The sequence below is a fragment of the Salmo salar genome, chromosome ssa21 (genome assembly GCF_905237065.1).
Source record: "Salmo salar chromosome ssa21, Ssal_v3.1, whole genome shotgun sequence".
In the NCBI taxonomy this organism is placed as follows: Eukaryota; Metazoa; Chordata; class Actinopteri; order Salmoniformes; family Salmonidae; genus Salmo; species Salmo salar.
Window position 1 is genome coordinate 34,077,171 of NC_059462.1, and position 72,089 is coordinate 34,149,259.

General features: G+C 43.6%; 1 protein-coding gene across 1 annotated transcript; it reads right to left on the reverse strand.

Moving 5' to 3' along the window:
* Window positions 1-3,827: 3,827 nt before the first annotated feature.
* LOC106582206 (5-hydroxytryptamine receptor 2A-like) lies at window positions 3,828-30,702 on the reverse strand. Its single transcript, XM_014165046.2, has 3 exons — window positions 29,231-30,702; window positions 12,697-12,897; window positions 3,828-6,097 (listed from the first exon to the last, which is right to left on the reverse strand). The coding sequence occupies exons 1-3, from the start codon at window positions 29,706-29,708 to the stop codon at window positions 5,241-5,243; spliced, it is 1,536 nt and encodes a 511-aa protein (XP_014020521.1). The 5' UTR covers window positions 29,709-30,702; the 3' UTR covers window positions 3,828-5,240.
* Between the last annotated feature and the right edge of the window lie 41,387 nt (window positions 30,703-72,089).

Genomic DNA, 72,089 nt, shown 5'->3' on the forward strand with positions numbered 1-72,089 from the left:
GCTCAGGAAGGAGACGCATTCTGTCTCCTAGAGATGAATGTAGTTTAGAGCGAAAAGTGCAAATCAATCCCAGAACAACAGCAAAGGACCTTGTGAAGATGCTGGGGGAAACAGGTACAAAAGTATCTATATCTACAGTAAAACGAGTCCTATATCGACATAATGTCACGTCCTGACCAGTATAGAGGATATTTTGTTATTGTAGTTTGGTCAGGACGTGGCAGAGGGTAGTTTATTTATGTATTACAGGTTTTTTTTGGTCACTGGTCTATGTTTGTATTTCTATGTGTAGTCAGGAAGTTAAAGCTTAGTCACAAATGGGTCTTCCAAATGGACAATGACCCCAAGCATACTTACAAAGTTGTGGCAAAATGGCTTAAGTGGCCATCACAAAGCCCTGACCTCAATTCTATAGAAAATGTGTGGGCAAAACTGAAAAAGTGTGTGTGAGCAAGGAGGCCTACAAACCTGACTCAGTTACACTAGCTCTGTCAGGAGGAATGGGCCAAAATTCACCCAACTTATTGTGGGAAGTTTATGGAAGGCTACCTGAACCGTTTGACCCAAGTTAAACAATTTAAAGGCAATGCTACCAAATACTAATTGAGTGTATGTAAACTTCTGACCCACTGGGAATGAAATAAATCATTCTCTGTACTATTATTCTGACATTTCACATTCTTAAAATAAAGTGGTGATCCTAACTGACCTAAAACAGGGAATTTTTACTCAGATGAAATGTCAGGAATTGTGAAAATCTGAGTTTAAATGTATTTGGCTAAGGTGTATGTAAACTTCTGACTTCAACTGTATATACATTTTATCAACAGAGACCAAATGCTTGCTGGCTTCCCTTGCATTCAATGCTACGGGTGCAAAAATGCCATACTCTTTTTGACCAGACAGCATCAGATAGATGGGCTACACATACTGAGACAGAGGGGCATACTGAGACTTTTTCACTCAATTGGATGTTTTCTCTGGTGAGATACATTCAGCCTTTTGTGAATTGAATGAAAATTATGAAACACAGAGAGACGAAAGATAAATGCTGAAAAAAAAGTGGTACATTTTTGGTGGAAGCCTGGCTTCCCTTGGCATCCATCAATACTTGCCACTGACAATGACTTCATTGGTTGTTGCCACATTGAGATGTGGTGCCTTCGTCAGCGAACCATCAGGTCGAGGACAGCTCAGTCATATAGTATTTAGAATAAATTACTTCAGTTGCAGAGCCAGATAGTTTCTCTGAATGAAGGCACACACTTGTGCCTCATAACCAATGTCTGCCTCACTATGTGTCTCCTGTGTGCGTCATACCCACTTCATCATGTTTGACTGCCGGTCAATGACTGCCATAGGCCAGAGAGTGAAGTGCGTATTAAATTGTTCTTATTATGACAGCCATGTAACTCAAGATACTGTGTGTGCTGTGCGTAGAGAGTGCGAAGTGAATATGGAGAGTACCAGGTGATTGAAATTCCTACCGATAATGTAAATGTCACAACTATGAATCTGATCTGAAATGTTTCGGTCTGTTTGAAATTCCACTCTGTTTTTCAGTTATACAGTATCTCATTGCTGATATATAATGTGTATTGATGTGTATTAAAATGCATATTGATATTTTGTCTGTGTAAAATCCATTTTAATATTAATCCCTCCTCCAAGCACTTTATATGCCTATTTATCAAATATGAGTAATTTGTATATAGCGAGAGATGAAAAGGAATCGATTAAACTGCTCTGCTGCTGTGAAAATGAGAGCCAAATACACAAAAACTGTTTTCAGGAAAACAGTTTGAATGAGATTAATTAGAGATTAAAGCCCTTGATAGAAACGGTAATCATTCCTTCTCTGTGAGAACATTTTCAAATGCTTGTTGAAATAAAGGATAAACACCTCAGCCTTGTTACAAAACCCTCACCTGTCCACCTTTATGATTGAAACTAGGACCACAGTAGCTAGCACTCTGAAAACATCTCCCTCTCGCTCTCTCGCTTGCTCTCTCACTCGCGCTCTCTCTCCCTCTCTCTCTTGCTCTCTTTCTCATTCTTCCCTCTCTTTTATCCCCTTTTCAGTTTCTTTAGGTCTCCTATGCTCCTTTCTCCCCATTATCCAGTTCCACTCTTTCTATCACTTCCTGATTTAATCATTTCATAGACTGACACAAGCTCAGTCCCTAAAAGAAACCATTGAGAATAGGATAGGTGCCTACCGTACTCTTTCTCCTCTCTCCTCTGTCCTTCTCCCTCCCTCCTTCCCTCTCTCCTCATATTTCAAATCAATTCATCCCTTCTCCCCACCCAGCTCTGAAGGGATTCCAGTGGAATTGTTGAATTAATGTGACCTTAATGAAACCCCTGCAGCTCTCTCCTCGACTTCTCCTAACGTTACCATAGGTTACTGAGTCATGTTATGATGTAAGAGAGGGAGGACCATCTGACCACAGTCTCCAGGCTGGGAATGGCCTTCATGTTGTAACTATAATGTATCTATTATGTACTTAGGTTGGGTTTTAAGTAATGCTGATTGGGCCATTTTTGGTATTTTTATTTAACCTTTATTTAACTAGGCAAGTGACATTTAGGACATTTGCTCTTTTCTTGATGGCACATGACCTGTTCCTACGTCTTGTTGGAGAATCATCCAGGTACTGTATGCTGTTAAATGGTGAAGAAGTTATAATGATCAGGCTGACAGCCTTTGTGAATAATGTAGTGGTGAGTGGGTAACTTCAATGAAGAGGGATTGGGGAGCATGAAAGGTGGGTTAAGAGATGGGTGAAGGGTAATTATGTGTGTGTGTGTGTGTGTGTGTGTGTGTGTGTGTGTGTGTGTGTGTGTGTGTGTGTGCGCGCATGGGCGCGCGCCCACATAGTGCTCTAAGCTAATTCTAATACATAGTAGCCACGGGACTAGCGGTTCACGCCACCACACACTGCCCTTATGATTATGACTCATACATTAATGATCATCATTATCTCATAAACATTATGAGGCACTTGATCAGACATTCACCCAAACAAGCACTCAAACTTTCACATGACAAGCAATTTAATTGCATCACACACACACACACACACACACACACACACACACACACACACACACACACACACACACACACACAGACAGACAGACAGACAGACAGACAGACAGTCTGTCTGACTCCCCTACAGGCACAAACAGCTTCACTTTTTAGAAGTGCTGTGAATATTTATTTTGTGTCACTCAGTCTGTGTGTGATAATCAGATGGAAGCAGATTGAAAACACAGTCATAGGCTTCTCTAATTGATTCAAATCACAAAAGTGTGTGTGTACGTGCGCACATGTGCGTGAGTGTGTCCATTCATGTGTAAATCTATCCATAAGTGTTACCGAACAACACGTTTTATCCCCCAAGTGTTGAGGATAAAACTCCTAAATGAGATGTTAGTTTGGCAACACTTTATTTTAAGGGTCCGTAATAAACAATCTATTAAGTGTGTGTTCACCATTTATTAATCATTACTCCCACATTAATAAACCATTTACTAATCATTGGTAAAGTATTGTTGCAGCCCCTAATCTAAAGCGAGCGCTATTTATGCTTCATAAATACTTCATAAATGTTTTGAGTGACCAGTGTAATTGAAACTATGAGATCAGGTTGCAGCTTCTCACAAAAAGATGGGCATGCCATTGGTAGACATTCCTGCAGTACCTGGTAAAAGAACAATCACACAACACAGGATGTTTAAGGAAATATGTATACATTTATCAACAACTAGCTTACTAACATTTACAAATGTGGGAGTAATGATTAATAAATGGTGAACATACTGTTTGTAAATACCTTAAATGTTTTGTAATCCCTTATAAATGGTTTATTATTAAAGTGTTACCGTACTTTGCCCAAACACTTACACACTTTGCTTCTCCTTGGTCTGAGGTTAAAAATCAGGTCTGCTTTGACCAGTCAGACATACACACTAAGAAAATGACTACCACACACTCATAAAGGCTTCAATTTCTATTTTACTTTGATCGGAAATGGTACGTTGGCTGCCCCTCTGGTAATATCGATGCCACAGTAAACTCCATCAAATAACACCAAACTCTTTCCACTGGAGTTAGACGTGATTACCCAGGCAACATCAACATTTTATTGAAGATATTTTTTAAAATATATATATATTTTTAAACATCAGTTCAACGCTTGAGTAGGGTTGAGATCAGAGGACCTCGTAGTAAAGTCGAGATGGTGGGTTCACCATGAATAAGAGGGAGGAGTTATAACAACAGATCACATCAATCATACTGTAGGTACAACAACACTTAGTTTAAAGGCATGGGACTCATTTGAACTAAGGTTGTTTAGTCCACTGAGCTATGCTTAGGAATCCCTCAACATATCTTCATTTAGCCTACATCCCACCATTACACATTTCTGTATTTTAATACCGCGTCAAGGAAAACACAAGATCACAAGATACGTCTTTCTCTTCGGTTAATGACAACAAAAACAGAACATACAGGTATTTATTTACGTATGTGCACAATGTATACACAAATATAGATTTTGTATGTGGTGTATGTTGTTTGTTTTGGGGGGGGGGGGGACTGGCTGTTGCTGATAATATAATATTAGCTCAGTTGTTCTCTTCTGGTGTAACTAGGTTAAGTGTTTGTGAGGCAGGTATTGTCTTTCCTCTCTCTGTTCTTCCTGTTTCCTATTTCCCTGTTTCCTGGCAGCATGAGTCTCACCATGGAACTACTGAGCATGCTCCAGCACACACTAGCGGTTCTGGGGGGCAGGGGGGGGGCCAGTGCCCCTGTGACAACAATTTTGGACCCCCTTGTGGCCCCCCTAAATGTGGAGTATGAAATAATTTTTACATAACTAATTTTTGCTATCATTCTTTTTTTACATCCATTATTAGACAGTGGCAACGCGGAACACTAATTTAACCCACACATTTTCTAGAGGGACGGCTTTAGGCGGAACACAACAGTATCGTACCACATGCAAAACGATATGACAACAATAACGTCTAATGTAACTGGCCCCTCTAACAGTACAACTGGCCCCAGCTTGCCCCCCCCCAGTTGAAATGGTCTAGAACCGCTACTGCCAGCACAGGAACCCCCGTTCCCAGTGTTTCCCTCCCAAAACAAGACTGACATGGGAAATCTAATAAAACCCAGCACATTCCACTAGGATTATGGGAGATTGAGTCCTTACAGGCTCACAGCCTCACACACAGCTGATGCTCTCATCTTTGTCCCTGGTTGCCTTGTGTTTGTCTGAGTTTGATTTGGTCCTCACAAGGTTTCTAAGGGAGTCCCTGGGTCCTCCACTGCTGTGGACCCCATTCCCGAGGGACCCCATTTCCTCCAGGGGCAGGTGGGTGGAGTTGTAAGCCAGCGGAGGGATGGTGTTAACCAGTATGAGCTGCAGAGGCTTCCTCTCTGGGCTGTACTGGCAGCGTACGTAGCGGGAGAAGGCTGCACGGTACGTCTTGTTGAACAAAGTGTACACCAGAGGGTTGATGGCTGAGGAGAGGTATCCCACCCACACAAACACATTCAGCAGCCCCCCCATCACCCCCGGATCACAGTTCACAGGGTCGCACACCACCGCCAACACATTGGTGATGAAGAAGGGACACCACATGACCACGAACAGGAAGAAGACCATTCCCAGGACCTTGGAGGCCTTCTGCTCGTTGCTGATTGACTGCATGGTGCGACGCCCGTACCGCGGGTCCACACCGGCCCCGCCGACCCCTCCTCCTACCCCTCCCGTGTCACGGCTGAGCGAACGCCTGAAGAAGAGCTTCTCTGAGGAGAGTGAGCCCTGCGGGAGGAAGCCCAGGGTCAGGGTGGCGATCCTCTTGGGCCGGGGCACCAGCTGGTCCAGGCAGAGGGTAGCCTCGTTCTGCAGGGCGCTGATGGTGAGGAAGTAGGTGACCACCATGATGGTGAGGGGGACGAAGAAGGCCACGAAGGAGCCCACCAGGACAAAACTGTCGTCTGTCAGCAGGCAGCTGCCCTCTTTAAACACCTTGGTGTGGTCCCGCAGGCCTAGGACGGGGATGGGCATGGAGATACCTACAGAAAGACACAGAGGAGAGAGAGGTTAGTTTAGTATGAGGTGTGTGTGTGTGTGTGTGTGTGTGGGTGGGTGGGTGGGTGGGTGGGTGCGTACATACGTGTTTACATGTGTGTGTGTGTTCCACTTCTTATTTAAGATTTCAAATTGAAAAAGTAAAAGCAATTTTGTACAGCTTGTCTCTGCCTAAACGGTAAATAGCACTGTGGCACTTCAAGATTGTGCCAGTAATATCAAAAAGTCTGGCCCTATAATGTACAGATCATTCAACGGGCAAAGCACACCTGTTGCTCATTCCCACAATAAATCAATCCACCACGGCTGGATCCTCTGGCATCAATAATGCAATAGTCCTCATATCACCACTGTGTGCCCACCAGGACAGATAAACCCTGCAATTTCCCCTCACAGGCCCAGCATTAGTGTCATTAGTGTCCAATAACTGGATTTGTGAGGGAGAGGGACAGAAGCATCTGGAGCCATTCACTAAGGCTTTCATCCCCATTGCAACACAGTGAAATGCAAAGACTAATAACCTTAGGGAGGGAGTGCAACTGGCCTGAAACTGACGGCCATTTTGGGGCTTAGACCAGGAAAATAGACGGGACGGTTGCCAGAACCAGCTCCAATTAAGATCACATCGCTTTAGGCTTTGGTAACAGATTCAATGATTTACAACCTCACATTTGCAAGGGCATTAGCCTATTTCCCCAATTCTGTCTGGTCTGGCATCCAGATCTGAAGGAATCAAATAGTCCCTCGTTTTTTCACAATTTTACTACAGACCTGTCAAATTTAAGAGGCAAATATCCATCAACACGCTTGCAGAATTCTGAAATTAAATAGACATTTTGCCTCTCTTTCTCTTCCCCCTGACAATCTCCTTCCTTTAAAGATAGAGGGGCTTGGAGAGAGAAAGGTGGAGTTTTTCTTTGAGTTGATGTTTTCTTAACCACTATTTTTTGGCTGGCTTAGAGAAAATGCAGAAATGCAATTTCGTCAAGAGTATTAGCAAGTTGAGAAAGAGATTTCTTATTGTGTGTGGGTTGGGATGTGGAAGCAGTTGAAAGAGTCAAGACAACATTTTGTTACCAGATGGCCATGGAACCCTGAATCAATCATATGACTTAAGTCCAACATTTCTTAATGTAAGCCTTTGTTTATGTTCCTGTATCTTTACTTAATTCTTCCCTAGTATTACAGGTTGTTTGGACTAGCTTCACATTGCCCTGGGTGTGTGTTCAGTGGTTCCCTGGGTGTGTGTTCAGTGGTTTCTGTAAAGCAGAGCAGCACCCCCTGGCCCAGCAGTTGGAGACAGGCCAAAGAACACATACCTGATCCAGACATCTCAACCATCTCTGCCATGTTTCCACACTAACACATCAACACCAGAGCCACAGATACACTGAGCTCCGGGTTAGAGATCACACTAGACACAGACCTAGGATCAGCTCACCCTTCCCAAAACCTGAGCTTAACCTCAGGAAGAAGAAATGCTAGGAGGAGAAATTTATTCCAATAAATATAGCTCAGCTAATTATCCCTCCATGTTTGCACAAAATCTTTCTGTGGCAGTTACATTGACATTGAACTGCTGATGCCAACATGTACATTGTTATGCCTTTGGTAATTGCGTGTTGCTTTGCTCTAGGAAGCTATACCCAGTGTGTCTGAAGAGAGAGAGATACAGCTCCAGGGAAGACACATCACAACATGACAGAAATACAGGAAGCTGTAGGAAGCTCCTGAATGATTTAATAGAAAGAGAAAGACTGCAGGTTACAAAGACCAAAGAGTATTATTATTTAATTGAGCTTTGCAGTCTTACAAAAATGATTAGTTGATATGAATTTTTTTTTATGTCCTGGTCATGGCCCAGGAACTTTCCTTGGTCATGGCGATTTGAGGTGTGTGTGTGTGTGTGTGTGTGTGTGTGTGTGTGTGTGTGTGTGTGTGTGTGTGTGTGTGTGTGTGTGTGTGTGTGTGTGTGACTTTGTTAGTGCGTAATATGTGTACGTGCTTGCACATATTCGTTGTACAGGATGAGGTGTGTACGTGTAGACGTGTGTTCTGTGTATAGGTGGGATTTTGTAAGGTCTTCAGTGATCTCTCTCTGTGGTAGGAGTCTTGTACAATAGGCTGGGCAGTAGCAGCACTGTGTTCCAGGGTTTGTTTAACAGCATACATCATCTCAGTTCTGTGTAACATCAGCTACACTTCAGCTTCTATTTCTCTTCTCTCTTTCTCGGTCTGCCGTGTACAGATGGTCGAGAGGAGAGGGGGATGATACATAACATGAAGATAAGCAGCAGTGACATAATCTTATTTAATTTGCAGGCAGCAGCGTATCATATGATAACTTTCCACCTGGGGCCTGGAACCTGTGGAATGGTGAGTCATATCATTGGTTCATTCCTCCCCACGTTGTGTGTTGTCTCTCTCTGCTTCCCTGGTTCTATGTGACAATGTCTCTCCCTGCCTACCTGGGTCTACACAGCAAGACTGGATCATTAGTGGTGGTATTGACCAGCATGACTGGATCATCAGTGGTGGTATTGACCAGCATGACTGGATCATTAGTGGTGGTATTGACCAGCATGACTGGATCATTTGTGGTGGTATTGACCAGCATGACTGGATCATCAGTGGTGGTATTGACCAGCATGACTGGATCATTAGTGGTGGTATTGACCAGCATGATTGGATCATTTGTGGTGGTATTGACCAGCATGACTGGATCATTAGTGGTGGTATTGACCAGCATGACTGGATCATTAGTGGTGGTATTGACCAGCATGACTGGATCATTAGTGGTGGTATTGACCAGCATGACTGGATCATTAGTGGTGGTATTGACCAGCATGATTGGATCATTTGTGGTGGTATTGACCAGCATGACTGGATCATTAGTGGTGGTATTGACCAGCATGACTGGATCATTTGTGGTGGTATTGACCAGCATGACTGGATCATTAGTGGTGGTATTGACCAGCATGACTGGATCATCAGTGGTGGTATTGACCAGCATGACTGGATCATCAGTGGTGGTATTGAGGCATTGGTTTGAAGCAATGGAAAGGAGCCACACAAGTCTGACAGGCAGTTTTTATTTTTGATCTGATCGACCCTCTAATATTCTTAAATTATATACAAATTTACGTCTGGTTATTTGAACCCTAAAAGTTGATGAAACTCCTACAGCAGGGCATGTCTCATTGTAGCAGCAGCTTCAGCTTCGATACAGAAATAGTTAGGTGTGCTGGCTTTCTGCATAAATTGGTCATAACATTTTATCTGATCTTTATCTAAGTCACAACAATAGGCAAACACAGTCTGCTTAAACTAATAACACAAACAATTATAATTTTTAATCTCTTTATTGATCACACCGTGTAAACATTCACAGTGCAGGTTGGAAAAAGTATGGGAACCCTTGGATTTAATAACAGGTTGACCCTCCTTTGGCAGCAATAACCTCAAACAAATGTTTTCTGTAGTTGCGGATCAGACCTGCACAACGGTCATGAGGAATTTTGGACCATTCCTCTTTATGAAACAGTTTCAGTTCAGCAATATTCTTGGGATGTCTGGTGTGAACCGTTCTTTTGAGGTCATGCCACAGCATCTCAATCGGGTTGAGGTCAGGACTGACTGGGCCACTCCAGAAGGCGTATTTTCTTCTGTTCAAGCCATTGTGTTGTTGATTTACATCTGTCTAATGGGTTGTTGTCCTGTTGCATCACCTAACTTCTGTTGAGCTTCAATTGGTGGACAGATAGCCTTCCATTCTCCTGCAAAATGTCTTGATAAACTTGGGGATTCCTTTTTCCATAGATGCTAGCAAGCTGTCCAGGCCCTGAGGCAGCAAAGCAGTCCCAAACCATGATAATCCCTCCACCCTAGTTTACAGTTGGGATGAGGTTTTGATGTTGGTGTGCTGGGCCTTTTTTTCTCCACACATAGTGTTGTGTGTTCCTTCCAAACACCACAACTTAAGTTTCATCTGTCCACAGAATAATTTGCCAGTAGCGCTGTGGAACATCCAGATGCTCTTTTGTGAAATTCAGATGTGCAGCAATGTTTTTTTTGGACAGCAGTGGCTTCTTCCATGGTGTCCTCCCATGAACACCATTCTTGTTTAGTGTTTAACGTACTGTAGACTCGTCAACAAAGATGTTAGCATCTTCCAGAGGTTTCTGTAAGTCTTTAGCTGACACTCTAGGATTCTTATTAACCTCATTGAGCATTCTGCGCTGTGCTCTTGCAGTCATTTTTGCAGGACGGCCACTCCTAGGGAGAGTAGCAACAGTGCTGAACTTTCTCCATTTATAGACAATTTGTCTTACCGTGGACTGATGAACATCAAGTCCTTTAGAGATACTTTGTAACCCTTTCCAGCTTTATGCAAGTCAACAAATCTTAATCTTAGATCTTCTGAGATCTCTTTTGTTTGAGGAATGGTTCACATCAGTCAATGCTTCTTGTGAATAGCAAAAGCAAATTTTATGAGTGTTTTTTTATAGGGCAAGGCAGCTTTAACATCTCCAATCTCATCTCATTGATTGGACTCCAGGTTAGCTGACTCCTGACTCCAATTAGCTTTTGGAGAAGTCATTAGCCTAGGGGTTCACACACTTTTTCCAACCTACACTGTGAGTATTTAAATGATGTATTCAATATAGACAAGAAAAATACAATCATTTGTGTGTTATTAGTTTAAGCACACTGTCACGTCCTGACCAGTAAAAGGGGTAATTTGTCATTGTAGTATGGTCAGGGTGTGGCAGGGGGTGTTGTTTTTGTGTGTTTTGGGGTTGGTTTGTTTCATGGGGATTTGTTCTAGTTTTCATTTTCTATGTGTGGCCGAGTATGGTTTCCAATCAGAGGCAGGTGTCTTTCGTTGTCTCTGATTGGAAGCCATACTTAGGCAGCCTGTTTTTTCCTGTGGGTTGTGGGTGGTTGTTTTTCGTATAGTCTGTGTACCTTACAGAACTGTCATATGTCGTTGTGTTATATTTTGTTTAAGTGTTCACTTTATCTAAATAAAAGAAGATGAGCACTCAACACGCTGCGTTTTGGTCCGCTCCTTCCGACAGATGTGACACACACTGTGTTTGTCTACTGTTGTGACTTAGATGAAGATCAGATCAAATTTTATGTCAAATTTATGCAGAAATCCAGGTAATTCCAAAGGGTTCACATACTTTTTCTTGCCACTGTATATGACACATGTTTGTTCTGTATGGAGCTAAGTCTGACGGTTTGATGCACCAGACTGAATTAGTGGCTCAATAATTTCCTTTTCATGCTAGGCCATTGACTTGATCAGCTGGATATCAACTAGGCCATTATAAAGTCCTGATTGTTGGCTTTTACACTAAATAATATAGACCTTGAAACTCAAATTACAGTTGCTTATGAGTCATTCTCCTTTCATTCCCTCATTCACAGCCTCCATCCCTCCTTTGCTCTCACCCAATGGCGCCTGTTGCCTTGCCCATATCCAACAGTAAAATGTTCACATGTGGGGACGTTTTACAAACACTTGGTTCTAAATATGCCCCTCACCCGTCGACCACACTTTATATTAACAAATACAGACATATGGTCTCTGTCTGTCTCTCTCAAGGGAGCAGCATATACACTACCATTCAAAAGTTTGGGGTCACTTAGAAATTGCCTTATTTTTAAAAGAAAAGCACATTTTTTGGTCCATTAAAATAACACCAAATTGATCAGAAATACAGTGTAGACATTGTTAATGTTGTAAATGACTATTGTAGCTTGAAACGGCAGATTTTTTATGGAATATCTACATAGGCGTACAGAGGCCCATTATCAGCAACCATCACTCCTGTGTTCCAATGGCACATTGTGTTAACTAATCCAAGTTTATCATTTTAAAAGGCTAATTGATCATTAGAAAACCCTTTTGCAGTTATGTTAGCACAGCTGAACACTGTTGTACTGATTAAAGAAGCAATAAAACTGGCCTTCTTTGGACTAGTTGAGTATCTGGAGCATCAGCATTTGTGGGTTCGATTACAGGCTCAAAATGGCCAGAAAGAACTCGTAAGTCTATTCTTGTTCTGAGAAATGAAGGCTATTCCATGCGAGAAATTGCCAAGAAACTGAAGATCTTGTACAACGCTGTGTACTACTCCCTTCACAGAACAGCGCAAACTGTCTCTAACCAGAATAAAAAGAGGAGTGGGAGGCCCCGGTGCACAACTGAGCAAGAGGACAAGTACATTAGAGTGTCTAGTTTGAGAAACAGATGCTTCACAAGTCCTCAACTGGCAGCTTCATTAAATAGTACCCGCAAAACACCAGTCTCAACGTCAACAGTGAAGAGGCGACTCCGAGATGCTGGACTTCTAGGCAGAGATGCAAAGAAAAAGCCATAAAAAGGGCTACCTAAGTATGGCTCCCAATCAGCGACAACGAAGTACAGCTGTCCCTGATTGAGAGCCATACCACACACAAAACAAACACCCCCTGCCACGCCCTGACCAAACTACTATAACAAATAACCCCTTTTACTGGTCAGGACGTGACAGGTAGTGTACTTGTACAGGCTTTTCTTCCTGTTTCTTACCCACAGAGATGGTCCAGACAGCCATGATCTTGAGGCGGGCCTTGGTTCGGGAGTTGAAGCGGCTGTGGTGGAGGGGGTTTCTGATGGCGATGTAGCGGTCCAGAGAGATGGCACACAGGTGCATAATGGAGGCTGTGGAGAACAGCACATCCAGATAGATCCAGACCGGGCACAGGTCAGAGGGCAGGGGCCACCTGTAGTCTGTAGGTGGGAACACAGAGAAAACAATGAATTCTTTATTTTTTTACAGCGGAATTAAACAGAGATTACACAAGGCTGTCTTGTAATGGGAATACCAGTTACACAATATACAGTATGTGAGACTTTTAACACAGATTAGTTTTTATGAAATTGGAGTTGGTTGTAAAACACATTTGCAGTGGCATTGTGACATTTTTAACAGAGTTGTTGGGTAATAATATCCACTAAAAAGCTTCTTATGAGGTGACCAAAACACATTAAATAGAAAGCCTCAGATGCGTGAAACCAAACCCTCTAAAACAAAGACTTAAGCTACTTTAAGACACATACACACTGAGGTTAACACACACAGCACAAGGCAGCCTTTCACAGAATGGAGAAGGCTTTTTATAATAAAATATTACTCTTGAGAAACTGTAACTACATCCCCCACAAAGACAAAACTTAATACAACCTCCAAATTAAACGTTTACACAGTAACGTGCCGAATAAAGACCAGGCAGCAGAATCTGATAGTATGCGACAGATCCCCACACCAGGCCAACACAAATACACTGCCTGGATAATAGCCTGGAGATAGGGAATGTCACTTTTGCATCCACAGTCAGACGTGGCAGTTACACTGTTTCTCCATTTTATCCTCTATTTCTCTCTCTCCATGGGGAAGTCACAGACTCCCTCGCTCCTCTCCTCCAGGTGAAGGAGAACCTTACATAAAGCCTGTTTATTTGGACTCAGTGACTCATTGTCATCACCATGGTCACGGACTGACTATGTGTGTCTCTTTCTCTTCTTCCCTCTCTATCGCTCTGCCTTTCTCGTTCTCTTCTTTCCTTTGCATGTCGTTCGTCCTTTATCCCTTCCTTCCTTTTTCTCTCTCTCTATCTCCCTCTTTCATCTTTCTGAGATAGAAAGTCATTAGACATCCAGCTGTCTCAGCATGCACCTCTCTGTGGTAAGATATTTTGGTCTGCCCATCTGAATGTTGAAATGGATGGAGGGAAGATAGAGGGAATAAGGTAGGGTGGATAAAATGGTGGCAGTCCATGTTTGCAGATTAGGATCTTATAATGATGATGTGTCACCTGCAGCCAATATAGTGTAGTACATTCCCTTATCTCTAATCAGTCTGCCTGAGTTTTCTCCATCCCACCCTGTAGGATTTAGCCTAAATTAGTCTTTCTGACCTGCAGCCAGAGAAGCAGAGAGAGCCTAATGATGCTGGTTTAAGGCCTTGCAGAGCAGCCACAGTGAATTACCCTTCAGTGCTGTTCGCAGAGCGACCAATAATCCCAGTGAAAAGAAGACTGCTGAAAAGTAACATATTTTCACTCCTACTTTTCAGAAACCCAAAAACACTTGACACTGCAGTATTTCCCAGCTCAAGCAGAGAAGTGCCCACGCTTGTCTGAACACCCTAAGAAGAGGACATGTTCGGTTAAGTTCCATAGAGGGAGGCTGTATATGTCCATGCAGATATTGGCAGTGGCATCAATCTGGGAACTGGAGACAAATGAAAGAGCTTTTCTCCTCAAACTTGCTGACAGCTTCAGGCTTGTTTGCCTTTCCCCTGACCAAAGCTGCATTTGTATTTCCTACCAAACAGAGTGAGGAATGGTGAGAGAGAAAGAGGGAGAGAGAGAGAGGGGTAGAGAACGGGAAAGAGAGAGGACCAGTGAAAGATAAAGTGGGAGAAGGAGAGAGGAATAGACACGGTGAGCTAGAGACATGGTAAGCTAGGGATCTTCATGACCACACAGTGTATACACCAAGTCTTTCATCAATGACAGACACAAAGAGTATCTCCAGAGACCGCTAAAGGATTTGTTAAGTTATGTGGACCCAACCGGCATAAAAAATTCTGAACAGGTTTTCTTTCTGACTTTATCTGGTTTAGTACTTCCTCAGTGCTGCCTTGTGTCAGGGGTGAATAGTGTATTTCTAACATGTTTCGCTTTACTCTATTTCTCCATCTCCCTTTCTCCCCCTCCTCCTCTCTCTCTCTGCCTCTGTAGGTCTAGATCAGGGGTGTCAAACTCATTTTGCACCCGGGGGCCACGTTTGGTCTTCAACGAGGTCCGGATGGCCTCACTGAAAATGTGTTATATTTCCTCGCCGTCAGAAGACGCAAAAAATAGTCCTCTATCCAATGTTTTGGGAATTTCCGATGCTCCCTGACTGTCTTGCTTTCATTCCGGGATTATTAGCAAGCTGGACACAGTCAAGAAACTGTATGAATGTAGGTCCATTATTATTTCTAGACAGTTTAGATTTTGTTTTAAAGTAAATTGAGTTTGCTCCCCCGCAAAATATATATTTTTCTTTTTAAAACGCTAGCCATATGTTTGACACTACTTTTGGCCAGATTCCCCTTAAGTCCACTTGGAAAAGACCATCTGTAGAAATTCAAAAAGGTTACCATACAGAATTAATCCAACTTAATAAAGCCTATCTCTCCAAGAACATGTAAAATCAACTCATTGACATGAAAGCTCAAAGAACTCTAATCCACCAGGGCCAATACAATGGGTAAAAAAGTGAAACAATGACAGGTTATTCCAACAATATGTCTGTGTTCTGACAAAAACAATCCTGTATAATGGCTGGAAGGCCTTTAGATTGTGATTCTGATTCAGAACATCAAGAGGTCTGCTCCTTTGAAAAGACTAGAATCACAGTTATTACATTCGGTGCAGAACCTAGAAACACACTGTTGGACCATGTGAGTGTGTGTATGTTGAAACAGCCAGGAAATATGTTTGTAATGATAATACTACGTGTTAAATCAGGTGTGTCTTTAGAAGGAGAGCTGGAGAGAATTTGGAGATGGGAAAGTGGGTGAATATTTCTGAGATAGAATAGAGGAGAGTAGAAGGCAATTTGCCAATGTGTCATCTTCAGGCTCAAAGAGTGTCAGTCTATTCCACGCTGCTCTGATGGCACAATGACAGGAATAATAGTCCAAATGAACAAGTTGCCTGAGAAAGGAGGGAGAGCAGAGGGGAATTCATCTGCCAATTCTGTTGCAAAACGTTTCTTAAACGGAAACGAACGAAACGGGGAGGGACCTACAGTGCATTCGGAAATTATTCAGACCCCTTGACTTTTTCCACATTTTGTTACTTTACAGCTTTATTCTAAAACTGATTAAATTGTTTTTCCCCCTCATCAATCTACACACAAAATCCCACAATGACAAAGCAAAAACAGGTTTTTCAAAATTTTTGCAAATGTATCCCAGAACCCTCCCGGAAATATTACATTTACATAAGTATTCAGACCCTTTACTCAGTACTTTGTTGAAGCACCTTTGGCAGCGATTACAGCCTTGAGTCTTTTTGGGCATGACGCTACAAGCTTGGCACACCTGTGTTTGAGGAGTTTCTCCCATTCTTCTCTGCTCTTCTCTGCAGATCCTCTCAAGCTCTGTCATGTTGGATGGGGAGTGTCTCTGCACAGCTATTTTCAGGTCTCTCCAGAGATGTTCGATCGGGTTCAACTCCGGGCTCTGGCTGGGCCACTCCAAGCGGGCTGTCATGTGCCTTTTACTGAGGAGTGGCTTCCGTCAGGCCACTCTACCGTAAAGGCCTGATTGGTGGAGTGCTGCAGAGATGGTTGTCCTTCTGGAAGGTTCTCCCGTCTCCACAGAGGAACTCTGGAGCTCTGTCAGAGTGACCTTCGGGTTCTTGGTCACCTCCTTGACCAAGGCCCTTTTCCCCCGATTGCTCAGTTTGGCCAGGTGGCCAGCTCTTGGGAGAGTCTTGGTGGTTCCAAACTTCTTCCATTTAAGAAATTATGGAGGCCACTGTGTTCTTGGGGACTTTTAATGGTGCATACATTTTTGGTACCCTTCCCCAGATCTGTACTTTGACACAATCCTGTCTCAGAGCTCTACGGACAATTCCTTCGACCTCATGGCTTGGTTTTTGCTCTGACATGCGTTGTCAACTATGGGATCTTATATAGACAGGTGTGTGCCTTTCCAAATCAAGTCCAATCAATTTAATTTTCCACCGGTGGACTTCAATCAAGTTGTAGAAAAAAGTATAATTTAATCCATTTTAGAATAAGGCTGTAAGGGGATCTGAATACTTTCCGAATCCACTGTACCTGAATCTATCCAACTGGAAACTCTGGTTTGCTCTGTTGGCTTCCATTTGGTTCTAAAATGGTAAACCGAATACACCCAGGTAAGAGACCGGAGACAGAGAGTGGGGAGGGAGAGTGAGAACATAGATGTACAGTAACTCATATCTCACATTGCCCTCTATAGCTGGTTGGGTTCTCTCCTCTCTCACCTTTCTGATGAGTGACGGATCATGTGACCCTCAGACGTCTGGTGCCATGGGAACACATCTGCTGTCTGTCAAATAACTCAACCTCGTACTGCCTGTATGAGATACTATAATAAAACCATATACTCTAGTATTTCTTACGAGATCCTATGAAAAAAAAATGTTTTTATTGTCTGAATTCAAACTTGAGATGTGTGACTCTTGAGTAAATTATGCATGGAAACTCAAATGCAATTTAAGTTACAGTACCCACGTGGATTTAATTTAATTTACTGTTGAAGTCGGAAGTTTACATACACTTAGATTGGAATCATTAAAACTCGTTTTTCAACCACTCCACAAATTTCTTGTCAACAAACTATAGTTTTGGCAAGTCGGTTAGGACATCTACTTTGTGCATGACACAAGTCATTTTTCCAACAATTGTTTACAGACAGATTATTTCACTTATAATTCACTGTATCACAATTCTGTTTAAAAGCACAGTCAGAAGTTGACTGTGCTTTTAAACAGCTTGGAAAATTCCAGAAAATGATGTCATGGCTTTAGAAGCTTCATCATTTGAGTCAATTGGAGGTGTACCTGTGGATGTATTTCAAGGCCTCTCTTCAAACTCAGTGTGTCTTTCCTTAACATCATGGGAAAATAAAAAAAATCAGCCAAGACCTCAGGAAAACAATTGTAGACCTCCACAAGTCTGGTTCATCCTTGGGAGCAATTTCCAAACACCTTAAGGTACCACGTTCAACTGTACAAACAATAGTACGCAAGTATAAACGCCATGGGACCACACAGTCGTCAAACCGCTCAGGAAGGAGATGCGTTCTGTCTCCTAGAGATGAACATACTTTGGTGCGAAAAGTGCAAATCAATCTCAGAACAACAGCAAAGGACCTTGTGAAGATGCTGATGGAAACATGTACAAAAGTATCTATATCCACAGTAAAAGGAGTCCTATATCGACATAACCTGAAAGGTCGCTCAGCAAGGAAGAAGCCACTTCTCCAAAACCGCCATAAAAAAGCCAGACTACGGTTTGCAACTGCACATGGGGTCAAAGATCGTACTTTTTGGAGAAATGTCCTCAGGTCTGATGAAACAAAAATAGAACTGTTAGGCCATAATGACTATCGTTATGTTTGGAGGAAAAAGGGGGAGGCTTGCAAGCCGAAGAACACCATCCCAACCGTGAAGCATGGGGGTGGAAGCATCATGTTGTGGAGGTGCTTTGCTGCAGGAGGGAGTAGTGCACTTTACAAAATAGATGGCTTCATGAGGAAGGAAGATTATGTGGATATATTGACGCAACATCTCAAGACATCAGTCAGGAAGTTAAAGCTTGGTCTCAAATGGGTCTTCCAAATGAACAGTGAACCTTAGCATACTTCCAAAGTTGGGGTAAAATGCTTAAGGACAACAAAGTCAAGGTATTGGAGTGGCCATCACAAAGCCCTGACCTCAATCCCATAGAGAATTTGTGGGCAGAACTGAAAAAGTGTGCGCGAGCAAGGAAGCCTACAATCCTGACTCAGTTACACCAGCTCTGTCAGGAGGAATGGGCCAAATTTCACCCAACTTATTGTGGGAAGGTTGTGGAAGGCTACCCGAAAAGTTTGACCCAAGTTAAACAATTTAAAGGCAATGCTACCAAATACTAATTGAGTGTATGTACATTTCTGACCCACTGGGAATGTGATGAAAGAAATCAAATCTGAAATAAATAATTATCTCTATGTCACGACTTTCGCCGAAGTCGGCTCCTCTCCTTGTTCGGGCAGCGTTCGGCGGTCGACGTCACTGGCTTTCTAGCCATCGCCCCTCCATTTTTCATGTATCCATTTGTTTTGTCTTGTTCCCTGCACACCTGGTTTTCATTCCCCAATCAATCTACATGTATTTATTCCTCTGATCCCCATCATGTCTTTGTGAAAGATTGTTTGTGTTACGTGTTTATTGTTGACGCGCCAGACTGGTTTGTTTTTTCCGTGGTATTTCACGAAGATGTTTATTGTTAAACATAATTCTTGTGACTGTTTTGCACGTTTTGCACTTTTGCCTCAATAAAGTGTGCGCCTGTTCACAAATCTCTGCTCTCTTGCACCTGACTTCGCTACCAGTACGCACACACCTGACACTCTAGCATTATTCTGACATTTCACAGTCTTCAAATAAAGTGGATATCCTAACTGAACTAAGACAGGGAATTTTTATTAGGATTAAATGTCAGGAATTGTGAGAAACTGAGTTTAAATGTATTTGGCTAAGGTGTATGTAAACTTACGACTTCAACTCTACATGATGAACATGAGGTCTGATGGGGTGAAAAATCAAACTATCTCTTCCCACACCTTGTATCAGACATTTTCTTTTATGATCTTCATCGACAGTTCAGTATATGTAACTAACTCTGATTATATCCACTGAGCAAAAATATAAACGCAACATGTAAAGTGTACATTTTATCGATAGCTATTTGAATGCACAGAGATACTGTGTTGAGATCCTGAGGCCCATTGTCGTACCATTCATCCGCCGCCATCTCCTCATGTTTCAACATGATAATGCACGGCCCCATGTCGGAAGGATCTGTACACAATTCCTAGAAGCTGAAAATGTCCCAGTTCTTCCATGGCCTGCATACTCACCAGACATGGCACCCATTGAGCATGTTTGGGATGCTCCAGATTGTCATGTGCGACAGTGTGTTCCAGTTCCCGCCAATATCCAGCAACTTCGCACAGCCATTGAAGAGGAGTGGGACAACATTCCACAGGCCACAATCAACAGCCTGATCAACTCTATGCAAAGGAGATGTGTCGTGCGCATTGAGGCAAATGGTGGTCACACCAGATACAGGCTTTCTGATCCACTCCCCTACCTTTTTTTAAGGTATCTGTGACCAACAGATGCATATCTGTATTCCCAGTCATGTGAAATCCATAGATTAGGGCCTAATGAATGTATTTCCATTGACTGATTTCCTTTGAAAATGGTTGCAAGTTGCGTTTATATTTTTGTTTAGTATATATCACAGGCAGACCCCTAGCACGGTAAAAAGGTTTACTTCCACGTTTGGAACATGAAGAGTGTCCACTGTCCTCCTGCTGCTTGATGGACAGACACAGTAATCTAAACTCCTCTTATCTCTGATGTACGTGTATCATGTACAGTATATATCCCAGTTGAATGATAATGATCTGGTCCTCTGGGATCATTTCTCTGGTCTGATCTAGGCTCGTTGCTCTGACTTTGAGGTTACTGAGCCCTGTCTTCACAGCTGGAAACAGACTTTGCAGGGGAAGATAGGGAGTTTAAGGAAGTGTAAAGTCATCTGGTGACGAGGCTGATATCAAAGGCTTTATCCACAGAAGCAGGAGAGAGTAAATTCATGCTTTGTCACATGCAGAGAAAACATCACACACAGTCTTGTCATCAGGGGAACTAAGGTCAGAGATCCTGGGGTAGGGATGTACGACAGCAGGGTATGAGTGAGGAAAAAGAGGGAAACTTATAATTAAGATGAACTCCATCCATGTTTTGCCTTTTTAACTCACAATCTAATTAAACAGCCAACTGCCACTATAATTTATGAGAGATAGAAAGAGCTGTTGAAGGACAAGGGACTATCCATCTGACAGACAGAGAGTTCTTGAAACCGGTGCTAATTGTGTATGTGTGTGTGTCCATGCTTGCGTGTGTGTTGGTGTGTGTGCGTGCAGTTGTGTGTCTCCTTGCGATCACTCTTGTGTGTGTGTGTGTCTAGTCTTCCGTGTAAGCTTATCAATTTGTCTGTTGAAGGGAGGTTTGTGGGGGTGTTGGCATTTCACGATTTCAGTTACTGCAGCTCACCACCTAAGCCCTCATTAAAAGGAAATTATGAACTCATCTTCCACCTCGTTAAATCTGGGATGCTAATTAGGCGACAGACATGATATCGGTGATGGTCAAGACATCATTTCTATTTTTTTTATTGTGAAACCACACTTTCTGCACTGTTGTTCAAATAATGTGTTTTATTTAGTGTAGAATAAGCTTCTGTCTTGTCTGCATTCATCGATTTTCGGTTCTATGGACTATATATTTGAATGTTTTTTTTTTGTATGATAATATATTAACTTAGGAGCTCACAGGCACCGACGACGTGGATGTCAATTATGGCAGCCCCCCGCAACTCTCTGATTCAGAGGGGTTGGGTTAAATGCGGAAGACACATTTCAGTTGAATGCATTCAGTTGCACAACTGACTAGGTATCCCCCTTTCCCTTTCCACTTGGTGAACTCAACAGGACCAAAAATGGATGAATGCAAAAACCATGTCTCTGTAACTAACAAATACAGTCATGAGTGGTAACTCTACAATTTACTCAAAAAGGCAAGGCACTCTGGGAAATATTTGAATAATGCTTTACACTAAGCACTGTATTAATTTAACACTGTTCCAGTGTCTGTATGGGTCCACAGACTCAACAAGTTCAGTGTTGATTTAACACTCTGTGTTCATTTTTAACACCGGAGAATTTGCTGTGCATTTGCAGAATGCTCAGATAGAAATGTATTGTGTAGATCAAAAATGACTGCCAAATATATTGGAAAAGTATAGAAGATTGTGTGTGGTTTATTCATGCTATTTCTATAGTCAACATGCAGTTCCAGTTCCATTAGTTGAATGCGTCCAATCCAATAGTTTCAGAAAAGTAGTCACTACCTGAGATTTGTGTGTGTGTGTGTGTGTGTGTGTGTGTGTGTGTGTGTGTGTGTGTGTGTGTGTGTGTGTGTGTGTGTGTGTGTGTGTGTGTGTGTGTGTGTGTGTGTGTGTACAATACGTCATCGTTGATGTCCCTATTCCTGGTCTTGACGTTGGTGTAAACAGGGTTCTAGAACTAGTTACAAGAAGACTGGAAGCAGTCAGACTCCATAAATCAACACACAGCAGTGTAAATAAATACATCCCCAATCCATCACCTCTAACTGCTGCATTTACACAGTAAACCACTGGTGGGCTCCAGTAGGTAGAATGTGAAACTACTAGTTATGTATAAATAACGGTGGGAGGATAAGCAAGAAAAGCTCTAATCTAATCCTCCTTTTCTCTTTCTCCCCTTACAGAAAAACCACATGACATTTCACATGTGAAACCAGCAAAAATGAGTTGTTATGATACGCACACAGTGCTTTTAACTTACATATTTGACTCACATTGCGTATGTTTATTTATACAGTCATTATTATCTAACTTGCATTCCAATCTTTCTGCTACGCCTTCACGTCTGTGTCAACAACTGATTTAACCTGTGTTCCTACACTTTTGACTTCAAAGTAAATCTCAGCTTTGTTAAAAGTATACTCAAGAAAAACTATTATATTTATCATAGTGATTCTAGAGTAGCATTGAAACATAATAATATTCCCCACCAACATCAGACAACTATACAGAAAACCCTCAAATTGCTGAAATAAGTCAATTAAATCAATGATGAGAGTAGTCAGTTGAATTTATAACTATATAAAACAGAAGTTCAGACTTCAGATGGCACACTTCTGCTATATGCAGAGATGTATTATAGGTAAGAAATGTGTAGGGGAATGTAACAGGCTTTCTGGTGCAGCAGACAGATCAGTGCACCTGAAATCCAGAGATTGTCAGTTCAATTCTCAGACTAGGTCATATTTTAGCTGAACAGTGTACCACTTACTTTAAAACAACCATACCATTACTTTACTTATAATGGCTTGGGACCATCTGGGACCATCATCTGATGTCCTGATGACTGGTAAAACAAATGTCTTGAGAACATCTTTGAAAAATCCTAACATTCCTCACTCAGCCAGTTTATGCTTGATCTGAAAATATGGTCAGAGGCTTTGTATGGAGGGTGTAACAGAATTGTGGAGCCTCAGGAGGCATGCAGAGGCCAAATCAAGCTCCGTACCTCATCGCTGTAAACCTTTCACATTTTGTAACAATGCGGAGGGCTCCGTATAGCTCCGCATTGACATTATTGGTTGATGGTAGGTGGGGGCTGGAAGTCCTGTATAAACAGAAACTAATTTCCTTGGTAAGTTCCTTCACAACAGCACTGCTCTGCTCCGCGAAGCACAAAAGTATGTTTGCTCTGACTTCTGCGGGGGATTGACCATGCAGAGCCCTTTAGGGAAAAAACATGAATTTCATGTGATCACGTTTTCACGTGAAATGTCACATGTGAAGTGTTCCAAAAACACATGATTTCACATGTGAAATGTCACGCGATATGTTCCAAAAGCACATGTTTTCACATGTGAAATGTCACATGTGAAGTGTTCCAAAAACACATTTTCTAATGATTTTCCACATGTAAAATTATGTGTTTTTTCTGTAAGGGAGATGCCAGCAACCTGATTTTTTTTTGCTATACCACCAGGTCTGTGGCCATGACCGAGATCTGCCACAGAATTATTGGAAAAAATACATTTCTGCACTGTTAAAAGGTGCCCAGAATCAAGTCAATAATTGTGTGATTAAGTAGCAGTGCTCAGGGACACTTGACTTTAAGTGTGCATAAATGCTCTGGGGATTTGCAACATTTTGGTCTGGAGTGCATTAAAGGGATACTTCGGGATTTTGGCAAAAAGGCCTTTTATCTACTTCCCCAATGTCAGCAGATACTAGCAGATACCCATAGACTCTAGTCATTGTGCTAATGCTAGCATGGGCTCACAAAACTAACTCTAACTTCCTTCATACTAGACACAGAGCCATAAAAAGGATATCCACAAGTTCATCTGACTCGGGGGAAGTAGATAAAGGGCCTCGTTGCCAAAATTCCGCATTATCTCTTTAATGTCTCAGCAGGGTTACCAGGTACATTTAAAAAAAATGTTTTTTTACCAAGAACATACAGTACCAGTCAACCCAATTGAGATGGTTTGGGATGAGTTGAACTGCAGAGTAAAGGAAAAGCAGCCAACAAGTGCTCAGCAATTGTGGGAACTCCTTCAAAAGCATGTTGGAAAAGCATTCCAGGTGGAGCTGGTTGAGAGAATGCCAAGGGTGTGCAAAGCTGTCATCAAGGCAAAGGGTGGCTACTTTGAAGAATCTCAAATATAAAATATATTTTGATTTGTTTAACCCTTTTTTGGTTACTACATGATTCCATATGTGTTATTTCATAGTTTTGATCCCCTCACTGTTATTCCACAATGTAGAAAATAGTAAAAATGAAGAAAAACCCTTGAATAAGTAGGTGTGTCCAAACTTTTGACTGGTACTGTATGTCCACATTCTCTAAAAAATAAGAGTACGGTTACGGTAAAATGTTGCTCCCTGGTGTACAAAAAGGTCAAAGGTACCTTCAGTGGTACACATAGGAAGTCACATCATACTGGTCGGTATCTTTTAGGGTTCATGTGACTGTGAGGATAATTTAGTATAGTGGTACGTTTGTCTACCCAATATATTCAATATAAGGTACAATATTAATGCAATTTGAAATGTAGGTGGGAGCAATGTATTGGCAGGGATTCATTAGCATATTTGGGGGAATGGTCTAAAATATGTTGTATCTGTGCCAACCGTCAGTATAAATCTTGTACCAGTTTAAGGGATTTATTGTAATGTTGAAGAACATGGGCACCTCTTTTGTCAAGGTCAGTGCTACAATCTGTGTAAATCTTTTGAGTATCACATGCTTCCCTGTTATGAGCTTACTGTGCATTTTCAGTAGCTTAATTCCAGCTGGTTCACATAAAGTTCATGTTTAATTTTCAATAACTTTCTTTCAACTAGCTGCAAGTGGGTTATTGTAATATTCACAGTTATTTACTGTAGCTAATCTGTCACACTCACTGACCTGATGGTGTAGCTACAGTAAGCCACAGTAAGTTCATGGCATGTAATGCTAGTGGCAGCATGTTGCCTGTAGGTGACTGGCAACATTTTGATAGTAAGTTATTGTGAATTTTACAATAACTTACTGACAAATTGTTTTCAGTTAAGAAATGACAAATTCACACTGGTAACAAGTTGCCATTGAGTTACTGGAAAAAGCACAATAACCTCTACAGTGCAGCTCATTACTGACACATTATCTTACAAAGTTTGCAGAACAGACAGTGTCAAAAGAGGTGCTTGACTTGCATCGGCATAACCATCAAACACTTAAACTGCTACAACACTTTCATTTATGGTTGTACATTGCCCTCAACCATCAAAGCGCTGAGATGATCGTACCTTATATTACAAATATTGCGTAGAAACTGTCACATTATACCTGCAAGGTACCGAGCTGTACCATGTGAGTTCATACGCTACATGACCAAAAGTATGAGGACACCTGCTCGTCGAACATCTCATTCCAAAATCATGGGCATTAATATGAAGTTGGTCCCCCCTTTACTGCTATAACAGCCTCCACTCTTCTGGGAAGCCTTTCCACTAGATGTTGGAACATTGCTGCAGGGACTTGCTTCCATTCAACCACAAGAGCATTAGTGAGGTTGGACACTGATGTTAGGCGATTAGGCCTGGCTCGCAGTAAGTGTTCTAATTCATCCCAAAGGTGTTCAATGGGGTTGAGGTCAGGGCTCTTTGCAGGCAGTCAAGTTTTTCCACACCACTCTCGAAAAAACATTTCTGTATGAACCTCAGTTGGACTGCCAGAAGGTGAAGCATGATTCATCACTCCAGAGAACGCGTTTCCACTGCTCCAGAGTCCAATGGCAGCAAGATTTACACCACTCCAGCCGACCACTCCAGCCGACGCTTGGCATTGTGCAGGCTTGTGTGCGGCTGCTCGGCCAAGGAAACTCATTTCATGAAGCTCTCGAGGAACAGTTACTGTGCTGATGTTGCTTCCAGAGGCAGTTTGGAACTCGGTGGTGAGTGTTGCAACCGAAGACAGATGATTTTACGTGCTTCAGCACTCGGCGGTCCCGTTCTGTGAGCTTGTGTGGTCTACGACTTCATGGCTGAGCCGTTGTTGCTCCTAGACGTTTCCACTTCACAATAACAGCACTTACAGTTGAACGGGCCAGCTTTAGCAGGGCAGAAATTTGATGAACTGACTTGTTGGAAAGGTGGCATCCTATGATGGTGCCACATTGAAAGTCAATGAGCTCTTCAGTAAGGCCTTTCTGTTGCCAATGTTTGTCTATGGAGATTGCATGGCCGTGTACTCGATTTCACAGCCGAATCCACTCAATTGAAGGGGTGTCCACATACACTGTATATACAAAAGTATGTGTACCTGTGACTTTTTTTGTCCTAGGGAACAACACTGTACCCTAACATACTGTCCATGAACACTTTCATTTAACTGTAAAAATGCAGATCTTCTTGTAGATTTACATTTACATTTTAGTCATTTAGCAGACGCTCTTATCCAGAGCGGCTTACAGTAGTGAATGCATACATTTCATTTCATGCATTGTTTTTTTTGTACTGGCCCCCTGTGGGAATCGAATCCACAATCCTGGCGTTGCACACACCATGCTCTACCAACTGAGCCACAGGGAAGACTGCGGCAAGTCGCTTTGAGGCAAGCAACACTGAAGAATGCACGAGAGCACCAGCTGTTCTGGATGACTGTGTGATTTACTGCATTTTCACCGCAACTAGACGAAAACCTCAAGGAAACCATTACACAATGTTCTAAGAACATTCTAAAAATGTTCTTGGGAACATTTCTGGAACAAACCGGGAAGAAGATACAACCTGCAGGGGACCATGACTGTTTAAATTGAATTAATGCCAATTATGCCTTTTAATAAGGTAAGATATTTTCAATTACATTTTGACACCTGGGTCTTCACATGTGCAAACATTTTGACACGTATAGTTCATGGGATCACATAATCAAATTTTGCATCCCCATGTTGTCACATTTATATCACATGAGATCATGTTTTCACATGTGCTCAAATGTCACATGTGTAGTTTCATGTTATCACATTGCACATTTTATCACATTAACTTCACATAAAATCACGTGATCAAAAGGGTCTGTCTGTTTACTAAATATTTTTTAAAACTGCCCCCCTATCACATACCTATACTGTAATAGCTACATGTTTCAAGCAGACCACAATAGCCCTGTGCCCAAGGAAGCGAAGGTAACCTGCCTAAACGATTACCGCCCCGGAGCACTCACGTAAGGTAGCCATGAAGTGCCTTGAAAGGCTGGTCATGGCTCACATCAACAGCATCCTCCCGGATACCCTAGATCCACACCAATTCACATACCGCCCCAACAGATCCACAGATGCGCAATCTCAATCGCACTCCACACTGCCCTTTCCCACTTGGACAAAAGGAACACCTATGTGAGAATGCTGTCCATTGACTACAGCTCAGCGTTCAACACCATAGTGCCCACGAAGCTCATCACTAAGCTAAGGACCCTGGGACTAAACACCTCCCTCTGCAACTGGATCCTGGACGTCCTGACGGGCCTCCCCCAGATGATAAGAGTAGGCAACAAACGTCTGCCACGCTGATCCTCAACACGGGGGCCCCTCAGGGGTGTGTACTTAGTCTAATCCTGTACTCCTGTTCACCCACGACTGCATGGCCAAACACGACTCCAACACCATCATTAAGTTTGCTGACGACACAACAGTGGTAGGCCTGATCACTGACAACGATGAGACAGCCTATAGGGAGAGGGTCAGAGAACTGGCAGTGTGGTGCCAGGACAACAACCTCTCCCGCTATGTTAGCACCAGGTATAAACGAGGCTGTTGTCTCTTCCCTCTCTTCTCTCTGCCTCTCTCTGATGTTTCTCTCCCAGTCCCTCCCTTGATTGAAGCATCAGGAACTCTGTCATTCCCATCGCTTTTTTTTTGCCTCTCGAAACCACTTGTTTATTTTCCTCTGCTTGTCTCTCTCCGTCTGTGAATGACCTGTTGCCCTGCTATCACACATCTGGTTCTCTGACAGCAGATAATGACATGGCTTTGTTTTGTTCTGTGTGTGGTCGTGTCTGAGAGGAAGCTGCTGAGGCTCATTCTCATGCCAGCTGACTCTTGTTTTGCTGCTGCTGGATTGACATGAACTCTTACCGTGTCTGGCTAAATAGCTGAGCACAAACCAAGTTTCTAACCCTAGCCAAACAAACGCTACACACATTCGTGTTGTTGGTTTCTCTCTCTCTCTCTCTCTCTCTCTCTCTCTCTCTCTCTCTCTCTCTCTCTCTCTCTCTCTCTCTCCATCCAAGGGATTAGTTCAATTTTTTTACCAAGGGGGCAATCTTCCTCTCATAAAGACAGTAAAGAGTGAAGGTCTGAGGATAAGGGGATTATATGAAACACATCTTCCCCTAGTTCAGCAGTTGTCAGAAGACGGCTGTATGTTCTTCATCTCATGATCTAAGCAACATATTTTCATCCGAATATTAAAAAATCTGCATAAAGAAATGATGTCATTTTCCAACTAGTGGTGTTTCCACCAAACTGACTTGTTGCAGATAAACATCAGTGCATGATGACGTGCTTTTTTACTTAAGTTTTCATGTACCGCATATACATCTAATGTTCAATGTGTTTCCATCGCATTTTCAACTCTACCAATAGTTTTGTCCCAAATACTGTTTCCTTAAATAGCAACTGTGACTACTCTGGTCTTGGCACCTGCGTGCTAGCCAACAGCTCGCAGTTACAGTGCAGGTACTGTAGGCTCTGCGGGTAAGCTAGTCTACATGAAAATATTCTGGATATGAGCGAGAATGTTTTAATTTGTCAAGATGGCAGTCAAACATTGATCATCACGTCACCAGAAAAAGACACCCGTATGTCTGCATGCTGTGTCTGAGCCCGTATGTCTGCATGCTGTGTCTGAGCCTGTATGTCTGCATGCTGTGTCTGAGCCCGTATGTCTGCATGCTGTGTCTGAGCCTGTATGTCTGCATGCTGTGTCTGAGCCCGTATGTCTGCATGCTGTGTCTGAGCCTGTTTGTCTGCATGCTGTGTCTGAGCCTGTTTGTCTGCAAGCCAAAGGCACATTTCCATTGTTACTCAAACGATGGGACAATTACATTTTTGAGCTTGAGCTGGAACTCACTCACCATAGAGAATGGTGACCATGGAGACGGGCATGACCAGGATGCCCAGAAGCATGTCAGCAACGGCCAGCGACATCAGGAAATAGTTGGTGGCATTCTGGAGCTTCTTCTCCAGAGACACAGCCATGATAACCAGGATGTTACCCGTCACCGTAACGGCGATGACCGCCAGGATCAGCAACGCTGCCCAGTTCTTGTCCACTGCCGTCATCCCCGTTGCACACAGCGATGATGCCAGGATCCTCCCTTCCTCACTGTAACCCCTGACTCCATGAGTCCAGTTGCCTGACGGAAAGTAATTCACATCGGCGTTTTCATTCCTGTTACACCCGTTTGAAAAATTCCTGCCTCCATTTCCCAGAAGTCCCTCTGACCCGGGAAGCCAAGGTTCAGGGTTAAAGGGCGGAATAGTTACAGCTTTGACAGCAGACGAGATCAACTCCGACACGTTCCCGTGCAGGTTCATTATGTCAGTTCCCATACACCTCCAGCACTTTACTTACAACACACTTACTCCTACAGGTCTCTTACAAGAGAGGAGCAAAAGGGATGTGTCGGGTCCTTAAAAGTCTCCACATGATCTCCATCATTGTGCTCAGAGCAACGTGTCAAAAAACGCCACAGAACAATAGAGAGGTCTATGACTTTCGCTCTGTTGCAAGTATCCTAAACCAGAGAGCAATTACCCTAAGCTCTATTTCTCACATTCAATCCTTTTCTCAGGTCCACATTATCACCTGTTGATCAGAGATTGAATCCATTTGGATTCAGGAAAGTAGAATCATTAGAATGTGCTCAACTCTAGCATGCCAGTTTGGTGAGAAAGGTATCCACACTGTCAGATGGCACCGAATTGCTCGGTTAAATCCTTACGTCATCTTAGCGATGGAGAAGATTAGACATGAGATGTGTGTGTGTGTGTGTGTCAGATAATCCTCAGGTGTCTTTGCTGCTCCTGCTAGGGTTTACAGCTGTGTGTGTGAGTGCTATGGAAATTATTCAGAAGCATGATGAGTGACGACAGGTGTCACACACACTATCTCTCTCTTTCTCAGTCACACACACACATTCACACACACATATACACACACACACACACACACTTCCAGCCAGGTCCGTCCTCTGAGCTGGGAGGGAGACGAGTTTTGCCAGATGTGATGGATGGAAAATCCTAGTTTGGGAAAAACAGTCACCCTTAAAACATTCCTCTACTTTTCTTCCATTTTTCCTTTTTTTCTTCCTTATTCCTTCAGCCCTTTAATCCAGCCTTAACAGAGCCTACATTGTTTTCTTTCTTATTTGACAAGTGACAGGTTCTCCAGGTCCCCTGATTATTAGGAAGTTCCCACTTCAGCCGTCAGTTACTGAGCAGTATTCCACGGTGTGCTGTTTCTGCTTTCTCACAGACACTCACATACGCTCTCCGTGCCTCACATTCTCTCTCTCTCGCTCTCTCACACACTTTCTGTGTTCTGTTCCCCTCTCCATGCACCTTTCTCTCCCTCCCTCTTTCACACTCTCTCTCTCACTCCCTCTTTCACTGCCCCTCCCCTCCCCTCTTTCACTGCCCCTCCCCTCTTTCACTCAATTTGCGTGCTCTGTCTCTCTCTCTTTCTCTCTCTCCCTCTCTCTCTCTCGACACAGTCCAGTTCACTGTAGGTCTTCCGTATACATACAGTAGCATTAGAAGTTGTTATGTGAGAGCTCATAAAAGTACTGCTTTGCATTGATAAATAAGCTGAATCCAGGGAGCATGGTGTGCATACAGGGGTTCTTCTGAGTGCTGTCTGAGCACAATAAACCCCCTGCTGTACACACCGAAGGACCAGTCTGAGCACAATAAACCCCCCTGCTGTACACACCGAAGGACCACCTCTTTCCCCCCACTCTGGTGGCTTTCACACACTTGCTTAAGCAGAAACATGTAGGAGGACATAAAGTACAAACACACAACTGGGTCCTGGACTTCCTGATGGGCCGCCCCCAGGTGATGAAAGTAGGAAACAACACCTCCACATCGCTGATCCTCAACATTTGGGCCCCACAAGGGTGTGTTGCTGAGCCCCCTCCTGTTCTCCATGTTCACATATGACTGCGTGGCCACGCACGCCTCCAACTCAATCATCAAGTTTGCAGACGACGTAACAGTAGTAGACCTGATTACAGGGGCGAAAATCTGATATCAACTTTGGAGGGGACAATTACATCAAATTTTCTCAAGAGCAATTCCTGAGGGGGACACCAAAAGTAGTGCTGTAACACATAGCCTACATTGTAATATGGTAAATGTACAGTATCTCACAAAAGTGAGTACACCCCTCACATTTTTGTAAATATTTGAGTATATCTTTTCATGTGACAACACTGAAGAAATTACACTTTGCTACAATGTAAAGTAGTGAGTGTACAGCTTGTATAACAGTGTCAATTTTCTGTCCCCTCAAAATAACACAACACACAGCCATTAATGTCTAAACCGCTGGCAACAAAAGTGAGTACACCCCTAATTGAAAATATCCAAATTGGGCCCAAAGTGTCACCAGAGCTTCACAGGTTGCCACTGGAGTCCTCTTCCACTCCTCCATGACGACATCACGAAGCTGGTGGATGTTAGAGACCTTGCACTCCTCCACCTTCCGTTTGAGGATGCCCCACAGATGCTCAATAGGGTTTAGGTCTGGAGACATGCTTGGCCAGTCCATCACCTTTACCCTCAGCTTCTTTAGCAAGGCAGTGGTCGTCTTGGAGGTGTGTTTGGGGTCGTTATCATGTTGGAATACTGCCCTGCGGCCCAGTCTCCGAAGGGAGGAGATCATGCTCTGCTTCAGCATGTCACAGTACTACATGTTGGCATTCATGGTTCCCTCAATGAACTGTAGCTCCCCAGTGCCGGCAGCACTCATGCAGCCCCAGACCATGACACTCCCACCACCATGCTTGACTGTAGGCAAGACACACTTGTCTTTGTACTCCTCACCTGGTTGCCGCCACACACGCTTGACACCATCTGAACCAAATAAGTTTATCTTGGTCTCATCAGACCACAGGACATGGTTCCAGTAATCCATGTCCTTAGTCTGCTTGTCTTCAGCAAACTGTTTGCGGGCTTTCTTATGCATCATCTTTAGAAGAGGCTTCCTGGGACGACAGCCATGCAGACCAATTTGATGCAGTGTGCGGCGTATGGTCTGAGCACTGACAGGCTGACCCCCAACCCCCTCAACCTCTGCAGCAATGCTGGCAGCACTCATACGTCTATTTCCCAAAGACAACCTCTGGATATGACGCTGAGCACGTGCACTCAACTTCTTTGGTCGACCATGGCGAGGCCTGTTCTGAGTGGAACTTGTCCTGTTAAACCGCTGTATGGTCTTGGCCACCGTGCTGCAGCTCAGTTTCAGGGTCTTGGCAATCTTCTTATAGCCCAGGCCATCTTTATGTAGAGCAACAATTCTTTTTTATGAGGTGCCATGTTGAACTTCCAGTGGCCAGTCAGTATAAGGGAGTGTGAGAGCAATGACACCAAATTTAACACACCTGCTCCCCATTCACACCTGAGACCTTGTAACACTAACGAGTCACATGACACCGGGGAGGGAAAATGGCTAATTGGGCCCAATTTGGACATTTTCACTTAGGGGTGTACTCACTTTTGTTGCCAGCGGTTTAGACATTAATGGCTGTGTGTTGAGTTATTTTGAGGGGACAGCAAATTTACACTGTTATACAAGCTGTACACTCACTACTTTACATTGTAGAAAAGTGTCATTTCTTCAGTGTTGTCACATGAAAAGATATACTCAAATATTGACAAAAATGTGAGGGGTGTACTCACTTTTGTGAGATACTGTATATTGATGAACCAAAGAAATAAGGTGTTTGCCGTACTCCTAACTACCGGTACCCAAAACTACACAACTAATCACAACAGCAATACCATTGCCTTTAACAAATCTTAGTTCAGTCACCAGTTTAAGTTGAGAGTGGGGGTATCCATGGCATTTTCCAATTATGTTCCTATTTTACAAGTCAAAAAAATTGAGAACCTTTCATAATGTTGCCAAACAAAGACTCAGCAAACTTACCTGAGACTCCCTGTCTTTGCCAGTCTGTCCCTGCATATCTGTCCCCAACTCTGCTGTCTGTGTGCCATCTGTTGCCTGCTCTGCCTAATGACATCATTGTGAAACATTTCCATTAGAATTTCATTTCTTTCTTATGAACATTTTATCTACTAGTCTTTGAGATATTAGGCTACTAGGGTTCTTACTATGCATTTTGGTGTATTGAAAAATACTCTGATGTCCGTCTTTTATTTTTCTGCCATTTTTCTACCTGGCTGGCTGGCTACACACACACACACAGTGTGTAGGTTATTTACAGTAGGAGATGGGCTTCTATCTTCTTCTATCATTCTATTTGGGCTTCAATCTAAAAGGTAGCTAGCAAATGTGAAACGGATTAAAATGACAAGAGTTGACAGCTGTATGAGTTCACCATTTACACAACATATGCTGCAACCTTTTGTAATTTTAATAGTTTGTTTCATATTGGCTGGCTTCCAACAATAGCTGAATTTGCAAAGCTAGCGAGCACCAATTCAGTTTCAGTGGTGTTTGCTATAATCTTTGCTACCCGGGTTAAATAAAGGTGAAATAAAATAAATAAATAAAAGTTCACTTGCGACAATTTAGCTTTTGCAACGAGACCATTAAATATATTTAAGACAATGGTAGAAGAGAGTGTAGTTCTGTTCAGTTTGGACTTCAGTTTATTGCTAACCTTATCACAGGGACTTTGAAGCACTAACTTACATCATCTGCATGCTGACCTTGGAATAAATTGACGATAGCAAAGATTCCATCTTTGACGACGCCACATAAATGGAATAGGTACTAGCTTAATAGTTAATATTTGCGCGCTAGCTCTGCATATTCAGCTAGTGTGTGTGCGCGATTGACTAGATTAACCTCACGTCAGTTACATTCATTGAGTGCCTTTCAGACAGTAGACACGACCCCTCTGTTACCTTGCCAACTAAGGAACTGGCAGTGGATCAAACCATTGTGAGGCAAAGGGTGGGGGGGTCGCAATCTTTTGAAACTTAAAAACGCGCTATTAAGTGTCTATAATCAGCACAATTGCTTTCATTGCGTATTATTAATATTATTTAAATTACATAGTTATGTTTCAGTGATATATTGGGGGGGACAAATCATATTTTTCCCAGGATGGGATTTCCGCCCCTGCCTGATTACCAACAATGACGAGACAGCCAACAGAGAGGTGAGGGCCCTGGGAGTGTGGTGCTATGAAAATAACCTCTCACCCAACGTCAACAAAACAAAGGGGCTGATTGTGGACTTCAGGAAACAGCAGTGGGAGCACCCCCCTATACACATCGACAGGACCACAGAGGAGAAGGTTCAAAGCTTCAAGTTCGTCGGCATACACATCACTGACAAACTGAAATGGTACACCCACACAGACAGTGTGGTGAAGAAGGCGCAACAGTGCCTCTTCAACCTCAGGAGGCTGAAGAAATGTAGCTTGGCACCTAAAACCCTGACTAACTTTTACAGATGCACAATTGAGAGCATCCTGTCGGGCTATATCACCGCCTGGTACGGCAACTGCACCGCTCGCAACTGCAGGACTCTCCAGAGGGTGGTGCGGTCTGCCCAACGCATCACTGGGGGCAAACTACCTGCCCTCCAAGACTGTCATCCAGAAGGTGAGGTCAGGTGCATCAATGCTGGGACCGAGATACTGAAAAACAGCTTCTATCTCAAGGACATCAGACTGTTAAATAGCCATCACTAGCACATTAGAGGCTGCTGCCCTATATACAGTTGAAGTCGGAAGTTTACATACACTTATGTTGGAGTCATTAAAACTCGTTCTTCAACCATTCCACAAATTGCTTGTTAACAAACTATAGTTTTGGCAAGTCGGTTAGGACATCTACTTTGTGCATGACACAAGTCAATTTTCCAACAATTGTTTACAGACAGATTATTTAACTTATAATTGTCACGGTTGTCTTCGTCCTCTGATGATATAACGAAATCATCGTTGGAAAATGTGGACCAATACGCAGCAGGTACGTGTATGCTCATCTTGAGAATTTATTAACTTCAAAAAATGAACGTACAAAAATCACAAAACAAAAAGAACGAACGAACAACTACAAACAGTCTGGCTAGCATAGGCTCAACACAGAACAATCACCCACAAATCACAAACACAAACACACCCTAATATATGGGACTCTCAATCAAAGGCAGATAGACAACACCTGCTTTCAACTGAGAGTCCCAACCCCAATTAACCAAACATAGACATACACTCACCAGACTCCACATAGAACTACCTAGACATAAACCGAAACCCGGAAATACTAAACCAAACACCCTTTTAACAAACACACCACCCCGAACCACATAAAACAAATACCCTCTGCCACGCCCTGACCAAACTACAAAACAATTAACTTTATATACTGGCCAGGACGTGACAGTACCCCCTTAAAGGTGCTACCCCGGAAGCACCTTAACAAAAAAAAATAACCCCAAACAATACCCAAAAGAAAAATTCCCCCTTACTAAAGGGAGGGAAGGGAGGGTGGCTGCCGTCAACGACGGCACTGTGCTACACCCCCCCTCCCCAACGCACCTATTTTTTTGGAGGTGGCTCCGGCTCAGGCCGTTCCAGGCTGTCTGGGCAGTCTGGCAGCTCGGGACAGTCTGGGCTGTCTGGCAGCTCGGGACAGTCTGGGCAGTCTGGCAGCTCGGGACAGTCTGGGCAGTCTGGTAACTCGGGACAGTCTGGGCAGTCTGGCAACTCGGGACAGTCTGGGCAGTCTGGCAACTCGGGACAGTCTGGGCAGTCTGGCAGCTCGGGACAGTCTGGGCAGTCTGGCAGCTCGGGACAGTCTGGCAACTCGGGACCGTCTGGGCAGTCTGGCCACTCCGGCAGTTCAGGGCAGTCTGGCCACTCCGGCAGTTCAGGGCGTAGTCTGGCCACTCCGGCAGTTCAGGGCAGTCTGGCCACTCCGGCAGTTCAGCGCAGTCTGGCCACTCCGGCAGTTCAGCGCAGTCTGGCCACTCCGGCAGTTCAGCGCAGTCTGGCCACTCCGGCAGTTCAGCGCAGTCTGGCCACTCCAGCAGTTCAGCGCAGTCTGGCCACTCCGGCAGTTCAGCGCAGTCTGGCCACTCCGGCAGTTCAGCGCAGTCTGGCCACTCCGGCAGTTCAGCGCAGTCTGGCCAGTCCGGCGACTGTTGACTGACGGGCAGCTCCGACGACTGTTGACTGGCGGGCAGCTCCGACGACTGTTGACTGGCGGGCAGCTCCGACGACTGTTGACTGGCGGGCAGCTCCGACGACTATTGACTGGCGGGCAGCTCCGACGACTGTTGACTGGCGGGCAGCTCCGACGACTGTTGAATGGCGGGCAGCTCTGATGATGACTGTTGACTGGCGGGCAGCTCTGATGATGACTGTTGACTGGCGAGGCTGGGTTTACGCACTTGCAGTTTAGTGCGGGGAGCGGGAACAGGACGAGTCGGACTGGGTGGACGCACTTCCGGGTCCGCATGAGAGACAGGAGCTGGAAACCCAGGGCTATGGAGGCGCACAGCCGGTCTAGATCTTACCTCCTGCACAACCCGCCTTGGCTGGATGGAACTAGTAGCCCTGTACGAGCGGGGTGCTCGTACAGGGCAGACTGGGCTGTGCAGGGGCCTGATGGTAGCCGTGCGTAGAGCGGGAGTTGGGTAGCCTGGTCCTCGGAGGCGTACCGGCGACCAGATGCGCTGCGCAGGCATCCTCCTACCAGGCTGGATGCCCGCCCTAGCACGGCACCTGCGAGGGGCTGGAATAACTCGCACCGGACTGTGCGTGCGTATGGGTGAGATAGTGCGCTTCTCAGCGAAATATAGCGCTCTCCACCCCATACGCTCCTCCATATAACCACGGGTAGCTGGCTTCCGGCTCTTCTTACGCCTAGCCAAACTACCCGTGTGCCCCCCCAAAAAATTTTCTTGGGGGTGCCTCTCGTGCATCTCCTTCAGCGCGTCCACTCTGGCCTCGTACCACCGCCTCTCTGCCTTGGCTGCCTCAATTTCCCACTGCGGGCGGCGATAATCCCCAGCCTGATGCCAGGGTGCGGCCCCGTCCAGAACTTCCTCCCAAGTCCACTTCTCCCGCCAGTCCAACTCGAACTCCGTCTGCTCCTTCCTCTGCTGCTTGGTCCTTTGGTGGTGGGTGATTCTGTCACGGTTGTCTTCGTCCTCTGATGATATAACGAAATCATCGTTGGAAAATGTGGACCAATACGCAGCAGGTACGTGTATGCTCATCTTGAGAATTTATTAACTTCAAAAAATGAACGTACAAAAATCACAAAACAAAAAGAACGAACGAACAACTACAAACAGTCTGGCTAGCATAGGCTCAACACAGAACAATCACCCACAAATCACAAACACAAACACACCCTACTATATGGGACTCTCAATCAAAGGCAGATAGACAACACCTGCCTTCAACTGAGAGTCCCAACCCCAATTAACCAAACATAGACATACACTCACCAGACTCCACATAGAACTACCTAGACATAAACCAAAACCCGGAAATACTAAACCAAACACCCTTTTAACAAACACACCACCCCGAACCACATAAAACAAATACCCTCTGCCACGCCCTGACCAAACTACAAAACAATTAACTTTATATACTGGCCAGGACGTGACAATAATTCACTGTATCACAATTCCAGTGGGTCAGAAGTTTACATACACTAAGTTGACTGTGCCTTTAAACAGCTTGGACAATTCCAGAAAATTATGTCATGGCTTTAGAAGCTTCTGATAGGCTAATTGACATCATTTGAGTCAATTGGAGGTGTACCTGTGGATGTATTTCAAGACCTACCTTCAAACTCAGTGCCTCTTTGCATGACATCATGGGAAAATCAAAAGAAATCAGCCAAGACCTCGGAAAAAAAATTGTAGATCTCCACAAGTCTGGTTCATCCTTGGGAGCAATTTCCAAACGCCTGAAGGTACCACGTTCATCTGTACAAACAATAGTACGCAAGTATAAACACCATGGGAACACGCAGCCATCATACTGCTCAGGAAGGAGATGCGTTCTGTCTCCTAGAGATGAACGTGCTTTGGTGCGAAAGTGCAAATCAATCCCAGAACAACAACAAAGGACCTTGTGAAGATGCTGGAGGAAACAGGTACAAATGTATCTAAATCCACAGTAAAGTCGAGTCCTATATCGACATAACCTGAAAGGCCACTCAGCAAGAAAGAAGCCACTGCTCCAAAACCGGCATAAAAAAGCCAGACTACGGTTTGCAACTGCACATGGGGACAAAGATCATACTTTTTGGAGAAATGTCCTCTGGTCTGATGAAACAAAATAGAACTGTTTGGCCATAATGACCACCGTTATGTTTGGAGGAAAAAGGGGGAGGCTTGCAAGCCGAAGAACACCATCCCAACCGGGAAGCATGGGGGTGGCAGCATCATGTTATGGGGGTGCTTTGCTGCAGGAGGGACTGGTGCACTTCACAAAATAGATGACATCATGAGGAAGGACAATTATGTGGATATATTAAAGCAACATCTCAAGACATCAGTCAGGAAGTTAAACTTGATCGCAAATGGGTCTTCCAAATGGACAATGACCCCAAGCATACTTCCAAAGTTGTGGCAAAATGGCTTAAGGACAACAAAGTCAAGGTATTGGAGTGGCCATCACAAAGCCCTGACCTCAATCCCACAGAAACTTTGTGGGCAGAACTGAGAAAGCGTGTGCGAGCAAGGAGGCCTACAAACCTGACTCAGTTACACCAGCTCTGTCAGGAGGAATGGGCCAAAATTCACCCAACTTATTGTGGGAAGCTTGTGGAAGGCTTCCCGAAACGTTTGACCCAAGTTAAACAATTTTAAAGGCAATGCTACCAAATACTAATTGAGTGTATGTAAACTTCTGACCCACTAGGAATGTGATGAAAGAAATAAAAGCTGAAATAAACAATTCTCTCTACTATTATTCTGACATTTCACATTCTTAAAATAAAGTGGTGATCCTAACTGACCTAAGACATGGAATCTTTACTAGGATTAAATGTCAGGAATTGAGAAAACTGAGTTTAAATGTATTTGGCTAAGGTGTATATAAACTTCTGACTTCAACTGTATCACTGGCCTCTTTAATAATGGAACACTAGTCACTTTAATAATGTTTACATATTTTGCATTACTCATCTCATATGTATATACTGTATTCTATACTATTCTACTGTATCTTAGTCTGTGCCGCTCTGACATTGCTCATCCATATATTTATATATTCTTACTTCTATTCTTTTACTTTAGATTTGTGTGTATTGTGTGTATTGTTATGAAATTGTTAGATTTTACTTGCTAGATATTACTGCACTGTTGGAGCTAGAAACACAAGCATTTCGCTACACCCACAATAACATCTGCTAAACACGTGTATGTGACCAATAACATTTGATTTGATGTGACACATAAACACACACATAACATATTTAGATACATACTCAAGCATACATACATGTATGCACGCATGCAGCCAGACAGGGACAAGGAACACAGACATTTCTCTGCAGCCAACAGCATGAGCTTGAGTCATGAAAGAGATAGCGGTAATGCTAGGATAAAATGGGATTAGGATGATAGAGATAAATGATTGAATGAGCCAAAAAAAAAGAAGAGGGAGAGAGAGAACAGATGTGTCTTTGGCTGACTGTACGTGTGTTGAACCTGAAAGCAAGCATTATACAGAATCTGTGTTTCTAATGGGGACATTATTTACGTAAGCCAGTGTGGGGTTGAAAGGTGTTTCTGTTTTGTATGTTAGTGTTTCATGTGTCTTAAGTAGATTCCTTCCCATTTTTACATTTTAGTCATGTATCCAGAGCGATGTACAGTTAATGCATTCATCTTAAGATAGTGGGGTGATATGTCTTCTCCTGTCACTGTACTGGAGATTCATTATCTCCCTCATTAGTGGAGTAGTGAATAAATACAATGGTGTATCGTCACAGTGAAATGTGTTGTTTTACAGGGTCAGTCACAGTAGTACAGCACCCCTGGAACTAATTGGGGTTAAATGCCTTGCTCAAAGGTATATTGACTGATTTTCCCCTTGTCTGCTCAGGAATTTGAACCAGTTTCGGTTAATTAATGGCCCAATACTCTAACCACTAGTCTACCTGCCACATAGTATTAGTAGGAGTCATGGTAGATACTATGAAGTTACAGCCAGCACCACATAACAGAGATGACTCAGCTAGTTTGTTTGCCCTTTCAATTAGCTATATGCTAATTAGTGTAGCAGAGCGCTATATTGTAGCGGTGTTGGCGTGAATTAACGCTGAAAAAAACCTGATATGAGTGGAGGCTGGTGCCTGACAAAGATACTGTAGCTGCCTACATTTACACACACACGCCAGACAACACACACAGACACACAGACACGGACATACACGAACATACACATCCCCACACACAAACACATACTGTAGTGGTAAAACGTTGCAGTCACAGACACATTCACTATATTACCACTTTGACAGTCAGACACACACTCAAAGCACTGTTAACATAACAAGACTATTGAATGCTTCTGCAGGGAAAGCATAAATCATACAACTCATACACAGCTGCTGGTCTTTGCCAACAGAAGTCTATCATAACAGAAGTCTATCATAACAGAAGTCTATCATAACAGAAGTCTATCATAACAGAAGTCTATCATAACAGAAGTCTATCATAACATTGCAATGTCAGCTACAGTGCACTATGGAATCCACTAGAAGGAATATTGAAACCTTAAGCCACAAATTCCATTGATAGAGGTGCCAGCTGAGAGTGTCCCAACCAAACGTATCCTATAGCTTGGCCCTGCTACCGCTGAGCTGGGTCACTTGCTGTGATTCCCATCGTACCAGTTTGCTCCTCTTACTGCTCTCTCACTCCTCTTTCGCTGCTCTCTCACTCTTCTCTCACTGCTCTCTCATTCCTCCTTCACTCACTCCTCCTGGCCAAATCATTTATCCCAGACAAGGGAGGTCCATTCATTTATGACCGAAGCGCTTAATAAAAGTGCCAATAAAATCAAGCATTCGTGGAGATTTACTGTGATCCAGTGGAATAATGGAATCCTTTGTCATGATCCACCCAAAAATTATTCTGATTGGAATTGATTATTTTTCCTCCCTCTGCCATTTTTATAAGCGCTCTATATTCTAAATTGTGTTATCTAAAGTCCAAGTGGGCTGGGCTTAGTGACTTCCTCATGTCGTAAGCCACATGAATTTGATTGGCATCTAGATGTCAGATATTAGATGGGGCAGTGAAATGAGATCCAGCTCACTGTTTAATTGAATTACATGTTAAACAGATTAAATAAACAAAGCAATTAACAAATGGAAATACAAATTAAATACATTTTCACCACCAATTATCAGACTCTTGTGCTACTCAAGGGCTCTTAAAATGGAGACTGAATAATGTGTCTGAGAGTATTTAAAACAGCACAAGGAAATTGAACTTTTAAAGAAATGAGTCAGGCTACTCCGTAGTCGTGTTTAATGTACATTTCCATATAGTTTCGAAGATATTCATAATAGCTACAATTTGAATTATCTCACAGGTTGTGAACGTATACTGTATGTCTTCAGAACGGTGCAAATGTCAATCTTGGCACCTAGCTGATGAATACTAAGGTGGTAAAACAGCAGATGGGACAAAGGAGAATATGTGAGGCCAAGCTTAATTTTTCACACTGGCCAGACAGGCTATGCTCTCACTTGCTGTTCGGCAAAGGTCACACTCACACTCACACTCACACACACACACACACACACACACACACACACACACACACACACACACAAATAGTCTAACATTCAGGAAATTATGCAGAAATCAATTTTTTTTGCGATATTCAAAATGTGTTTTTATTAACCTTCATCTGGCCTTTTAGAGAGAGGAAGTCATCCAACCCCACTTCCAATTGTCATATTAATGGCAGAGGGCTTGATGGAGAGTTCCACATTTACCATCACACCTTACCTCACTGTCTATCCTACATCAGTGTCATTTCAGATTATATGGAAGATTAACTTCAGTAAACTACTATCTGTACTGTATTTTACTGTAAGTCTGGACACAAGGACGTTGCTCAAGGTACTGTAATCAATCTGCATTCCCCCATGTGTTACAGGTCATAATGACAGCCCCATGTCAGACAGAACAGGTGTTCTGTCCTTGGGCTCATCTTTCAGGAGGCAGGTCAGATGGCTCAGAAATATTGGTCAGTAAGGACAGTGATTTTCCCCTTTTTTGCCTACTGAAGCCTACCTCAGATAAAACAAATGTTGAGTGGATGACAGAGAGAACAGAGATTGACTCAATAGACCATAACATTCATGTTGCTGACTGTAGTCCTAAACAATGTCCTCCATCAACACTCCCCTCCCTTCTCCTCCACAACACTTCATCTTGATAAACAACCTGTCCTCGCTGTTCACAAAGACAGATACAGTCATCCATCCCTCCCTCCCTCCCTCCATCCCTCCCTCCCTCCCTCCCTCCCTCAACCCTTCCTCGCTCGTTTTATCTGCTTACACCATTAATAATGTGTGGATATACAGAAGTGATCGATAGCTATGAGAGGAAAAGTAAATAAACTGATGTAAAAAGTCAAAGGTCACACAGTTAAAAGACTTATGTAGATAAATCATGTTGTTCTCAATCAACAGTTACTGACTGTGCTATGATATAATTCAATGAGATGAGAACGGAGGGAAGCAAACAGATGTTAAACCTCTGTAAATGTCAAAGGTCACTGTGATCCATCACATCCCATTGGAAGGCTGATTGATCTATATCTCACAAGAGTTATAGATGGACATTGTAAACCAACAGTAACTGGCTGGTTATCTAGATCTCACTGATCTAAGATACTATGCAACTGAGTGGCATTTCCATCCACATCGACATGGCCACAGTGGAGAGGGTGACAAGCGTGCACATCACTGACAACATGAAATGGTCCATCCACTCAAACAGACAGTGAGGTGAAGAAAGCGCAAGAGTTTCCTACGGACATGACACTTGGCATTCAGGCCAAAGAGCTCAATCTTGGTTTCATCAGACCAGAGAATATTGTTTCTCATGGTCCGAGAGTCCTTTAGGAGCAGGCTGTCATGTGCCTTTTACTGAGGAGTGGCTTCCGTCTGGCCACTCTACCATAAAGGCCTGATTGGTGGAGTGCTGCAGAGATGGTTATCCTTCTGGAAGCTTCTCCCATACAGTGGGGGAAAAAAGTATTTGATACCCTCCTGATTTTGTACGTTTGCCCACACTTACAAAGAAATTATCAGTCTATAATTTTAATAGTAGGTTTATTTGAACAGTGAGAGACAGAATAACAACAAAAAAATCCAGAAAAACGCATGTCAAAAATGTTATAAAATGATTTACATTTTAATGAGGGAAATAAGTATTTGACCCCTCTGCAAAACATGACTTAGTACTTGGTGGCAAAACCCTTGTTGGCAGTCACAGAGGTCAGACGTTTCTTGTAGTTGGCCACCAGGTTTGCACACATCTCAGGAGGGATTTTGTCCCACTCCTCTTTGCAGATCTTCTCCAAGTCATTAAGGTTTCGAGGCTGACGTTTGGCAACTCGAACCTTCAGCTCCCTCCACAGATTTTCTATGGGATTAAGGTCTAGAGACTGGCTAGGCCACTCCAGGACCTTAATGTGCTTCTTCTTGAGCCACTCCTTTGTTGCCTTGGCCGTGTGTTTTGGGTCATTGTCATGCTGGAATACCCATCCACGACCCATTTTCAATGCCCTGGCTGAGGTTCTCACCCAAGATTTGATGGTACATGGCCCCGTACATCGTCCCTTTGATGTGGTGAAGTTGTCGTGTCCCCTTAGCAGAAAAACACCCCCAAAGCATAATGTTTCCACCTCCATGTTTGACGGTGGAGATGGTGTTCTTGGGGTCATAGGCAGCATTCCTCCTCCTCCAAACACGGCAAGTTGAGTTGATGCCAAAGAGCTCCATTTTGGTCTCATCTGACCATAACACTTTCACCAGTTGTCCTCTGAATCATTCAGATGTTCATTGGCAAACTTCAGACGGGCATGTATATGTATTCTTGAGCAGGGGGACCTTGCGGGCGCTGCAGGATTTCAGTCCTTCATGGCGTAGTGTGTTAACAATTGTTTTCTTGGTGACTATGGTCCCAGCTGCCTTGAGATCATTAACAAGATCCTCCCGTGTAGTTCTGGGCTGATTCCTCACCGGTCTCATGATCATTGTACCTCCACGAGGTGAGATCTTGCATGGAGGCCCAGGCCGAGGAAGATTGACAGTTCTTTTGTGTTTCTTCCATTTGCGAACAATCGCACCAAATGTTGTCACCTTCTCACCAAGCTGCTTGTCCCTGACATCCTTGGAGAGCTCTTTGGTCTTGGCCATGGTGGAGAGTTTGGAATCTGATTGATAGATTGCTTCTGTGGACAGGTGTCTTTTATACAAGTAACAAGCTGCGGTCAGGAGCACTCCCTTTAAGAGTGTGCTCCTAATCTCAGCTCGTTACCTGTATAAAAGACACCTAGGAGCCAGAAATCTTTCTGATTGAGAGGGGGTCAAATACTTATTTCCCTCATTAAAATGCAAATCAATTTATAACATTTTTGACATGTGTTTTTCTGGATATTTTTGTTGTTATTCTATCTCTCACTGTTCAAATAAACCTACCATTCAAATTATAGACTGATAATTTTTTTGTCAGTGGGCAAACGTACAAAATCAGCAGGGGATCAAATACTTTCCCCCCCCACTGTATCTAAAGAGGAAATCTGGAGCTCTGTCAGAGTGACCATCGGGTTCTTGGTCACCCCCCTGACCAAGGCCCTTCTCCACCGATTGCTCATTTTGGCCGGGTGGCCAGCTCTAGGAAGAGTCTTGGTGGTTCCAAACTTCTACCATTTAAGAATGATCGAGGTCACTGCATTCTTGGGGACCTTCAATGCTGCAGAAATGTTTTGGTACCCTTCCACAGAGCTGTGCCTCGACACAATACTGTCTCAGAGATCTACGGAGATTTCCTTCGACCTTATGGCTTGGTTTTTGTTTGACCTTATACAGACAGGTGTGTGCCTTTCTAAATCATGTCCAATCAATTGCATTTACCACAGGTGGACACCAATCAAGTTGTAAAAGCATCTCAAGGATTATTAATGGAAACAGGATGCACCTGAGCTCAATTTCGAGTCTCATAGTAAAAGTTCTGAATACTTATGTAAATAAGAATGGTAGAAACTCCCCAAATACAGGTGTGCCAAGCTTGCAGCGTCAACCCAAGAAGACTCAAGGCTATAACCCGCTTGTCACGCTTGGCGGTCGTCGTCGCCGGCCTACTAGCTGCCATCGATCCTTTGTTTCACTTTCTGTTGGTTAGGTCTAGGTAGGCACACACCTGTTTTGGTTTAGTTATTAGTAGGGGGGTTATTTAGTCTAGCGAGGTATGTCTGTGTTGTGCGTGATTGTTCCTTGTCAAGTTTGGGGAAACTTGAGGAAACGTGTGTTTTTTTTTCCTCTGCCTGTGATTGTTTGTGTTTTTTCATCACAGAGGTATTTATGGGCTGCGTCCATATTTTTGGACATCTAATAAGGGTTTGGAGCTTGGTATTTGTTTGGCGTCCTGCCCTGCCGTGATGGGACTTTCCTTGTTTTGTGCATACGGATTATATATATATATATAACTGAACAAAAACATAAATGCAAGTTGTAAAGTGTTGGTCACATGTTTCATGATCTAAAATAAAAGATCCCAGAAATGTTCCATATGCACAAAAAGCTGATTTCTCACAATTCTTTATGTCCCTGTTAGTGACTATTTCTCCTTTGCAAGATTATCCATCCACCTGACAGGTGTGGCATATCAACAAGCTGATTAAACAGCATGATCTTTACACAGGTGCACCTTGTCGTGGGGACAATAAAAGGCAACTTCATTTTAGAGAATTTGGCAGTACGTCCAACTGTACAAATTACCTCAACTAACCTGTACCCCCGCACATTGACTCGGTACAGTACCCCACTGTATATACCCTCGTTATTGTTATTTTATTGTGTTACTTTTTATTATTTGTTACTTTAGGTTATTTGGTAAATATTTTCTTAACTCTTTCTTGAACTGAATTGTTGGTTAAGGGCTTGTAAGGAATTATATCACGGTAAGGTCTACCCCTGTTGTATTTGCCGCATGTGACAAATAAAGTTTGATTCGATTTGTAACCACGCCATCCCAGGACTTCCACATCCGGCTTCTTCACTTGCGGGATCGTCTGAGACCAGCCACTCGGACAGCTGATGACACTCCGGGTTTGCACAACCAAAGAATTTCTGGGAAATTCAGATCAGGGAAGCTCATCTGCGTGCTCGTCATGTGTCTTGACCTGACTGCAGTTCGGCGTCATAACCAACTTTAGTATGCAAATGCTCACCTTCGATGGCCCCTGGCATGCTGGAGAAGTGTGATCTTCATGGATGAATCCTGGTTTCAACTGTACCGGGCAGATAGCATCGTGTGAGCGAGCGGTTTGCTGATGTCAACATTGTGAACAGAGTGCCCCATGGTGGCGGTGGGGTGTGGTTATGGTATGGGCAGGCATAAGCTACGGACAATGCAAACAATTGCATTTTATTGATGGCAATTTGAATGCACAGGGATACCATGACGAGATCCCGAGGCCCATTGTCATGCCATTCATCTGCCACCATCACCCGAGTAGTGCAGCGGTCTAAGGCACTGCATGTCAGTGCAAGAAGCGTTACTACAGTCCAGGCTGTATCACACCCGTCCGTGATTGGTCCCATAGGGCAGTGCATAATCATTTTCCAGATAACGCAGGGCCCCATGATGCAAGGATCTGTACACAATTCCTGGAAGCTGAAAATGTCCCAGTTCTTCCATAGCATACATACTCACGAGAGATATCACCCATATTTGGGATGCTCTGGATCAACGTGTTCCAGTTCCCGCCAATATCCAGCAACTTCACACAGCCATTGAAGAAGAGTGGGATAACAGTCCACAGGCCATAATCAACAGCCTAATCAACTCTATGCAAAGTAGATATGTCGTGCTGCATGAGGCAAATGGTGGTCACACCAGATACTAACTGGTTATCTGATTCAGGCCCATAACTATTTTTAAAGGTATCCATGACCAACAGATGCATATCTGTATTCCCAATCATGTGAAATCCATAGATTATAATTTATTTCCATTGACTGATTTCTTTATATGAACTGTAACTCAGTAAAATCTTTGAAATTGTTGCATGTTGCGTTTATATTTTTGTTTAGTGTATATATATATATATATATGTATGTATGTATGTATGTATGTATGTATATATATATATATATATATATATGTATATATATATATATATATATATATGTATATATATGTATATATATGTATATATATATGTATATATATATGTATATATATATGTATATATATATGTATATGTATATGTATATGTATATGTATATGTATATATATGTATATATATATGTATATGTATATATATATATATGTATATATATATGTATATATGTATGTATATATATATATATATATGTATATATATATGTATGTATATATATATATATATATACAGTATACTAAAACTATATACAGTATATATTAAACATCAAGGACACCTGCTCTTTCCATGACATAGACTGACCAGACGAATCCAGTTGGAAGATATTATCCCTTATTGATGTCACTTGCTAAATTCACTTCAATCAGTGTAGATGAAGGGAAGACAGGTTAAAGAAGGATTTTTAAGCCTTGAGACAATTGAAACATGGATTATGTATGTGTGTCATTAAGAGGGTGAATGGGCAAAATATTTAAAGTGCCTTTGAACAGGGTATGGTAGTAGGTGCCAGGCGCATTAGATTGGGTCAAGAATTGCACTGCTGCTGGGTTTTTCACAATCAACAGTTTCCTGTAGGTATCAAGAATGCTCCACTACCCAAGGGACATCCAGCCAACTTGACACAACTCTGGGAAGCATTGTGGTCAACATGGGCCAGCATCCCTGTGGAACGCTTTCGACACCCTGTAGAGTTCATGCCCTAACAAATTTGTAATTTATTTTATTTCACCAGGTAGGCTAAGAACAAGTTCTCATTTACAACTGCGACCTGGCCAAGATAAAGCAAATCAGTGTGACACAAACAACAACACAGAGTTACACATGGAATAAACAAACATACAGTCAATAACACAATAGAAAAAGTATATATACAGTGTGTGCAAATGAGGTAAGATAAGGGAGGTAAGGCAATAAATAGGCCATAGTGGCGAAATAATTACAATTTAGCAAATAAACACTGGAGTGGTAGATGTGCAGAAGATGAATGTGCAAGAAGAGATACTGGGGTGCAAAGGAGCTAAAAAATAAAATAAATAAATAACAGTATGGGGATGAGGTAGTTGGATGGGCTATTTACAGATGGGCTATGTACAGGTGCAATGATCTGTGAACTGCTCTGACAGCTGGTGCTTAAAGTTAGTGCGGGAGAAATGAGCCTCCAGCTTCAGTGATTTTTGCAATTCGTTCCAGTCATTGGCAGCAGAGAACTGGAAGAAAAGGCGGCCAATGGAGGAATTGGTTATGGGGGTGACCAGTGAAATATACCTGCTGGAGTGCGTGCTACGGGTGGATGCTGCTATGGTGACCAGTGAGCTGAGATAAGGCGGGGCTTAACCTAGCAAAGACTTATAGATGACCTGGAGACAGTGGTTTTGGCGACGAATATGAAGCGAGGGCCAGCCAACGTGAGCATACAGGTCGAAGTAGTAGGTAGTATATGGAGCTTTGGTGACCAAACAGATGGCACTGTGATAGACTGCATCCAATTTGCTGATTAGAGTGTTGGAGGCTATTTTGTAAATGACATCGCTGAAGTCAAGGATCGGCAGGATAGTCAGTTTTACGAGTGTGTTTGGCAGCATGAGTGAAGGATGCTTTGTTGCGAAATAGGAAGCAAATTCTAGATTTAATTTTGGATTGGAGATGCTTAATGTGAGTCTGGAAAGAGAGTTTACAGTCTAACCAGACACCTAGGTATTTGTAGTTGTCCACATATTCTAAGTATGAACCGTCCAGAGTAGTGATGCTGGATGGGCGGGCAGGTCTGGGCAGCGATCGGTTGAAGAGCATGCATTTAGTTTTACTTGCATTTAAGAGCAGTTGGAGGCCACGGAAGAAGAGTTGTATGGCATTGAAGCTCGTCTGGAGGTTAGTTAACACAGTGACCAAAGAAGGGCCAGAAGTATACAGAATGGTGTCGTCTGCGTAGAGGTGGATCAGAGAATCACCAGCAGCAAGAGCAACATCATTGATGTATACAAAGAAAAGAATCGGCCTGAGAATTGAACCCTGTGGCACCCCCATAGAGGCTGTTTTGAGGGTAAAAGGGATGCAACTCAATATTAGGAAGGTTTTCCTAATGTTTTGTACACTCAGTGCATATATATATATATATTTTTATATTCCGGACTCTGCTCGACATTGCTCGATCTCATATTTCTTAATATCTTTATTTTTATTTCTGGGATTTGTGTGTATTGTTTTGTATTGTTAGGCATTTTGCTGCACCTGCGAAAACATCTGCAAAATATGTGTATGTGACCAATAACATTTGATTTGATTTGATTTGCACGAGTTGACTGACATTGTAAATGCAATGCTGTGCAACATGTAGAGAACTGAACAGAGTGACATTGGTATCAATAAGTTGTTGACCTACGGTAGTACATAAGGCCTGTAGATAGCAACACCAGAAACTTACTCACAGATCGTCAACAAATACCCTGTGTTAAAGGCCCAATGCAGACGTATTTATAGTAATATCAAATCGTTTCTGGGTAACAAGGAAGTTCCTTACTGTAATAGATTGGGCCTTCCCTGTGGCTCAGTTGGTAGAGCATGGTGTTTGCAACGCCAGGGTTGTGGGTTCGATTCCCAAAAGAGAGAAAAAAAAATGCATGGAATGAAATGTATGCACTCACTACTGTAAATCGCTCTGGATAAGAGCGTCTGCTAAATGACTAAAATGTAGATTTCCATTAAAATTGGCAAAAATAGACTTTGAGCAAAAAGTTATTTCTGGTGGAGTGGTGAGGGGGAAACTTAAAGCTGTTATTGGCAGAGAAGTTTGGAACTCTCTTTGTTATTGGTCTAGTAACCACTTTACCACATGGTGATGTCACCATGCAAAACCGAAACTCCCGCCCATGCAAACCTGCTGATTAGAAGTTCCTGTGTAGATTGTATTTTCAACCAACAACTATCAGGAAATAACACTGATCAAATGTTTTCACACTTTTAAAGTGTTAGTTTCATCAGATGTTGTACAATATGAGATAAAACACAAGAAAAAAACTGCATTTTGACTGCACTGGGCCTTTAAGAGTTTACAGCTATTCCTGACCCTGAAGGACTGGAGACAGGGTGAGCCGGGAACATTGCCTCAGGTGTCCTTCCTGAGAAAGAGAAAGAGAAAGAGAAAAAGAACATGACATTCACAAAGTCATAAAAGACAGCTTATATTGAGTAAGATTATTTTTATTCACTTTCATCATGGGTGTATAGCCTCTACAATGATTCAGCTGAACACAATAATGAACCCTCTGAGTAAACTGACTTAATTGTCATGAACTTTCTCCTGTTATGGAGATGGGTGGGAGAATGATAGATAAATGTCATTCACAGAGTCTTCACCTCAACTTACCCCCCTCTCCTCTCCACTCTTCTCCTCCTTGTCTCTCCTCTCTTAGCTCCAAAATCACTCTCAATTCCTCCCCCTCACACTCTAATCTTCCCCTTCACTCTCTTCCTTCTTTTCTCTTCTCCTCTTTCTTTCTCCTCTCCTGTTCAATCTCCGGCATCATGTCACTCTCACATTCCCCCCATCTCTCGTGTCACCCAGAGGGGGACAGAGCTGCTCTGTACTGGGGCTTATGTCTCAACAGGACACAGAAGGTTGTTGTGTCCATGGGCAAGGTGCTGTGTTGGCTGCCTCTGCTGCTGCCATACTGTACCTGCCAGGCACACGATGAGTTGAGGGAGAGGTTCAATCAATGACATCTGAGACAGGCCCCTGAGACCCCTACCGTACATCCATGACTGGAGGAGTCCAAATGGATGTTTGACATAAACTCATGATAACACTGCCTCTCTCTCTCATACTAGGTCTCTTTTGCTCTTTTGCTTCCTTTATCTCTTCCCCTCCTTCTTACTCCCTCTCTCTCTTTCTTCCCCCTCTTTTTCTCTCTGGCTAAGCCTGTTATGCTGTTTGTTTTCCTCAGCACCCGTGGGGCTAAATTAGGGTGCATTAGTTCCCAGCAGTGTTGGAGCTTTACACACACACACGCACACACGCACACACACATACACACACACTCGTTAAGACCCTCTGCTCTTTCTTTCAGTTTCCCACAAATCACAGAGCTAAATACCCTTGATTTGATTAATTAAAACAAAGTACCTTCAGAAAGTATTCATACCCCTTGACTAATTCCACATTTTGTTGTGTTACAACCTGAAATCATAATGGATTAAATAAAACAATTTCTCATCCACCTATACACAAAACCCATTTTGACAAAGTGATTTTTTGTTGTTGAAATGTTTGCTAATTTATTGAAAATTAAATACAGAAATATCTCATTTACATAAGTATTCACACTCCTGAGTCAATACTTTGTAGAAGCACCTGTGTCAGCGATTACAGCTGTGAGTCTTTCTGGGTAAGTCTCTAAGAGCCTTCCACACCTGGATTTTGCTACATTTCCCCATTATCCTTTATACATTCTTCAAGCTAATTGGTTGTTGATCATTGCTTGACCAGCATTTTCAGGTCTTGCCATAGATTTTCAAGTAGATTTAAGTCGAAACTGTAACTCGGCCACTCAGGAACATTCACTGTCTTCTTTGTAAGCAACTTCATCTCCCAGTTTCTGGTGGAAAGCAGACTGAACCAGGTTATCCTCTAGGATTTTGCCTGTGCTTAGCTCCATTAGATTAGTTTTTTTTAATCCTGCAAAACTCACCAGTCCTTAATGATTACAAGCATACCCACAACATGATGCAGCCACCACTATGCTTGAAAATATGAAGAGTGGTACTCAGTAATGTGTTGTATTGGATTTGCTCCAAACATAACACTTTGGACAAAAAGGACAAAAAGGGAAATAAATGTTTTGCTTTGCCACATTTTTTTGCAGTATTACTTTAGTGCTTTGTTGCAAAAAGGATGCATGTTTTTGAATATTTTTGTTCTTTACAAGCTACTTTATTTTCACTCTGTCAATTAGGTTAGTATTGTGGAGTAACTATAGTGTTGTTGATCCATCCTCAGTTTTCACCTATCACAGCCATTAAACTCTGTAATTGTTTTAAAGTCACCAGTGGTGAAATCCCTGTGTGGTTTACTTCCTCTCCGGCAACCGAGTTAGGATGGATGCTTGTATCTTTGTAGTGACTGGGTGTATTGATACATCATCCAAAGTGTAAATAATAACTTTACCATGCTCAATGCGATATTCAATGTCTGCTTTTTTTTTTACCCATCTACCAATATGTGCCCTTCTTTGTGAAGCATTGGTGTCACGATTCCCACCGACGGTGGCGCCCCCTCCTGCTCGGGTGGCGCTCGGCGGTCGTCATCACCGGCCTATTAGCTGCCACCGATTCCCTTTTGCTTTTCCCTTTTTTTATTTTAGACATCTGTGGTCAATTAGCCATTAGAGGGGCTATTTAGTTTAGCTGGCCCGCTCCTTGTCGTGCGGGATTAATTGTTGTATTCGACTGTCTAGTTCGTGTCGGCTTGGCATTGTCGTACCTTGTATTTATTCCCCTGTGTTTGGGAACTTTGTTTTCTTCCTTCAAAGTGTTATTAACCTCTCTGGGCTAGGTGGCACCAAATCGTCCCACCTACGTAACAGCCAGTGTAATCCCGTGGCGCGTTATTCAAAAACCTCAAAAATGCAAAAACTTCAATTTTTCAAACATATGACTATTTTACACCATTTTAAAGACAAGACTCTCGTTAATCTAACCACACTGTCCGATTTCAAAAAGGCTTTACAACGAAAGCAAAACATTAGATTATGTCAGCAGAGTACCCAGCAAGAAATAATCAGACACCCATTTTTCAAGCTAGCATATAATGTCACATAAACCCAAACCACAGCTAAATGCAGCACTAACCTTTGATGATCTTCATCAGATGACAACCCTAGGACATTATGTTATACAATACATGCATGTTTTGTTCAATCAAGTTCATATTTATATCAAAAACCAGCTTTTTACATTAGCATGTGACTAGCATGTGACTAGCATTCCCACCGAACACTGCCGGTGAATTTACTAAATTACTCACGATAAACGTTCACAAAAAGCATAACAATTATTTTAAGAATTATAGATACAGAACTTCTCTATGCGCTCGATATGTCCGATTTTAAAATAGCTTTTCGGTGAAAGCACATTTTGCAATATTCTCAGTAGATAGCCCGGCATCACAGGGCTAGCTATTTAGACACCCAGCAAGTTTAGCACTCACCAAAGTTTACTATAAGAAAAATGTTATTACCTTTGCTGTCTTCGTCAGAATGCACTCCCAGGACTTCTACTTCAATAACAAATGTTGGTTTGGTTCAAAATAATCCATAGTTATATCCAAACAGCGGCGTTTTGTTCGTGTGTTCAAGACACTATCCGAAAGGGTAAATAAGGGTGACGAGCATGGCGCAATTCGTGACAAAAAATGTCTAAATATTTCATTACCGTACTTCGAAGCATGTCAACCGCTGTTTAAAATCAATTTTTATGCCATTTTTCTCGTAAAATAGCGATTCCCGACCGGGAATCTGCGTTTAGGTAAACAGACGAAAGAAAATAAAGCATTCGGTCGACTCGGGCACGCGCCTAAGCCCATAGTACTCTGATCGGCCACTTGCCAAAAGCGATAATGTGTTTCAGCCAGAGGCTGCCTCGATATCATTCAGCTTTTTCCCGGGCTCTGAGAGCCTATGGGAGCCGTAGGAAGTGTCAAGTTAGAGCAAAGATCCTCAGTCTTCAATAAAAAGAGCCAAGATGAAACACAAACAGACCACTTCCTGCATTGAATCTTCTCAGGTTTTGGCCTGCCATTTGAGTTCTGTTATACTCACAGACACCATTCAAACAGTTTTAGAAACTTTAGGGTATTTTCTATCGAAAGCCAATAATTGTATGCATATTCTAGTTACTGGGCAGGAGTAGTAACCAGATTAAATCGGGTACGTTTTTTATCCGGCCGTGTCAATACTGCCCCCTAGCCCTAACAGGTTAAAAAACAACACTCCCTGTGCTCGTTGCTTCCTGCGCCTCATTCCTAACAACACGACTACCAACGCCGCTACAGAATCCTGCACCACTATAAAGGCATGGAATCAGCAGAAGCAGCGGGCACTCCTCTGCCCTCGATGGAGGAACGCGTGCTCCACCACACGACAGTCCTATATCGCATCGGATCGGCAATGGACCAGATGATGGAGAGGATGGACCGATGGGAGAGAAGTGGTATCCTCTCTCCACTTCCACCTCCCCCGATACAGCCATCTTTGCCTCCCATGACGTCTGGCTCTGGCGCGCTTCGTTTGGCGCTCCCGAGGGAGTACGATGGGGCGGCGGCTGGGTGCCAGGGGTTTTTGCTCCAGCTTGAGCTGTACCTGGCCACCGTCAGACCTGCTCCCACGGGGGAGGAGAACGTGAGTGCCCTCGTTTCCTGCCTGACGGGCCGAGCTCTGGAGTGGGCTAATGCGGTCTGGAACGGTCCAGACTCGGCGAGGGACCACTACCCAGAGTTCACCCGCCGCTTTCGGGCCGTGTTCGACCACCCTCCGGAAGGAAGAGCGGTGGGTGAACGGCTGTTCCACCTCAGGCAGGAGACGAGGAGTGCTCAGGACTTCGCGCTGGAGTTCAGGACCTTGGCTGCTGGGGCGGGGTGGAACGACAGGGCCCTCATAGACCACTACCGCTGCAGTCTCCGGGCGGACGTCCGCAGGGAGCTGGCCTGTCGGGACACAGCTCTGTCCCTGGACGAGCTGATAGATATGTCCATATGTCTGGACAATTTGCTGGCTGCCCGCGGGCGTTCGGAGAGGGTCCTGCCCGTTCCACCCCCGTGCACCCCCGCCCCTACCCCTATGGAGGTGGGGGGGGGGGCCGTGCCAAGGGGCACCGGAGGAGGTGGCTCCTCCTGCACCAGCTGTGGTAGGAGAGGACACATGGCCGACCGGTGCTGGAGGAGCCAGTCTGGGAGTCGAGATGGCAGGCAGAACACTTCTCGGTCACCTCAGGTGAGTCAGCACCAGATTCACCCAGAACCCCCTGTTGGTCACATGTTTTTACCTGTTTTGTTTACAAAAAAATTTCCCTCTTCCCAGCATAGGGCGCTAGTCGATTCAGGCGCAGCTGGGAATTTTATGGACCGTGGACTTGCCATTAAGCTGGGCATTCCGCGGGTGCCGATAGAATCCCCTTTCCCCGTGCACTCCCTAGATAGCCGACCATTAGGGTCAGGGCTAGTCAGGGAGTCTACGGTGCCACTGGACATGGTAACGCAGGGGAATCATATGGAACGCATTCGTTTTTTCCTTATTGATTCGCCTGCGTTTCCGGTGGTGCTGGGGGTCCCCTGGCTGGCTGGTCACAATCCCCGTATTTCGTGGAAACAGGGGGCTCTCCAGGGGTGGTCAGAGGAGTGTTCAGGGAGGTGTCTAGGAGTTTCCATAGGTGCCACGTCGGTGGAAAGTCCAGACCAGGTGTCCACCGTGTGCATCCCCCCTGAATACGCCGATTTGGCGATCGCTTTTTGTAAAAAGAGGGCGACTAAATTACCACCTCATCGACAGGGGGATTGTGCGATAGATCTCCAGGTTAACGCTGCGCTTCCCAGGAGTCACATGTACCCCTTGTCACAGGAGGAGACTGCGGCTATGGAGACATATGTCACGGAATCCCTGGGACAGGGGTACATTCGGCACTCCATCTCACCCGCTTCCTCGAGTTTCTTTTTTGTGAAGAAAAAGGAGGGAGGTCTGCGTCCGTGCGTTGATTACCGAGGTCTAAACGCTATCACGGTGGGATTTAGTTACCCACTACCTCTCATCGCTACGGCGGTGGAATCATTTCACGGAGCACAGTTCTTCACAAAACTGGATCTCAGGAGCGCGTATAATCTGGTGCGTATCAAGAAGGGAGACGAGTGGAAAACCGCCTTTAGTACCACATCAGGCCATTATGAGTACCTCGTCATGCCGTATGGTTTGAAAAATGCTCCAGCCGTCTTTCAATCCTTTGTTGACGAAATTCTCAGGGACCTGCACGGGCAGGGCGTGATTGTCTATATCGATGACATTCTGATATATTCCGCCACCCGCTCCGCGCATGTGTCCCTGGTGCGCAAGGTGCTTGGTAGACTGCTGGAGCATGACCTATACGTTAAGGCTGAGAAGTGTGAGTTTTCCAAACGAGCCGTCTCCTTTCTGGGTTATCGCATTTCCACCACGGGGGTGGTGATGGAGTGTGACCGCGTTAAGGCCGTGCGTAATTGGCCGACTCCAACCACAGTGAAGGAGGTGCTGCGGTTCTTAGGCTTTGCCAATTACTACCGGAGGTTTATCCGGGGTTTTGGCCAGGTAGCGACTCCCATTACCTCACTGCTGAAGGGGGGGCCGGTGCGTTTGCGATGGTCGACGGAGGCGGACGGAGCCTTCAAGAAGTTGAAGACGCTGTTCACCGACGCACCCGTGTTGGCGCACCCGGACCCGTCTTTAGAGTTCGTAGTGGAGGTGGACGCATCCGAGGCTGGGGTGGGTGCCGTGCTATCACAGCGCTCGGGTAAGCCATCGAAACTCCGCCCCTGCGCTTTCTTTTCGAAGAAGCTCAGTTTGGCGGAGCGTAACTACGATGTGGGGGACAGGGAGTTGCTAGCGGTGGTCAAAGCTCTGAGGGTGTGGCGGCACTGGCTTGAGGGGGCTAAACACCCCTTTCTCATCTGGACCGACCACCGAAACCTGGAGTACATCCGGGCAGCGAGGAGACTGAATCCACGTCAGGCGAGGTGGGCCATGTTCTTCGCCCGGGTTAGGTTTACCATCTCCTATAGACCGGGGTCCCAGAATACTAAGGCTGACGCGCTGTCCCATCTCTATGACACGGAGGACCGGCCCATCGATCCAACTCCCATCATTCCAGCGTCTAGGCTGGTGGCACCAGTGGTATGGGAGGTGGACGCGGACATCGAGCGGGCATTGGTGTTGGAACCTGCGCCTGCGCAGGTGCCCGTGGGGCGCATGTATGTGCCACTTGGTGTTCGTGATCGTTTGATTCGGTGGGCGCACACGCTACCTACTGCGGGTCATCCTGATGAGGCAAGGACAGTGCGGAGTCTAAGGGGGAAGTACTGGTGGCCCACCTTGGCTAAGGATGTGAGGTCCTATGTCTCATCCTGTTCGGTATGTGCCCAGAGTAAGGCTCCTAGGCATCTACCGAGAGGGAAGTTACAGCCCCTCCCCATTCCGCAACGACCATGGTCGCACCTGTCCATTGACTTCTTGACAGATCTTCCCCCCTCTCAGGGGAACACGGCGATTCTGGTGGTTGTGGATCGGTTCTCTAAGTCCTGCCTTCTCCTCCCATTGCCCGGTCTCCCTACGGCCCTGCAGACTGCGGAGGCCCTATTTACCCACGTCTTCCAGCACTACGGGGTGCCGGAGGACATTGTCTCTGATCGAGGTTCCCAGTTCACATCCAGGGTCTGGAGAGCGTTTATGGAGCGACTGGGGGTCTCAGTCAGTTTGACCTCCGGTTATCACCCCGATAGCAATTGGCAGGCGGAAAGGGTGAACCAGGAGGTGGGCAGGTTCCTGAGGTCGTATTGCCAGGACCGGCCAGGGGAGTGGGGGAGGTATATTCCCTGGGCTGAATTAGCCCAGAACTCACTTCGCCACTCCTCTACTAACATATCACCCTTTCAGTGTGTGTTAGGTTACCAGCCGGTCCTGGCACCATGGCACCGGAGCCAGACCGAGGCTCCTGCGGTGGAGGACTGGGTCCAGCACTCCAAGGAGACCTGGAGAGCCGTCCAGGACTCACTAAAGGAGGCCAGTGCGCGGCAGAAGAGGAGTGCTGACCGCCACCGCAGTGAGGCGCCCGTGTTCGCACCGGGAGACAGGGTCTGGCTCTCGACCCGGAACCTGCCCCTCCGCGTGCCCTGCCGGAAGCTGGGGCCGCAGTGTGTGGGGCCCTTCAAAGTCCTGAGGAGGATAAACGAGGTGTGTTATTGGTTGCAACTCCCTTCCTATTACCGTATTAAAACCTCTTGAGGATACCCTAGGATAGGGGGCGCCACAGCGCATTTTGAAAAAAAATCGTTCCCATTTTCAACGGCCTACTAATCAAACTCAGAAGCTAGGGCATGCATATACTTATTATATATGGATAGAAAACACTCTAAAGTTTCTAAAACTGTTTGAATGGTGTCTGTGAGTATAACAGAACTCAAATGGCAGTCAAAACCCCGAGACCGATTGAAACAGGAAGTGGAATTCTGAATTGTGGACTCGACTTCTCATCTTTCCCTATAAATAACACCGTTAACCATGGTTCAGTGAGCACTTCCTATTGCTTCCACTAGATGTCGCCAGTCTTTTCACAGTGGTTTGAGCCTTATAGAGTCGAAACTCAGTGAATGAGACGAGTTGGAAATTGGTCACAGGGGATGGGCCATCACCATTATGACGCCGGCGGCCATGTCTACCCCCACCTTTGGAAACGGTTTTAAAGGCCATGAAATCATCCCCCTCGAATCTTATTGGCTCTCTTGGTGTTACAGGCCCTGAAGATTAATGTTTTACAACGTTTGACATGTTTGAACGAACCTACAGGCGGGAGAATCTCATTTTATCCGGAACTTCAGCCCTGCGCTTGGAGAGAGCGATAGGACGCGCTACCAACAGCAGGCTAATGGAACGTGAAGTATGGACTTTTTGACCGAAAATACATCTGTTGTGGACCTGGGATGCTTTCTGATGAAGACAACTAAAGGTAGGCGATTATTGACAATATTATACAAGATGAGATGTGACATGCGATTGTTTCCAAGATGGCGCCGAGCTCTGTATATTAGCTCATTTTCTGAGTATCGCATCTCCTTTTATCGCAAAGTGTGATTACCCAGTAAAGTTAATTTAAAATCTGGTATGACAGGTGTTCTCAAGAGATATTCATCTATAAATGTTAGATTGACAATATAAATTTAAAAAATCGTTATAGGATAGTAATTTAGGGAAATGTAGCATTGTTTACCGGACGCATTTGAGGGGAAATTATTTAGTCAACGTCAGACAGAGATGTAAAATGCTGTTTTTATATATAAATATGACCTTTATTGAACAAAAGAATGCATGCATTGTATAACATGATGTCCTAGGGGTGCCATCTGATGAAGTTTGTAAAAGGTTAGTGCTGCATTTAGCTGTTTTTTGATTATATGTGATGCAAGTGGTTGGTCGGAAAATGGCTATGAAGCTGCTTTTTACGATGGACTCATCTAACATAATCTAATGATTTGCTTTTCCTGTAAAACCTTTTTGAAATCGGACGACGTGGGTCGATTCAGGAGAGGTGTATCTATAAAAAAAAATATATATATATATATATATATTTTTTTAAATTATGATTTTTTTTTAATGCTAATTGGCGATATGATTTTTCGCTGGATTTTGATCCCGCTGACGGGATGAGACGCTGAAGAGGTTTGTTTCATGTGTCTCTCCTCAGGCCGGTGGTAGCTGGTCCCCTTCACGACAATGAGGTGCCGGAGATCCCTCCGCCCCCTCTGGACATCGGGGGGTCCCCGGCGTACAGCATACGGGCCATTCTGGACTCGAGACGCGGGCGAGGGGCCTGCAGTACCTCGTGGACTGGGAGGGGTACGGCCCGGAGGAGAGGTGCTGGGTGCCGGCGGAGGACGTCCTGGACCCATCTATGTTGAGGGATTTCCACCACCTCCGTCCGGATCGCCCTGCGCCTCGCCCTCCGGGTCGACCTCGAGGCCGGTGTCGGCGTGCTGCGGGAGCCGCGCGTCAGGAGGGGGGTACTGTTACGATTCCCACCGACGGTGGCGCCCCCTCCTGCTCGGGTGGCGCTCGGCGGTCGTCGTCACCGGCCTATTAGCTGCCACCGATTCCCTTTTGCTTTTCCCTTTTTTTTATTTTAGACACCTGTGGTCAATTAGCCATTAGAGGGGCTATTTAGTTTAGCTGGCCCGCTCCTTGTCGTGCGGGATTAATTGTTGTATTCGACTGTCTAGTTCGTGTTGGCTTGGCATTGTCGTACCTTGTATTTATTTTCCTGTGTTTGGGAACTTTGTTTTCTTCCTTCAAAGTGTTATTAAAAAACAACACTCCCTGTGCTCGTTGCTTCCTGCGCCTCATTCCTAACAACACGACTACCAACGCCGTTACAATTGGATAACCTCTGGTCTTTGTTGTTGAATCTGTATTTGAAATTCACTGCTCGACTGAGGGACCTTACAGATAATAAACACTATTATTGTACACTGAGTGAGTCCATGCAACTTATTGTTTGACTTGTTAAGCACATTTTTACTTCAGAACTTATTTAGACTTGCCATAACAAAGGGGTTGAAAACGTATTGCCTCAAGACATTTTAGCTTTTAATATTTATAGAATTTGTAAAAATGTGTAAAAACATAATTCCACTTTGACATTATCGGGTATTGTGTGTAGGCCATTGGAAAAAAACTAAATTTAATACATTTTTAATTCAGGCTGTTACATAACAAAAATTCAAGGGGAGTGAATACTTTCTGAAGGCACTGTACTTGTAGAGAAGACTTCTACGAGAAACTCACAAACTTTGATGTTGCTTTTGTCCTCCTGCCCTTGACTTGTACCCTCTGTGCTAGCCCTGTGCCCTGCCATGCTGTATTACAGGGTAATGGGATTTCACAACTAGGGAAGAACTGCATGGCACAAAGGTATACATGTGGATGGCCAGAGTTTTTGAGCTGTGAAGTAATTCACATAGCTTCAATAAACCAAACTTAATGGCATGTGTTGGCATACACGCCAACACACAAACAAAGTCACCATCATTCTCAGTGAAGTATTGTCTACTTTTCAAGTAACTGTGAAGTATTAAGGTTGAATGCCTAGTCAAGCTCTAATCCCAGACAACACCTGTAAAAGCATCGACTTGTGGACACAATGGGTTTAGCACTTGTCAGGGGATTGATGTTTGTGGTGATGAGTGAAAGTGGATGGTAGTCTGAACTCATGGCAATATGTAGTTGATAAAGTTGAGGTTTTACTTTGAATAGACTGTTATGCAGTGGCTTGGACTGTTTCTACTATGATCCAGTCCACTTGTCATTACATACAGTAAACATGTACTGTCAGGTCCAAAATTATTGGCACCTTGATAAGCAAAAAATACTTCATAAAATAAATAATACAAATAATAATAATAATTTGCAAAGTTATACTATTGTATACTAATACAATTGTTCAGATCAGATTGTTGCGTTGTGGCCATAGACATATAATCCATAGAAGGGTTTTGGAACCTCTAACACTTTGCAATTTTGCTGGCACCCAGGCGGTGAGGGTAGGCAGCAACACATCCACCACGCTGACCATCAACACAGGGGCCCCTCAGGGGTCGCCTCCTGCACTCCCTGTTCACCCACTACTGCGTGGCCTCGCACAACTACAACACCATCATCAAGTTTGCTGACGACACGACGGTGGTAGGAATGATCACCGACGGAAATGACACAGCCCTATAGGGAGGAGGTCAGAGACCTGGCTGTGTGGTGTCAGGGCACAACCTCTACGTCAGCAAGACAAAGAAGCTGATTGTGGACTACAGGAAACGGACGGGCGAGCTCGCCCCCATCCACATCGATGGGGCTTTAGTCGAGCGGGTCAAGACTGCTAAATAAGACTGCTAAAAAGCCAATTAAATGGCTTCCTGGACCGTTTTTGTTTTGCACTAACTCTCTTGCACTAACTATATGAACACACATTGGAATCTACCCACACACTCACACATATCTGCCCTGTTGCCTAGTAACTTTTCCTCTACCTACAGTGGGGGGGAAAAATATTTGATCCCCTGCTGATTTTGTACGTTTGCCCACACTTACAAAGAAATTATCAGTCTATAATTTTAATAGTAGGTTTATTTGAACAGTGAGAGACAGTATAACAACAAAAAAATCCAGAAAAACGCATGTCAAAAATGTTATAAAATGATTTGCATTTTAATGAGGGAAATAAGTATTTGACCCCTCTGCAAAACATGACTAAGTACTTGGTGGCAAAACCCTTGTTGGCAATCACAGAGGTCAGACGTTTCTTGTAGTTGGCCACCAGGTTTACGCACATCTCAGGAGGGATTTTGTCCCACTCCTCTTTGCAGATCTTCTCTAAGTCATTAAGGTTTCGAGGCTGACGTTTGGCAACTCGAACCTTCAGCTCCCTCCACAGATTTCCTATGGGATTAAGGTCTGGAGACTGGCTAGGCCACTCCAGGACCTTAATGTGCTTCTTCTTGAGCCACTCCTTTGTTGCCTTGGCCGTGTGTTTTGGGTCATTGTCATGCTGGAATGCCCATCCACGACCCATTTTCAATGCCCTGGCTGAGGGAAGGAGGTTCTCACCTAAGATTTGACGGTACATGGCCCATCCATCATCCCTTTGATGCGGTGAAGTTGTCCTGTCCCCTTAGCAGAAAAACACCCCCAAAGCATAATGTTTCCACCTCCATGTTTGACGGTGGAGATGGTGTTCTTGGGGGTCATAGGCAGCATTCCTCCTCCTCCAAACACGGCGAGTTGAGTTGATGTCAAAGAGCTCCATTTCGGTCTCATCTGACCACAACACTTTCACCAGCTGTCCTCTGAGTCATTCAGATGTTCATTGGCAAACTTCAGACGGGCATGTATATGTATTCTTGAGCAGGGGGACCTTGCAGGCGCTGCAGGATTTCAGTCCTTCACGGCGTAGTGTGTTACCAATTGTTTTCTTGGTGACTATGGTCCCAGCTGCCTTGAGATCATTGACAAGATCCTCCCGTGTAGTTCTGGGCTGATTCCTCACCGTTCTCATGATCATTGCAACTCCACGAGGTGAGATCTTGCATGGAGCCCCAGGCCGAGGGATATTGACAGTTCTTTTGTGTTTCTTCCATTTGCGAATAATCACACCAAATGTTGTTACCTTCTCACCAAGCTGCTTGGCAATGGTCTTGTAGCCCATTCCAGCCTTGTGTAGGTCTACAATCTTGTCCCTGACATCCTTGGAGAGCTCTTTGGTCTTGGCCATGGTGGAGAGTTTGGAATCTGATTGATTGATTGCTTCTGTGGGCAGGTGTCTTTTTTACAGGTAACAAGCTGCGGTTAGGAGCACTCCCTTTAAGAGTGTGCTCCTAATCTCAGCTCGTTACCTGTATAAAAGACACCTGGGAGCCAGAAATCTTTCTGATTGAGAGGGGGTCAAATACTTATTTCCCTCATTAAAATGCAAATCAATTTATAACATTTCTGACATGTGTTTTTCTGGATATTTTTGTTGTTATTCTGTCTCTCACTATTCAAATAAACCTACCATTCAAATTATAGACTGATCCTTTCTTTGTCAGTGGGCAAACGTACAAAATCAGCAGGGGATCAAATACTTTTTTCCCCCCACTGTATATGTAAATAGCTACCTCAATTACTTCGTATCCCTGCAAATCGACTCTGTACTGGTGCTCCCTGTATATAGCCACGTTATTTTTACTCATTATTGTCATTCGTTATTCACTGTGTATTTATTCCTTGTGTCACTATTTCAATTTTTTATTTAAATGTTTTATATTTATCTTTAACTTTACATTGTTGGAAAATGACCCTTAACTAAGCATTTCACTGTTAGTCTAGACCTGTTGTTTACAAAGCATGTGAAAAATACAATTGAATTTAATTTGGGAAACTCATGGGTAGTTGGGTACAGTAGCAATGGCTGCCAGGCCTGACTTGAATGAGAAATCTATGGATTATATTTCTATGGTTGGTTGAGGATGTCAGTTTGCCTTTGGCAAATTTTTTTATACAATCGTGAGAAAAGCGTACAGTTTGGAATGCAAATGCCTACTGCTGAAAATAGAAGACTAATGTGTCTGTAGAAGCTAAAAAAACCCTTTTAAAAACTTTGGAGCACTCTTTTTCAAAGTAGCTTCCCAATGGGTACATATGTCAATTCAATGTCTATTCCACGTTCAATTTCATTGAAATTATGTGGAAACAACACTGATTCGACCAGTGTGTGCCCAGTGGGTTATCTTGAGACCCTGCTTACAAATGTTCCCCATGTGTGGAAGTCCTAAAAACCTCTCTGCTCAACTGTATGCCACCATGCAAATGTGATTATAGATGCATGCAATGCTTTATTATAAAGGGGATTTGTTATCATTAAATTGTACTCATTTTGCAATGGGAGACATTTTTGCAGTTTTAGAGCAATTTTTCTGCAGTAATTATTTTTTTGCAATGGGGCGAAGAGACATTTTTGAAATTTTATAATACATTTCATGTAATTCTATTCGTTTTGCAATGGGGCAGAGAGATATTTTTGCAATTTTAAAGCTCATTTCCTGAGATTCTATCCATTTTGCCATGGGGTGGAGAGAATTTGGGGCCAAGCTTCCTGCCATCCAGGACATATATACTAGGCGGTGTCAGAGGAAGACCCAACAATTTGTCAAAGACTCCAGTCACCCGTTCTCTCTGCTACCACACGGCAAGCGGTACTGGAGCGCCAAGTCTAGGTCAAAAAGGCTCCTCTACCCCCAAGCTATAAGACAGCTGAACAATTAACCAAATGGCCACCTGGACTATTTACATTGACACCCCCCTCCATTCGTTTTTTCACTGCTGCTACGAGCTGTCTATTTTCTATGCATACCGGTAGTCACTTTACCCATACCTACATGTACAAATTACCTTGACTAACCTGTACCCCCACACATTGACTCAGTACTGGTACCCCCCTGTATATGGCCTTGTTATTGATATTTTATTGTGTTACTGTTTATTATTCTTTACTTTAGTTTATTTAGTAAATATTTTCTTAACTCTTTCTTGAACCTCATTGTTTGTAAGTAAGCATTCACGGTAAGGTTTACACCTGTTGTATTCGGCCCATGTGACAAATAACATTTGATTTGACAAAGAAATTGTTAATTGACAACAAAATCTACAAAATCTACATTTTGCATTGGCCATCTCACTCTCCGGACTTGAACCCCATTGAAAACCTATGGTTTGAACTGAATACATCAGTCCATACGCTCAGTCCATACGCTCAGATGAAGGATATCAAGGATCTGTAAAGATTCTGTATGGATGAATGATCTAAGATCCCTCCCAATGTGTTCTCCAATCTCATAAAACACTTCATAAAACATTTGCGGAATATTGAAAATAGGGGTGCCAATATTATTTACCTCTATCTTTTTTTAATCTTTTTTGTATTACTTGTTAAACAAAATCTATTTCGCTGAGCAATTGTATTATTATAAATGATATAATTTTCAAATGTTTTGGAGCATACAAGATAGCTCAATATTTGTAATATTTATTTTGTACAGTATTTTTTGCTCATCTTTATCGAGGGTGGCAATAATTATGGACCTAACTGTATATGATGCACACAGCCCTGAGACCTTTTTCCAGGAATTCTCTTTCACTATCCACATCTAAGCGTCTCAGTCAGAATATAGCTAGGTCCCTACAGAGCCACAGAGGCAGCCACCTCACTGAATTTATCATATGGCTGCTGGCATAGCTGTAATTGAAACTTTATGAAGTGTGAAACCTTTTTCACTGTTTGAAAGTTTCCAATTAATTTTTTTCTACGCCTCTTCCATACAATTACATATCGCATTAAACTTCCACAATTTCCACTCCACCCCAAACAGCCAAGGCAACTGGTCTGGTTGCTTGAGTGTTGCTTCTGTTTGACGAGATGTTTTTGGCTGTGGTGGACATTTTAAACGAAGGGGAAAGGAATTAGTACATCTGTGCCAGAAGGGGAGAATATTATTTTGTCACATGTTTGTGTCCAGCTGTCTGTCTATTGCGTACAGGCATCTGCCAAAGAGAGAGAAACTATGTCTCTCTGTACGTCTTCTTTCTCTCCGCCGCCATCACCCCAATTCTATTCATTAGCCTTCTGTTTGACCTTGGCCTCATGGCGAGTGCTCAGTATGTGGCGGGCTAGTGAGACTAATGGTGTTTACTGAATTACTGAAACTGTAGCAGCTCTCATCATCTTTTTATGACTGACTTCCTTCTCTGTTCCCTCTCTTTTGTTTCATGGTAGAAAAATGCAGATGCTGTAGACCATGAGGTAGGTTGTTCGTTTTTTAAAGGATATAAACAGTATTTCATGTCTATGTTTCTAGCTGTAAGTGCATTTGTGTGTTTGAATACATACAATATGTGTGTCTGCGTTTCATACAGTGCATTCGGAAAGTATTCAGACCCCATCCCTTTTTACATTTACATCATTTAGCAGACGCTCTTATCCAGAGCGACTTACAGTAGTGAATGCATACATTTCAAACATTTTTTTTTTCTTCCCCGTACTGGCCCCTAATGGGAATCAAACCCACAACCCTGGCGTTGCAAACACCATTGCAAACACCATGCTCTACCAACTGAGCCACAGGGAGCCACAGGGAGGCCATTTTTCCCCATTTTGTTACGTTACAGCCTTATTCTAAAATGGATTTAAAAAATAAAAATTCTCATCAATCTACACAAAATACCCAATAACGACAAGGTGAAAAACGTTTTTTTTTTTTTTTAAATGTTTAAAAAGAAAAGTTAATTTATTACAAATAAAAAAACGAAATACCTTATTTACATACGTATTCAGACCTTTTGCTAAGAGACTCGAAATTGAGCTCAGGTGCATCCTGTTTCCATTGATTATTCTTGAGACGTTTCTACAACTTGATTGGAGTCCACCTGTGGTAAATTCCATTCATTGGAAATTAGTTGGAAAGGCACACACCTGTCTGTGTAAGGTCCCACAGTTGACAGTGCATGTTAGAGCAAAACCCAAGCCATAAGGTCGAAAGAATTGTCCGTAGAGCTCTGAGACAGGCTTGTGACAAGGCACAGATCTGGGTAAGGGTACCAAAACATTTCTGCAGCATTGAAGGTCCCCAAGAACACAGTGGCCTCAATCATTCTTAAATGGAAGATGTTTGGAACCACCAAGACTCTTCCTAGAGCTGGCCATCTGGCCAAACTCAGCAATCGGGGTAGAAGGGCCTTGGTCAGGGATGTAACCAAGAACTCGATGGTCACTCTGACAGAGCTCTCTGTGGAGATGGGAGAACCTTCCAGAAGGACAACCATCTCTGCAGCACTCCACCAATCAGGCCTTTATGGTAGAGTGGCCAGACAGAAGTCACTCCTCAGTAAAAGGCACATGACAGCCTGCTTGGAGTTGGCCAAAATGCAAAGGACTCTCAGACAATGAGAAACAAGATTCTCTGGTATGATGAAACCAAGATTGAACTCTTTGGCCTGAATTCCAAGCGTCACGTCTGGAGGAAACCTGGCACCATCCCTACGGTGAAGCATGCTGTTGGCAGCATCATGCTGTGGGGATGTTTTTCAGCTGCAGGGACTGGGAGACTAGTCAGGATCGAGGGAAAGATGAACGGAGCAAAGTACAGAGAGATCCCTGATGAAAACCTGCTCCAGAGCACTCAGGACCTCAGACTGGGGCAAAGGTTCACCTTCCAACAGGACAACGACCCTAACAACACAGCTAAGACAACGCAGGAGTGGCTTCGGGACAAGTCTCTGAATGTCCTTGAGTGGCCCAGCCAGATTCATGAAAGGAAAAAAAACTATTTTATCCATTACAATAAGGCTGTAACATAACAAAATGTGTAAAACGTGAAAGGGTCTGAATACTTTCGGAATACAATGTATGTGTCTTATGTGTGCAACAAGCCCTTGTTCCGAATGGGGGATGTGCTCAACGGGGTGTTTTTGTGTTTGTTTGCGTGTTTGTCCTTTAATTTGACTCTCTCCCTCTGCTCTTCTAAATATTAAGTGTCAATCAAAGTGTGACCTGAACAGTGGCCTTCAGAAGGCAGTAGCAGTGGAGCACTGTGAGGATGTGATCTGATGGAGATCATCAAGAAATAACCACATCGATCATTAAATGACAACCAGAAGGGACAGAACTGGCATAGAATAACGTGACACCAGAATCAACAGGCTTTCAAAAAGAGAATAAGCTTCACATACTCCAATAATTAATTTACTTTGATGTGTTTGTTTTTTTCAATTTGGAAGCGAGCGCTGTTACACGCTTTTACCAATTCATGAACTGGAGATCCCTCTAATATAATGTATACTGTGCAGCCCGAGGCAGGCATTTCACAAATTTTGATTTCTATTAATTTCTTGAAATGACAGAGATTTAATGGGATTCACCTATGGCAGGGGTGTCAAACTCATTCCATGGTGGGCCTAGTGTCTGCTGGTTTTTGTTTTTTCCTTTAAAACCTAGACAACCAGGTGAGGGGAGTTCCTTACTAATCAGTGACCTTAATTCATCAATCAAGTACAAGGGAGGAGCGAAAACCCGCAGACACTCGGCCCTCCATGGAATGAGTTTGACACGTGCTCTATGGCACAACCTCCCCGGCATCATAAGAAATCTAATAAAAATCACAGCACCCCACAAGCAACACAACACAAAAACATAAACAAAGCACCACTATACAACACATTCCCCATAGTGATTAACATATGATCTCCACATTTTGTCAAACATTTCCAGTTTTTGTTTAACTTTAGAATATACAAAATCCAACAGCTTGTAGCTAGATAATTCAGTCCTCTAATTTGTTATTGAGGGTAAATAAGAGGCTTTCCAATTGATGGCGACACATTTCTTTGCAGCAATTAGACCTAGATTACAAAACTTTCTCTGATATTAAATCACCAATATTTACATTTCCCAACAGACATAATCTTGGAGATGGATGGATATAAATTCCTAGGCACAATGAAATGATAACACGTACAGTACATTATCCCAAACTGGTGTCAGGACCACAGCATATGTAATAAGGTTTGTTTTTGCATCTCCAACAGAAATGTGACATTTCTGGTTGCATTACATTCATTCTGGCAGGAGGGTAGTAAGTCCTATGAATTGTCTTAAATTGCAGTAGCTTATGTCTTAAGTTGTAGGAGCAGGTATGAACATTTTCACATATCTGTGACCAGATCTGTTTACCATTTTTTGGGACCATCAGGTACAGCTTCAATCAACCCTCGATATAACTTTGCAATAAACTTCTTTAGTGTAGCAAATTCTTTCAGTATTTTTTCTATGCTAGATGCCTTAGATTCTTCCAGATTCTGTTGAAGTGGTTGAATAAGATTTCGGAGTTGAAAGAATTTTAAGAAATCCTTGAATAATCCTTTCGATAATACAAATCTTTTTTGTAATTGATTGAATGACAGGAGAGAGCCATCATAGTACACATGTTCAAAATTCACGATGCTACTTTGGAACCAGGACTTAAAGGTTTTGTCATTAAACACTGGAGGTAAGGTGGGGTTATTCCAAATAGGTGACCCTGGCGATATTGGTTCTTACCATCTCATGAATTTATGTACATTTCCCCAAACAAGAATGGAATGGAGAATCATTTGATTGGCTGTTTTTCTGTTCAACGCCTTGTACCAGAAGTAGTGAATTTATTTCAGATCATGAGGTATTATATTTATGGCTTCGATACTCCTCCATGCAAAAGGATAGTCTGCTGTCCATTGTTTAAGTGAACGCAGTTATGCAGCCCAGTAATTCATTTTCCTAATACAGCACCATATCATGTTCCAAGATCGCGTAGCAGTCGGATGGGTGTTTTGAATTGTCCCATCCTGTCCCGCGTAAATATCATTGTCCACAATTTCTTTGGAAATTGTAGCAGTAAAAGAGGGGTTGGCGGGTGGTGGGTGGCGGGACACAATGCAGATAGCCCGGTTAGCCAATGTGCGGGAGCACTGGTTGGTCGGCCCAATTGAGGTAGTACGTACAGTGGGGGAAAAAAGTATTTGATCCCCTGCTGATTTTGTACGTTTGCCCACTGACAAATAAAGGATCAGTCTATAATTTTAATGGTAGGTTTATTTGATCAGTGAGAGACAGAATAACAACAAAAATATCCAGAAAAACGCATGTCAAAAATGTTATAAATTGATTTGCATTTTAATGAGGGAAATAAGTATTTGACCCCCTCTAAATCAGAAAGATTTCTGGCTCCCAGGTGTCTTTTATACAGGTAACGAGCTGAGATTAGGAGCACACTCTTAAAGGGAGTGCTCCTAACCGCAGCTTGTTACCTGTAAAAAAGACACCTGCCCACAGAAGCAATCAATCAATCAATCAGATTCCAAACTCTCCACCATGGCCAAGACCAAAGAGCTCTCCAAGGATGTCAGGGACAAGATTGTAGACCTACACAAGGCTGGAATGGGCTACAAGACCATCACCAAGCAGCTTGGTGAGAAGGTGACAACATTTGCTGCGATTATTCACAAATGGAAGAAACACAAAAGAACTGTCAATATCCCTCGGCCTGGGGCTCCATGCAAGATCTCACCTCGTGGAGTTGCAATGATCATGAGAACGGTGAGGAATCAGCCCAGAACTACATGGGAGGATCTTGTCAACGATCTCAAGGCAGCTGGGACCATAGTCACCAAGAAAACAATTGGTAACACACTACGCCGTGAAGGACTGAAATCCTGCAGCGCCTGCAAGGTCCCCCTGCTCAAGAATACATATACAGGCCCGTCTGAAGTCTGCCAATGAACATCTGAATGACTCAGAGGACAACTGGTGAAAGTGTTGTGGTCAGATGAGACCAAAATGGAGCTCTTTGACATCAACTCAACTCGCCGTGTTTGGAGGAGGAGGAATGCTGCCTATGACCCCAAGAACACCATCCCCACCGTCAAACATGGAGGTGGAAACATTATGCTTTGGGGGTGTTTTTCTGCTAAGGGGACAGGACAACTTCACCGCATCAAAGGGACGATGGACGGGGCCATGTACCGTCAAATCTTGGGTGAAAACCTCCTTCCCTCAGCCAGGGCATTGAAAATGGGTCGTGGATGGGCATTCCAGCATGACAATGACCCAAAACACACGGCCAAGGCAACAAAGGAGTGGCTCAAGAAGAAGCACATTAAGGTCCTGGAGTGGCCTAGCCAGTCTCCAGACCTTAATCCCATAGGGAATCTGTGGAGGGAGCTGAAGGTTCGAGTTGCCATACGTCAGCCTCGAAACCTTAATGACTTGGAGAAGATCTGCAAAGAGGAGTGGGACAAAATCCCTCCTGAGATGTGTGCAAACCTGGTGGCCAACTACAAGAAACGTCTGAACTCTGTGATTGCCAACAAGGGTTTTGCCACCAAGTACTAAGTCATGTTTTGCAGAGGGGTCAAATACTTATTTCCCTCATTAAAATGCAAATCATTTTATAACGTTTTTGACATGCGTTTTTCTGGATTTCTTT

Coding starts and splice junctions, on each gene's coding strand:
- LOC106582206 (XM_014165046.2), bottom strand. CDS start 29,708: ATGGGAACTGACATAATGAACCTGCACGGGAACGTGTCGGAGTTGATC. Junction 12,898..29,230: donor CATGGTCACCATTCTCTATG/GTGAGTGAGTTC, acceptor TCCCACCTACAG/ACTACAGGTGGCCCCTGCCC. Junction 6,098..12,696: donor TGTCTGGACCATCTCTGTGG/GTAAGAAACAGG, acceptor GTCTTTCTGTAG/GTATCTCCATGCCCATCCCC.